This window comes from Pieris brassicae, chromosome 10 (assembly GCF_905147105.1).
Source record: "Pieris brassicae chromosome 10, ilPieBrab1.1, whole genome shotgun sequence".
Classification (NCBI taxonomy): Eukaryota; Metazoa; Arthropoda; class Insecta; order Lepidoptera; family Pieridae; genus Pieris; species Pieris brassicae.
The window spans coordinates 9,308,213-9,380,301 of record NC_059674.1 but is presented as its reverse complement, the minus strand read 5'-3'; the positions used below and the strand labels follow the sequence as shown (position 1 = coordinate 9,380,301).

The 72,089-nt window shown below is 32.7% G+C and overlaps 1 protein-coding gene, 1 long non-coding RNA gene and 1 other non-coding gene across 4 annotated transcripts; 1 reads left to right on the top strand and 2 right to left on the bottom strand.

The window, feature by feature from the left end:
* Positions 1–26,479: 26,479 nt before the first annotated feature.
* On the top strand, positions 26,480–47,821 carry LOC123715445. The gene is made up of 3 exons (XR_006754431.1): positions 26,480–26,755; positions 32,145–32,168; positions 47,781–47,821. It is a non-coding gene; the product is annotated as an uncharacterized LOC123715445 (long non-coding RNA).
* Positions 47,822–58,581: 10,760 nt separating this feature from the next.
* Positions 58,582–58,654, bottom strand: Trnav-cac. The gene has a single exon. It is a non-coding gene; the product is annotated as a tRNA-Val (tRNA).
* A 3,957-nt stretch (positions 58,655–62,611) lies between these two features.
* On the bottom strand, positions 62,612–65,700 carry LOC123715728. 2 transcript variants are annotated; one of them, XR_006754464.1, is made up of 3 exons: positions 63,539–65,700; positions 63,228–63,334; positions 62,612–62,680 (listed from the first exon to the last, which is right to left on the bottom strand). XR_006754464.1 is itself a non-coding variant. In XM_045670975.1 (3 exons), the coding sequence occupies exons 1-2, from the start codon at positions 65,575–65,577 to the stop codon at positions 63,233–63,235; spliced, it is 2,079 nt and encodes a 692-aa protein (XP_045526931.1). In that variant the 5' UTR covers positions 65,578–65,700; the 3' UTR covers positions 62,612–62,680; positions 63,228–63,232. The 2 variants fall into 2 exon arrangements, 1 of the variants encoding a protein (XP_045526931.1); XM_045670975.1 differs by having other exon boundaries at positions 63,601–65,700.
* Positions 65,701–72,089: the final 6,389 nt, after the last annotated feature.

Here is a 72,089-nt window from a genome sequence, read left to right as displayed (position 1 = left end):
CATCATCAAGTACGGTCAGAGGGAGAAAGGCAGAAAGTCACATTTATTTATTTCAATATAAATATTCCTACAAAAATAACCAAATTTAGGATATTATACTACAAACATACACATCTATACTTAGTCAACATATATTTAACATAGCATATTCTAAATGACACTAGACAATTAATTTTGATAAAACACTAGTTATGTTATGCCTATTTTAGTGATAAACAAGAAATAACTAATAAATTATGTATTGAAAGCTGTTATGAAATGTATATATGTTCAATTAGTTAAAGAATAACGGATGCATTCAGCGACCTTTTAGCTTCCAATCGCACTATTACTTTTATATATCTTGTATATGAACCAATGAGTACAAAGACCGTTACTAACACTAGTGTGGCATTTAAAGTATTGTTTATAGATTGTCGTATCGGTTTCATTACTTTCCTTATTACTAAATGCTTTTAATAAAATAAATTAATTTATAATGATGGACGTACGATAATTAGATATATTAATTTTTAATTGTTATTTATAATACAACGAATGTATGACTAGGGGACTGGGACTATAGAAGTTTATATGATATATTAGATCTGTGTCTTATTGTGTGTTTGTAAAAGACTGTTAAACATGTTTAAAAATCAGTGGCGCTACAACCTTTTTAGTTCTGGGCCTCAGATTTCGGTATCTGCTTCATGATCATTTGTTAAGTAGGTCATCAGCCTCCTGTGTCTGACGCACGCCATAGACTTTTTGGATCTAAGGCAAGCTGATTTCCTCACAATGTTCATGTTAAACATGCTTAAAAACCAAAATTTAACACTGGTTCAACACGACAGTTAAAAAAACTTTAATAAATTAAAAAGCTTTGCTCCCTTGGGCAGAACTCTTAAAACTGAACATCGCTGTTTTGCTATGTAGTTGTTTACAAAAAAGCTCCAGCTCTCTCTCATGAAGCATGTATAAACCTGTTTTTTATAGGAAACTTTTGTCTAGTCTCAGATGGTGTCCAGCTTGAGGCTGCGTCAAAGTTTGTGTTATAATTGGACCATCATATTATCGGTTACATACGCATCTTCTCGACAGGCGTCTTAACAGGTGTGATTGTGGTATATACAGTTCTGTATAAAAATTACCGTTCTAACAACACTCTTACGTCTACATTCTAATTTGAAATCTGATTAGCTTGATAAAATTTCGGTTTTTAAATATATAAAGGTACCTACTTTAGATTTCACAAAGAGACTTCACAGGCATCTAACTTTCGTTTAATTAAAAGTTTTTCTAGCGTTATTCCTAGAGTGCTACTTTTATATCCGTTTTCTAAAAAGTTGTCATCAAGTTATTATATTATGTAGTTAATTAAAAATTACCGATATGTTCAATCGACATTTCATTTCTAACGGTATCTACCAAATATAGTAAAGGAATTTAATAAGTTCTCATATAGATGTGTACAAAAACATCTACTTGGAATCATTTACCCTATTTGTTAAGTTATTTTTTAATTAACGACAAATTGATGTTTTTACTCAAATAAAATTTATGGGGTTTTAATTGTTATAATATTGTTATAATTGGTTATACTCATTCCAATATAGATGTTATATTGATTAATCGTAATAGTACTGTTTTTTGTTAAAAACATAGGTAATTTAATCGCGTATATGTTATATTGTTATATATTTTCTTTACTCCTGGCCTCAGAGTAGTTACTTACTTAGACTATCGGTTCCTAAAAGCAAAAATCTTCTATTATTTGTGACCTAATGAATAATGTACAACCTATATATACAATTAAAAAATACCATTAGGTATAATCAAATAGATTTGGATCCGTTCATTTGAGAATCCATAGGATTACATGTCCTATAGTTGTTTTTAATTATACGCAATTCAATCGCTCGTTAATAATAATAATAGCTTTATTGCTGTAAAATACTTATCCGTGTACATAAAAATACTATAAATGCTAATAATTAGTCGGCAAGCCGGTTAATTTCTATTTTACAGCGTGATCATGGGCATTCTCTAAGAGCTTCTGCTGTTCTCGGTGTTTACGTACATACGTTCCACTTGATAACGTTAAATTTAACTGAGTTACGCGTTTAATCTACAATTCAAAAATTGAGACCCTATAAGCTTAATTGCCCAGTTCAGGTTACCACGTGATCTCAGCGAATTCGTAAGACATTGTAACTAAACCTCAGTTTAAACGTTTAGCTGTCAAACTATACCAATTGTTGTGAGGTCTGGGCATCTTTTCTATATCTATTCATGATCATTTGTCAATCTTATAGACAAGTAGACTGTTGGGGTCTAAGGCAAGGTTTCCTTACGATGTTTTCGAGGTTCGAACATACGACCTCAGGGATCAAAACCACACGCTGTAGCCACTAAGCCAATACTGCTCTACCAAAATACGTGTTACGCTCATTGTAAGCCCCAAAATGTTGCCTGCTATAGGCAACTATAGTATGTATTTAAATGTGTAATTTTCACGGACTGACGTCCAGAAACATTATCCACTTTATAACATAACTAGTGTCCGCGTTATCATAGCATATGACATCTTGCATAATTTAAATAAAAGTCAAGTACAAAATAGAACATCTTTGTTCAACAGGTGAGTTGCAGGATAATGGGGGCTTATTTTTCTTATCAACTATTAGAAATAGATAGTGTTAGACTATATAGAAGTGGATTTTTTAATAATTTTATGGAGCTAGTCTTCAAGCGAAAATATAATTTGTATCGTACTCAAAGGATTTGTTTTTCAAAGGTGTAATAGAACTGAGAAACTGAAGAGAAATCGAACCTAATCAGTTGCTAGACGTCTCGACGTGTCTTCAAATATCTTGTACACAATTTTGGATTTTTTTTTCATACTTATATCACAACAAATACACACCCTCACGTACATACCTTCACATTCACACCGGACCGAACCGGACAGCCAAATTAGGTACTAAGTTAAATGTATTCAATATGTTTATCCTTTTGTTTTTGAAGTGAAACTTCTTTAGGCGTATGAGGGTAATTTTTTTACGGAAACGTCACGAAGATGTGTAGCGTTTTTGTCGAAGAAAAGTGAGAGAGCGATTGAGACCAATTGAGGGAGAGTGAGAAAGGGAAATCGAGAAATACTACACGCTAATGGTTGATGTATTCGTTTAGTAGTTACATATTAGAACTTTAGATGGCAATTCTGTCGCATAACTGCACTGCACAAGCAGTAAACGCAGACTTTTTAACTATTTATATTATCATCAGCACATATACAGTGTGAATAAAGATATACATGGAGTGACAATATACCGGTACATGATCATCTATTGGGGCTTTTACCTTAGTTTACAAAGAAGTTTACGCACGCACTTTTTTATATATAATTGTTTTTTGTTCTATATAATTTCTGTTAGCTGTATGATTACGAAATAAATAAATAAAGAAACATTATATTTATACAAGTCAGGGTAACAAAATATGTCGATGTACGGAAGATTAAAAGTTAAATTCTTGAAGTTTGACAGCTGTGAATTGACAGCTCTTAACTGCTAAGTAAACTCAAAAGCTACTTTAAAAATAAATTAACAATTCAACACTGTTTAATGACTAATTCTCTCCATACTTATTTAGCCTAGAAATAAAACAAGAAATGGCGCCATGTGCCCAGCAGTTGCATGTATTGTGGCAATTTTACTGCTTTTTTATTCTTGCAATAAACCTAGACCGGATCTGTTACGATAGCTAAACCTTGATCTAGCCTCGATATAAACGCTAATAATATTATTTGAATGCAAAATGTATGTATAACACTTTATATTGTCATTATAGAAAATACGTTATAATTACACTTTTAACGTATGTCAACGACAAAGTTTTAAAAATTTTATGTCTCAATATTAAACAGCTGTGTTGGCCTAGTGGCTACGGCGAGCGATTCTGATGGCTGATGTCATAGGTTCGATCCCCATCTGTGTACCAATGTACTCTCTATGTGCGCAGTTAACATTCGCTAGTACGGTGAAGGAAAACATTGCGAGGAAACCGACTTGCCTTAGACCCAGAAAAGCTGGTCACCTATTTGCCTATTAGATTGACAAATGATCATGAAACAGATACAGAGGCCAAGGCCGACTTTCCTCATATTATATGTCCAAATTTAAAAAAGGAACATCTAAATTTACCTTTATTAAAAGGTAATCCACTTCCCAAATCCAGGCCATATACCGCACGACAAGACTCGAAACTCTCACTCTTATTAATCGCCAAAGTTTCTGGTTCAAATCCTAACTGCAAACAGAATAGTCGGAATTTGTATCGCTATATTGGAAGCTACAGAACAGGCGATAGACGTATTGAGCATCAAATGAATTGCGAACGAGCAAACCCCCAGTCTCATGCTATGATAGTTTATTAATATTCAATAGCAGATAAGTGTATGGTAATAATAAACCTGTATAGAATATTAAATTCATGGTTTTTCTAGTCTAGATTCTATATTCAGGGCCTATCTATTCCTAGGACTTATTTGTTACAATGATTTATTGATTTAACAAGTTGAATGATAATGATGTGTCGTACAGAATAACTAGTCTGGCCATAAATAATGTTGTTCAAAAACGTTTTAATTATTTTGAATTTGGAACACGACATTCTTTTAAAAACTTCGATTTTGCATATTTTGTCGTGAGCCGTCGGTCATATTCCAGATACTTGAATGCTTGGTATTAGTTCGTATATCTTACTATCTCACTCACTAATATACTCAAAAATACTTTACTGTCGAAAACCAGAAAAAATAGGGTTGGCCGCGTGCTGTTTTTAACTACAAAGGCTGTTAATGCCAGAATTCGTCGAAACCGCATCAGGAAACAAAAAATCATATCGCGAGAAATTAAGATTCCCGATAGGACTCTGTCATGTATGTATTTATAAATCGAGACCTTAAGATCGGTGCTTATAGTCAATATACAAGACATGTCCTAAATCAATCTTTACAATTAAAGAGAGTGATCAAACACATTCGCAATACGCAGGTGAAAAGCACGAAGCGAAATTTCCCTTGAAAACAGTGCTTAATCCATAGACTGTTGGCCAAATATATTAAAGGCGTAGGTGGTGGTACAAAAGCCAAAGGTATCATTTTAAATAGAATATTTCTTTAATGAGACTTTAATATGTATATAGGCATACATTTTAATAATATTACATTACTTCATTAAAAAAATGCATTTTCATTTATAACAGAAGTTATGGCTGGACTAGGCTTTATTTTAAAACTTAATGTAATAAATATTTTTTTTTTAGTTTAGATCAGTTTTTCCTAACCTTTTCAAACTAAAATTCCTCTGCCCCACTTCACCATACAAAGCTTTTAATTTAAAACAAAATTTATCGTTAAATTAAAGAAATGTAAATGATACCCTCATTTTTCCATTTTAGGAAGAAATTACTAGGAAATTGTTAACAATACACAGTAAGTAAAACATACATAATAAATTGCCACCTTTGGGGCGTGGGTCCCACGTTGGGAACCACGTGTTTAGACGATAGCTTGACCTGTCTCTCGTTTACAATAATAGTATTTAAAGAAAATATTTTTTTAGTAAAGTAAAAATTTGCATCAAGTAATTGGTAAATTTTGGATCTAAGTGTCAATTCAGTTGAGACAACGCGACGTACGGAGTCTTCGTTCGTTAAGTCTCGACTATGACTTTACGAGCAGGTGTTGGCCTTATTGAAACAACGCGGCAGTTCTTACCGCGAACCACCACTATGCTACCAGCTGCCCACTGAATTATTTCCGAACCAATTCGACTTAGGGTCCTTCAAGAACAGAGCGTACCAATTCTTAAAAGCAACGTAACCTGTGTGTCCATGGACTGCGGTTTTAAGATCAGTTGAGACTCCTGCCCGTTTGCCTTCTATTACATTAAAAAACACCATAGAAATCAAACACACGACCAAGCTTTCGTAATAGATGAGTATAACTTACTTATAAGCAGGTGTTTAAGGTTAAACGCAACAGTAGCCATAGTTAAATTTATGATATCAATTAATAGTTAATAACTATACCGTATTGATTACAATATTAAACGGCTTGTTGCTAATAACGAGATCATTAATTTTGTTATAGTTTATAAATAACTTCGAGGAATCGAAATAAAATAACAAGACTAAGGATATTTTGCATATTCTGTGATAATAAAGTACTTATCCTTTTATACCCAACATTTGTTTTAGGGATGGTTGGGTACGATTAATTACGAAATAGACGGACTTGTTGTTGTATAGTATGTATATGTTGTGTGTTATAGTAGGCTCGGTTTTTAGAGGATATTTGCCACGGCGAAGGCCAAAAGTTTTTGCGATACGAAGGGCCAGAACAAGTATGTTTCACTAATCCCTGTTAACAAAGAAGTGCTTACTGAATGCTGTCTCCGACACTATTGATATCTTTATATGTTCGCTGAGTGAGTTTACAGTAGCCAAATTGTCTATAAAATATTACTTTTTCGTCTTGGTTCAGTATTTTAAGGTAATATATGTATTTTTATAAATAAATAATATTGTTTTGCTTTCACGTTTCGCTGATAATAGCCGAGGATCTTTCAACAAAATGAAGAAAGTTTTGTTTGTATTGGCCATATAACTCCAAGTCCGAGTTCTCCTTTGTTACGTTTGACCACTTGTTTTGTATGGCAATGAAGCTTGGACAATAAAAAGAGATTAGATTAGAGAGACCCGGTGCTTAGAAGCATTTGAGATGTGTTATTATCTCTAACGAGAAAGTTCCTAATCGAGTTAGAATGTCTAAAAACATAAACAGAAGCGTAAACAACGGAAAGTTACGTATCTGGGCCACCTGTTGCGCCATTACCACAACTTCCTTCAATTAATTATAATGGGTAAAATTAAGGGTGAACGGAGATTTGGTAGAAGGAACAAATCAGGGCTTCGTAACGTTGCTACATCCGGAAAGGGACAAGACACACTTCTCGTGACTGACGGCCAACCTCCAGTAATGGTGAGGCAGCATAAGAAGATGCCAAAGAAAGAGATCCAATGGGATCGACATTAAAAAAAACAAGTGTTTTGGCTTAAACATTTGTTTTATTGACAGTCTGTTAATAACCGATGGTATTAATAGTATGTCAATAAATTTGTATGACTATATGATTTTTTGAAGAAAAACTTCTTTATTGGCTTGGATTGTTGGAAAACAAATTTACAGTCACATTTTTCGGTTACGCGCCATCTTTTTCTTGTCCCTACCACAAATTTCACAAATTCGAAGCCATTAATTACAAAACTATATAATAACGATAACAATGATAGTAAAAATTCGATTACAATTAATGAAATTCTGTAATAATCTTAATAGTAATAAGGTAAAATGAAATAAATGTATTATTTGTATTCATGTCTATGATAATAAAAGCAGTTTGTTAAACTTTATCTAATTTAACTTTATTTAACCAATTTCTGTAAAGTTGCATATAGTAGATCATTTCTCGAAAAATAAGTTCATATAGAGGTTTCACTTCTTACGTGTGTACTAGTACACGCACACATTTTTTTCTAAAAAACAATCAATATTATTTATTAGCTAGCTATTGCATAACTTTCATCAAAAGAGAAATACGGACTAAATAGTAAAAGTCAACATAAATACTATAACGTATTCGTTATAAAAACATTGACTTTCACTAGTAGTACCCGAGATTTTAACAAAGGGATGCTCAAACATTTTTTGTATCGTCATTGTTAACCCTTCAACGTCTTCGGGGTAGCTAAGACACCTGCTTAGAAAGTGAACGCAATCTGTGCTGGGAACATTTTTTGCTGTTAATAGGGTGAAATTTAATTTGGTAGATCATCCATTGTTTGTAGTTGTTTTTATTTTCTTTTTGTATGAGCAAACAGTCGTATCTGTGGAGTAATGGCAGCTGACAACCTGACTATTTAAACTCAGCTTCTTCTTATATTTTCTTAAATAAATTTGGAGTTTTGTGTTTAAATCTTTTTTCAAGTTTGATAACTACTTCCTTTTTTGGTGCCTCGCCATAACTGGTCTCGGGACTGGCCATCAATCTCGTGAAACGTGTACCGTCCTGTTCTACGTAGATGCACAACACGGTGTCACAAGTTTACTTCCGAACATTAAATGTAACAGTAATTCAAATCTTATATCTATCATCTAATGGTATGGTAATTATTTTTCTATGTATGGATTTAAAGTGTGAGTGTGAATAATGACATAAAAAAATAGTTGAGCGTGACGTACAGCACAAGTTCGCAAACAACGTATATGGCGAGGGAACGTTGAGTTATTTGCTACCGCGGCTAAATGGTTACTCAGTTATTAGCTAGCCATACGTTTACGTTAAATAAATAAAAAAATGAAGCTGCGAATTATATAAAATAATAATCGAGCTAGGCTAGCGATTTGTTTAGTTTTTTAGAATTTAATTTGCTGGTTTATTTATATCTCTTCGTGTTTGTTTTCCTATTAGTGCTCGTCACATTATATCATGTATTTTAATTCTTAAGTACCAATGTATCAGCGTGCCGAGCGTTGGCAAGTTTTTATAAACAAATGTATCAATTGAATCGTGTTAGCATTTAATTTTGAATTAAATAAAACATAATTTTAACCGGCTTTTAAAACCCAACTACAGTTTGGGAGTTTTTTTATTGTTTATGAGTTTCTGTTATTACAGTTAGAGCAATAAAACTAATGACCCACGACATCAATAAAAACTTACTAAGAAATTCACACGCATATTAAGTACTATCAAACCCCTGACTTACCCCCCTGCCCCTCGGAACAATAATGGGATACATTTTTTACAACGCATTGTGACATACGAAACACCTGAGTATATTTCAATGCGGTATTGTAATTTTGTGAACATGATTTATATTTGCATACAGATTGTAAGAGTTTGTTAACTTCTCGAAGGGTAAATTAATAATTGTTACGAAAACGTGGGTCGTTTGGGCCACCTTGCGATCTGCAGGGTTGATTGATGGTTACTATTAATATAATTTTAAAAGTTTAACTTATTTATTTGTAAGTTCTAAAGCATGCTTAATGCATAAAGATGACATTAGATATTTTACACACAGTTTATTAGAAAATAGAAACTTACAAAAAAGGAAAAAAAATATTTTTTTATATACACGTATAGAACAAACGGTGGCGCATACCGCACATGGACACCCTGGATGACAGAGAGCTCGGGGATGCGAATAGTTAATAAAAAATTACGGTGAATTACGGTATAAGATTTGAATATAATTTAATCTACTTGAATTAGGGTTTAGTTTTATTTTTCTATTTCTTTGAGTTTAAATTTTCATTTTATTTTTGCTGTTATTTCTCCACTGAAATATTTCCGAATCAATTCATCTTAGGGCCTTCAAGAAAAGAGCTGGCAATGTGTTCATGGGCGGTAGTATCACTAAATATCAGGAGAGGCTACAGCTCGTTTACATCCTGTTACATAAAAAAATGAATCTTATTCATTTTTTGGGCGTCATATGTCTGCAGATTTGCAATTATGTGTCAATACAATACGAATCGGGATGTTGATCAACTTCTGTGCCCAATCATAAATAAAAATACGACGAAATTCGTTCAAATACACACAGCCCTAAACAAAATAGCTAACCGAATCCAGGTAGATTTTTATAAGCGCTGAATACATCATTTTGTTATGCAAAATGAAACTTAATATGCAAATGCTATTGGAATGCAAATTTGTCTCTTTGTAAGCAACACAATGACAAGGGGGTAAGAATTTTTATATCCGATCAATACGGTTTTTGATTTTTCGAGTGATTTATTTATTGGCTGAATATCGTATTATTGATTTATTAACTAAAATTGTATCTGCCAATATCCCTTGAGACACCCTAAATCTTCCTAGATTTACGCACACAGATTACTTTAGTTTTAAACTTATACTACTTTACTTTAGATAAAAAAAAATCGACAAGTCCAGCATTCAAATACTAAATCATATAATTCAAATCGCATCTGCTGTTGTAATGTCACGCGCCGAACGATTTTATGTCTGAATGCGTAATCTTACGCATATTATTGTCTTTTGTTAACATAGCTTTTACACATTGAAAGAAAACACTTTTTTACCGCATTGAAGCTATGTAAAAATAAAAATTTAAATTTTTTGTAAAATAATTATGAGTTTATAATAATACATAACTTCAAAAGTGTTTTCAAAAGTGTTTTAAAAAAGTGTTTTCTTTCAAGATTACGCATTCAAAATTATTAATTTACGAACTATTATTTTTGAGGACTGTTCATACAGCCCCGGTAGAAGGTGAGAGCGTCCCCGGAGTTTCTGTAATGGGGCCTTGTACTGGACATGGTTTATTTGGTATAGCTCACCCAGTCTCAGAATAGCAGAGATTCTTTTGTTTCGGGGGCAGATGAATTTCCAACTCTGATTAAAAAAGCACAAAACATTCACAATTTTTTTTTTATACTCATGATTTGTTTAATGTCACTGTCCAATACAGATTTTTCGTAGCGAAAGAAAGTTTTTATTATATTCCTAGTAAACACAGTTATAAGGAAGTGGATTCGTCGAAAAAACAATTTTCCGCTCGGCCGATTTTGCTGTTTTTCAAACATTTACTGACTAACACACAATTACTGACCCTCTATATACTTACAATTTAAATACTATGCGACGTTCGTTAAGTACCTTAGTGGTTAGGCGATTCTCAACTTTGGGGTCATGCATTCATGTGCCGGCTGTGCACGCATATATTTATTATATGTATCTGTTTTATGATCATGTGTCAATCTAATATGTAAGTAGGTGATCGGCTGTGTCACAACACGCCGTCGACTTTTTGGGTCTAGGAAAAGCCGGTTGCCTCACCATGTTTTGCATGATCGTTCGAGTTTAATGCGCATATAGAAACTACATTGGTGCATACGAGGATCGCATCTACGACCTTAGGGATGAGAGAGACAAGCCATTAAGCCAACACCACTCTAAACTTAGACAAAACAATTGGAACAAGTATCTTTCTATATGCGTAAAGAACACATCGTAAAGAATAAAAATAGTAATACTTGCTTGGATTCACTTTTTGCAGCATATTAAATTAATAACATAGTATAATTATTACTATACTAACCTTGTACTGTGCATTAGCATACAAATTATACGTGGGTATAACAGTGAATGGGCGGAGTGTAATTATCTATTTTAAAAGAGCAACGCCTCGTCTCGGTAGGCATTGTAATTGCGTAGTTTACACAATTAAATTTTCAATTAGAAGTCATTAAATATTTTAAAAGTCACTGTAATACTTCGGAAAATATCTGGTTTGACAATTTAGATAATGTTTAAAACTATAGACGTCAAATTTAGATAGGTTAAAGACCTAAATACGGAAACCTAACCACCAATTTAAAAAAAAAAACGATTGTTAAGATACCTAACCCGCTGTATTATTTATGAAATCTACAATTAGACGTGTATTTTTTTATCGTATTTACATTTTTTGTAACATATAAATATTAGTTTACCAAAATTGTCATATATTTTACATAAAATACCTTGTAACATATACTGGAGATATAACATTATGTATGATGTGCAGAACTTTAAATATTATATATAAAATAAAATATTATATGTTGTATTGAATTTTGTATTTCCTTTAGATAGAGATAAAGAGTACGTAGTGCCCATCAACTAAGTTGGCCACTGTTGTTAGACGCAAAGAAATTGTCTAAAGAATGTTTCCTATATGCACCAACTCTCTCGTTTTCTCGTAAATATGTCGTTAAAGTAATAATTAGCCTTAATTTATTTTTGAAACCCTAATGTTTACTTCAATTGTCATACATTTTAGATGAGAGATTTTGTAAAATATGCAGTAGATTAAGTACAATATATGATGTGATAAGCTTTAATTAATAAATAAATATAAAGCTTACCAAAAGCCATGCTCCAAAAGCAAAGTCGATCAAATATAACGGTATTAAATAAACATAAATCAATCATACACTTAAACAAAAAAATTACCCAATTATAAAGATGTTAACATAAAAAGTGTCATTTAAAACACCTGCATATTTTCCGATAATAATAGATTATATACTGCAATTAAAACTACAAAATTGACGTTCATCGGTAGCGGATATAAAAAAACTTATCACCCCATAATTTTGCCCCCACCAAGTGGTGACGCCCATAGTTTTTTGTTAGGGTCCACCCCTGACAGCTGACGTTTCTTAGAAAACCCTCGATTATAATCGATTCTAATACTAGAACCAACATCGATTCCAATGTAGTCTTTCTTATTCAATTGTTATTTTAATTCTTATAATGTATTTAAAGTAGTTTTTAGTTGTTTATTAACAGCATATATTATATATCTAAACATCTTTTGTACTTCATCTTATTAATTCCTTGGATTTAATTAATTAAAATAGTGTAAATGCGCTTTATTATTTATAAAAAACAAATGATTTTAATGGATTTTTTGTAAAATTTAAAGCGTCTCAAAATAGAAAACCATTATTCCAATAGGAATTATTTGCATATATTTTGTAACTATTTATATTTACGTATGTATAATACAATTAATATTAATACAACGCTTATAGAATTACATCTATAATAATATCGAACGAAACGAACGAAAGTATTAACGGACAGTTTAATTTTTACAGATTCCTTCTACCTAGCGCCACCTAGTTACTAGAATTGGTAAGTGACTCACGTGTTCTCAACATTACAGCGTGCCTTTTTTAGTTTTGCGCCCTCTAGCGACAGATTTGTCAATGTGTATGACAGAAACCTCCGTTAGAGGGCATTATCACTGTTAATTCTAAGAGAATATTTCCCGTCATTCATACAATAAAACAATAAAATTACTTATTTGTAATAAAATGACTTGAAATTTGTAAAAAAAATTAATGTGGATGTTTTTTGGTCTTTAAAACAGAAGATTTCGAAAGAAAGAAATAATTTAATTTAAAGGATTTATAGCTTTACAAGGCCGGCCTATTTTTTAATATTTTCAAAATAAATGTAATAGAAATTAATATAATTTATAACGAATCGTAAAAACTTTCTGAATCCCAGTTATTATTTAATCTGTACAGTAATTATTTAAATTATTCGTAACGAACAACAAATGTTTCCTGTTATATTATGGACAGTTAACGGAGTCAGTAATTTATTTTGCATCATGGAGCATTTTAATTTTTAATTGTTCTGACATCGCGTGCATTTGTCACTAGACTTATTTAATCACACCAGCTGCAATCAGGCCTAAGCAGTAAGTAGCGTGTATTTTGCAAGTAAAATTGATCACAAGGAGGAAAACCATTATTAATTTCACATTTACAAGAAAACTAATCACATATAAAATAATAGTTACAACATTCTATTGAGACTAATTATTTAGACAGGATTATATATATTACTTCAGTTATTTTTTAATTCAAAGGATTTCATTAAGCGAATAAAATTTTGTATCATGTTTTTACTAATTAGGTATATTCTAGGTATCATGTGTGTTCAGACCAGTGCTGTTCCTATATCCCATTGGAACGGTCATCCTCAAATGTATAAATAAATAAAATAGAAAAACACAAATGGCAGACTAGTTTTTAAATTGCTTCATGAGATATGATTCAGAAAAGGTCATGGAAATGTCTTGATATTGAAATGATAACTTGCAAGGTTAAATTAAATCTCTAAATTCCACATCCCACTACCACAAAGGGTTACATGCAGACTTCAAATCCTGCCGAAACAATAACTGTCAAAGTCAAAAATCATTTATTCATATAGGTAACTCAATGTACACTTATGAACGTTAATAAAAAAGAAATAAACAGCTTCCAATTTTACAATCACTGCCAGTTCTCAAATCAAGGGCGTAGAACGGAAGAGAAGAACTGGCAATAAACTCTCCGCCACTCTTTTTAATCGACAAGTTTTATTTTGTATTACACAACGTTTGTAAGGAGCTGCAACCATCACACCATGTTTCACATGACATCTTAAGTAATAAATAATAATAAAATCAATAAAAAGCAAAGTTTTGCTTTAGATTGTCAAAGATTTGAAGATTACAGCAGGAGGCATGGTGAAATAGGATTCAGTCATGTATTCAAACAATAATAATTTCAAAGCAAGGCATTTGTAACTCCACTACGGTTTTTATAACGGACCTGTGGGCCCCTAAAAATATAATAGTTTTAAGAAAATGACGACATTTTCCGTGGAATCTAGTTCTGTCACGGTATAATTATGTTTATTTAAAATCCATTGTATCGACAGCTAAATTACTCGTGATTAGGTATAATCAACGTGAATTATTTTTTGTCTGTGGTTATATTTCTTTTTAAATTAAATTACCTGGAGAGGTTATATGGGAATAAGTACAGGTCAGCGATGTGTGTGTAGTCTGTGCAAAATGTCAAATTTCGTTGTGTTGCCACCAATAATTCAATAATTGAAAATATCTATAGTTATTGAAGAAAACTTTAATATTTCGGACACGTCTTCGTAATCATACAAAATGGCAGGTTGAAGACCTGGCCGCAGATGCTCGTCTTGATTGAATAATCTTAGACAATGGTAAAAGCACCAAGAAGTTGATCAGAAGCACGGCATCCAAAATCCAAGCCATCGCCTTTAACCTTCGATAAGAGATGGCACTAAAGGAATCCAAAGATTATGATAAGCAAAAGTTGGTGGTCGTTCCACAACCGAGCGTTTCTTAAGACAGTTTCCGCCGCACACCACTGAAGTATTTTCAAACCAATTCGACTTAGGGTGCTTAATCCAACTGTACAAAGTCTTTTTGGATATATATATCTATAAAAGCATTAAAATATATATATATAAATATATAATATTATTAGAAGTAAATAAATCGGCAAAAAATTCCACAGAGCCGGAAAATTTGTTTGGATTAATATGACAGTTTATTAAGAATATATTATGGAACAATTGCGCTGTAAAAACAGTAGGTACGTAGCAACATAGTTGCTATATACACGTGTAAGTATTAACACGCTTTATTAGTTCTTCCGTTTCGGAATAAAAATTAACCATGAACACGATATATATACCTATACATTATTTATAATATTACCCTACATAGTAATAATAATAATTAATATAAATTACTAAAAAAATCTCCGCATCACCTCAAAGTCCGTCGTTCTTTCTTAAGAAAGTTTTTGTCGAGCACCACCGCTATGTACAACCAGCTGCTTACAGAAGTATTTCTGAAGCAATTCGACTAAGGGTCCTTCAAAAAAAGAGCGAACCAATTCTTAAAAGGCGGCAACGCACTTGCGAGCCTTCTGGGAATGGAGCCGAAATCCCTGATGTTAAACAATCCTCCCCTTTGGAGGTAACTTGCCTAATCATATGCCTATTTAGGGGCCAAGAAGAACCGCGAAATTCGCCAGCTTGTTACGTATATGTATTTTTTTTAACGGGCAACTCATCTAATGTTTTTCTGGGTCCAGTGGATAGCTTCGGCGTTCCAACTTTTGTCAGTACAAAAGTTGGTGTACTTACACCTTGCAATATGGCCTGCCCATTTCCATTTACCGCATCTGTGATCTTAGTTTTCGTCCTTATGGTGACTGTGTATTTTGTTTAGGACAGGATTTTAAATATAATATTTGTGCTTAATAATGATAATGAATAATTACTTAAACACTCGGTAAGGAAGATTTAAACATTGCAATATATTTTTTTATAAAAGCTTGCCAACGCTCGGCAGACTGATACATTGGTACGAGGAAAATAAAATAAAATAAAATAGTTAATATGTCCTAGCATTTATAGGCAAACACGAAGAGATAAAAAAATGTGTGCGTGTACTATTGTACACACGTAAGAAGTGAAACTTCTACATGACCTTATTTTTCGAAAAATGATCTACTATATGCAACTTTACAGAAATTGGTTAAATAAACTTAAATTAGATAAAGATTAACAAAAGGCTTTTATTATCATAGACATGAATACAAATTATTTTTATTTTTTTTATTTATTTATTTATTTATTGTTGTATAAGTGTTCTTAATATAAAGGTAGTTGATGTGGTGGAAACACAAACTGTGCACAGTTTTTCTATCCACCAGGACGTCGAACATAATTAAATCATTAACAATACAATAATACAATTATTTCATTTTACCTTATTACTACTAAGATTATTACAGAATTTCCATAATTGTAATAGAATGATAACTATCGTTGTTATTGTAATCATATATTTTTGTTATTAATGGCTTCAAATCTTTTCGAATCAATTAATTAGGGACAAGAAAAAGATGGCGCGTAACCGAAAAATGTGACGGTAAATTTTTTGACAACGCCGATAAAGAAGATTCACTTCATCAAAAAATTGAACCAAAAAATTAACTAAAAATAATAGACTTCAAAGTGTGAGGGAAGCAACTATAGAGTATTAGTTATATTAAACGCTCGATTAATATAACTAATCACTCATATCAAAATAGTTTAATTATACAACTATTTTCAACGTTATCTCTGATAATACAAAATATCTTAGCAATTTACATAGTTGTCTTTTTGATCAATTTGTAAGTTTGCGGCATTTAGAATCAAATCGGACTTCATTCCAATTGTCAGTCTAGAAAGTCCGAAATACCTGTAAAGGCTACGTCAAACAGTTTTATTTTATTTCCCACATGCAATATGTCATTTAGGGTTGTTCAAAAAATGGGAGGAAAAGTGAAAATAAACAGATAAAAAAACACAAAATTACGGAAGATCTGGGAACCCTGACACTGGTATTACTTAAAAGTGTTCCCAAATATTACACATAGCAATACATTTTTATAATGAACGAACACATTTTCTTTCTTTATAAAAGGACTGTCAGTTATCCGTTTCAGTTGATTTTAAATCAAATAAGCCCCATAAGGAATCATGATGGTACTACTAATTTTAATATCTACACCATTAAAACTGATTATACAACATGACTTTTTAACTAAAACATTTATTTGTGATGATTTTTAGTCATATTATGATAACGACATATTATAGTTCAAACAGACTCAATTAGGTTTACGTTCAGTTTTGTAATTTAATACAAATAAAGAGCGGACAGTATCTCCTTTCTTCTAGTTTCTTCTGTTTGCCATGGTCAATATGTATGATGTTTTGTATTTTAAATTTAACCAAGAATTTTTTACCCCAGCTTTTTCTCTCGGCCTACACCCCTGTCTTCTTTGCCGATGAGTAGGGATGTCTACCGATGAAAAATGAATGAATAAGTGATACCTGTATATATTATATAATAAACATATATATTTTTTTAGGCTAATACAAGTTTAGTGAGCCCTTAAACAAATCACAAAATGCCTTGTTAGTTGTAACAAAGTGACGAATGTTGCCGCGACCGGCCGGTTGCAAAACCTACAATAATTCAGACCACTGTTTATGGTATTTGTTACAATGAAATGGTCTAAATGCTTAAATATAATTGCCTTCCCGTACTGATTGCTACGAATTATACGTTGGAATAATTAGTACAAGACCAGCCACTACTGTAACATTTATTGGTTCCGGTAACAATTCTTCATACGGATTAAAATTTAATATAGAGTTATCCAAACCGCATAATGATTTCTTATCTCACGCTCACTCGACTGCACTCGACCCAAATGTGTCTTGCCAATTGCTGGGTGTCATCAAGTCCTCTCTGTCGACACATCGGTAGATAGGTCTACTGGTAAGCCTCTTTCACTGCCCGATCTTAGCCCATACGATCAAGGTCAATGATCAATTCGCCTATTATATTGGGCTGGTCTACCAACGCTTTAATTTCGGTATTATTATCGAACTCTCCATTTTTTCATTATCTCTCTCGAATTTCACACAGATTTAGATTAGCAATCTAAGTAACTTTAGTACGAAAACTATGACACATTTTCCCCCAGAGTTAAGTTGCTGTGTGTAAGTTTTGAGCTGTCAAATTTTAAATATTCCTTAAAACAAATTGAAATTAATATCTTATTTTAATAAAACTAAAACATTGTATGTCAAGTCAACTAAGGAAAAATTAATTCTAAATTTAAAGCTTTAAAACAGTTAGAACCTAGTTATTAACCCTCAAATCAAGGGTGTAAAACGCAAGAGAAGAACTGGTAATAAACTTTCCGCCAGTCTTTATAAGTTTGTATCACTTAATTATGAAATGCTGCCCGTTTGCCCCTTAATTTTTTTTTAAACCGTAGTTCAAATAACGTTTTTAAGGTATATAAGAAACTAAAGTTTAAACGCGTAAATGTAATTTTATAATGAATTCCTAAAATAGTGTAAAAAAAATTAATAGGTCTCGCTTCGAAAGAGTGAAATGTAATAAGATACTCAAATAAGGATAGCCATTTAAAATGCTAATCCAGCATTCCGATAAATGTGCTTCGAGGTAACGATGTTTACGTCAATTGTTTGCTTGGTGATAATTGTAATTACTTCTGAGAGAAAGCATGCTCTATGATATAGTTTTCTTCGGCCTTTAAAACTGCTTTATCCTGCGGTTTCAGCCGGTTTTCGACGATCAAAAATGCCTTTAATGAGTTTAGGTGTTGTGCGGATTAACTTGCAGCGGACGTTGAGACCGAATCCAAAATTCCACCCGTATAACCTCGCCGTCAACTGAACGTTTTAAGGCAGTTGTTGCCACTATTGATAGTGCCACCAATTCGACTTAAAACCCCGGAAACGCACTTAGGTATTGAGAGTGTCCAAGGTATCACTTAACATAATATGAGCATCCTGCCCGTTTGCTCTATAAAACAAAATGGCCTATGACAGAAAGAATTATTACCGCTAGTGATCAATCTACTAACTCTTTTCATGACATTGGCATCACAATTTGACAAAAAGAGACGGAAGTGTTCCACTTGAAAGAGTCAATAACATTTAGATTTGATTAATATGTTTACTAAACATATCTGTGAGCATCAATTGAAATATATAATAACTATACATATTGTTCATGGGTTTCACGCTTGCTTCCTCAAAACGGTATACAGACATTATCCTTACAGACTCGATCGATAATGCCGAAAAAAAATTAACTAAAACATAATAACGTATACCTATAATTTTAAACACGTAATATACACAATATCGCTACTGCAAGTATAAATATAAATATGTCGATAGTGAGGTACAAAAATGTTATGGTGGTAAAATCTAAAGTTCGCATGCCACACATAATAACAGATAAACCATACAGAGATGACAAAAGAATATTATATTAATCTTAAGTAGTTAATATAATCGCCCAAGTATTGATTTGAATATTTATCATAATATCAGAGATAACTGTCAAAAGCGAATTCAAGAATGACAATTGACAATCGCGCATTCCTCGTAGGATTTAAATGAATTATTAGGTATGCAGTTTTGAATTTCAGAAGGCTGTTAATATTGAGGTTGAATAGATAATCAGAGATACAAATTATCTCTGTGGTTTATAGAAAATTGAATACAGCTTATATTAGAAAATATATACTAAAACTGAGTTTGTTCTATTGTGATTTTGATAAAAATATTATGTATTTACATAGAAAAACTAATTTTGAAGTAATTCAGTCGTGGCCTAATTCCTGGCATACTTTTGCTACAGTAAGCTTCTGTATGTGTATATGTGTGTTTTTGAAATGAAAATTCTTTATCGTAATATTTTTCCGTTACGTGCCATCTTTTTCTTGTCCTTACCATGGTTGATTCGAAGAGATTAGAAGCCATTAATAACAAAAATATATAATAACGATAGCAATGATATTAATAATTCTATTACAATTAATGAAATTCTGTAATAATCTTAGTAGTAATAAGGTAAAATGAAATAATTGTATTATTTGTATTCATGTGTATGATAATAAAAGCCTTTTGTTAAATCTGTATCTGATTTTATTTAACCAATTTCTGTAAAGTTGCATATATTAGATCATTTTTCGTAAAATAAGGTCATAAAGAAGTTTCACTGCTTACGTGGGTACACTAGAACACGCTCAGATTTTGTTTCATGTATATAAATATCTGTTAATATAATTTTATCATAAATATATTTTTAAACAAACATTTCTATAGTTAAATTATACGTACGATTATCATAAAATCATAATAAACCTTGATAATAATAATGTAGGTGTTAAGTATTGTAATTTATGATTGATGTACTATGTGGGTGATTAATATTCTGATTTTACATTCATTAATAAATATCCCGCCCCAATAAGTAATTACTAAGTGAACCAATTTTGTGAGACAATACAGCAATAGTGTTATTTTTCAACTTAACACTTGCAATTGAGTTAATGACTCTCATCGCTGACGTACGTACAGTACGTTCGATCCGCATGAAGTTGTCACTATGCTTTAATATACGCATTTTATGTACGGTGAATAAAAACATCGTGACGAGAATGCCTTAGATTTCGACGGCACAGAAGGCTGATAGCCTCCTTCTCTAGAAAATTATCACGAAACGGATACGGAAAACTGAACTTTCTTTTACCATTTTTTTTATATTCGAGGTGTAAATGCATTTACGTGGTATGTGGAGCTATCCACACCATAATCTCTGTCTCAGAGTCTGCGTGAGTAATTCCCATAACCACCTCGAGTAGTTCCTCAAAGCCGCGTTACAGAGGCTCCGGAGTCGCTCTAGGGTTCTACCGCGGCTTCTTCTTATCTTACCTTCTGATAACCAATAGATTTCTGTACAGGAGTTACACTTACCACTACCTTACACTTACTACTACACTTACCACTAGGACGCCTGAATATCACCATGTTGTGTATGACTCCTGAAGACTTTTATACGTAAAAGTCACGTGTTGTACTGTTGTACCTAGAAGCTCAACCTTCCCATCTAGGGCAGTTATTTTGAGTTGGTGTTAAATGAATTTGACCTCAATTACTGTGTCATGGCGTTAATTACAACACTGCATGTTTGTCACAGTTAAGCCGGTATTTTAATGGTCCAATTGACGAATTTTAATTTTATTATTATTGTTAATAATTGATTGAAAACATGGTCCTACATTGAAAACTGCGTGTCCAACGGTGTTTTTGGACATAATGACGTTAAAACGTAATAGGTAGCCACCGAACTCATAGCATGTATATTATATATTGTTATATAGGTACTTTATCAAATTGATACACGGCAAGGACAGTTCATTCAGCAGTATTACCCTATAGCAATGTGGCTGATGGGTACATCAGAAGACTTCCGCCAAAACTTCATGTGCGCACAGCTAGGACTAATCTTCTGAAAATAACACATAGTATATGATTTGCTGTATGATGTTAGATAACCAATTAGGTACTTTTTTATTGTCCGTTGAGTGAAATGACAAGAGTTATTTGTCAGTTCTTACGGTAGATAGTTAATTTTGTTTTTCCTAATTTATTTCTTATATTTGTGTGTAATTTTTGCATTTTTTGTGCATTCTTGTCAATTTAGAGTCAAGTGTTTGGACAGTAATGTCTTTTATAAATAAATAAAAAAATTGGTAGGGTAGATTTTTAGTGGTAGAAATGAACGTTCTAAAGGAATCAATTAGAAGAAAATTTTAAATAATAAAAGATATTAGATTAGATTATTGTTATATTCTTCTTCGTAATCTTCATTACTGAAGGTCGTGTCTGTCTGAAAAGCCCTATCTGATAACGCGACTTGCTGCCTCCACACTATCCTCAGCTTGTGTGGTATAAGGGATGTTGAGACCCATAATTCTCTTAATTTGGTCAGACCAATAGGCGATCGACCCCGACTTCTCCTGTCACTACTCCTCCATTACCAGTTTCTCGAGACTATCCGGTTCTCTCCTGGCAACATGGCCAAAGTAGCTAAGGAACCGTTTGTAAATTATAATCTACAGTTTTGTGGTGATCTTTAGTTGGAATGAAGTTTTTGCAGTCCATGATATTTGCAAAACTGTCCTCCAATACCACATCTCGAATGCCTATATCCTTATTCGGTCCGACGTACGAATTGACCAGGTCTCTGGTACTAAAATTTGGAAGATACTAAAGTTTTGACGAGCCTGCTCTAGCTAGTATTCGACACGCTTTTTGTCGGCCATATGCTGCTATAGTCAACTCTGCCTACATATTTCCCCGTGACATTCTCCCTGGTTACTTATGTGATAACCCAAACAAGCACCTGTGAGAACACCGATCCACTAACATAAATATAACCCATTAAAGTAGTCTATTCGAGTACTATATTGGATGAAAAAGTCCATGTCCCTATTTTTAACATCAGTAAGTACTCGACATCTGACGGAGTGAAGGCTTCATAATTTGCCACCTGCCACCATTTTTTGATCCACTATCATACAAATTGTTATATTACGTTTAAAATTAAACATATTTCCTTGTATACATAGAATATTTCCTTGGTTACTTCCAAGGTAATTGCATTCCTTGGTCTCAAGTCATTTCTCAAGGCCGATCGTGCATTGCTTCAATACATCATTCTAATTCTATTAACGATTATAATACTCGTCGTAAATGTTACGAACAGTAGCAATATTGATGTGTTTTACAACAGTCTGCCATGTTACCGTAACTTGTTTATCATGCTCTTAATGAGGTTTAAGTTTTCATTTATTTTATTGTTATTTTTATTTTATGTTGTGTTTGTTTGCTTAAATTTTTTTCATTCTATAGATTATGTACTTATGTTCTAATATAATTGATGTGTATGTGTGTTAAATTTGTGATGTCATAATTTCTTGTATTTTTTAAATTTAAAGGACCTCTTGCAGAGTAAAGGCATCCTCTAATTTATTATTTTTGATACTACGAGTAGTACATTGGTTGAACGCTGATCTGCGATTTTTTTAACCCATTTATCGGTAGGTAGGGTTATTTACTGTCAACCAATTTTATAGAAAATATCTGCAAATACAAATAAAAAAACGATTATTATTATTTAGATGTTGAATTCTCACACACGGTAGTAAAAATAACTATTATACTGTTAAAACGCATTTTTTATTAACAAAAATGAACAATCTTGATATATTAATACAAATACAAAAAATTACTTTGCCAGGAAATAAAACTCATTAGTTTAAAATTTATAACAATTACGGGTAAAAAAATAGTAAATTCTAAGAACTAAACAGTCTAAGGCTGGTATAATATAATGCGTGACATTTAATAATGATGATATACATAACAATCTCATATATACAAAGTTCAATTATACCTGTCAGTACATTAATTAAGAAACATCTGTATAGTTACATTTATGTTATATACAATTAAATCTTTTATACTTTTATATAAGTGAGGATTTTTTATAATATACATAAAGAATGACAAATTCTATGCTTTTCAATAAAATGTGAACATTAAATGTTTAAAAAAAACATAAAAGTCAAAAATTCTACATTGTGTTTCGGATACTAGTGTGGTAATATTACAGAAATAATAATAACATTAAATTTATTTTGTTCAGAGCAAGTTGGTAATCAACGTATAACGTTACCATAGCTATTTCTGTATAGGAAGTAAACAAAGACAAATAATTACATTCGTGTAGGTGTATTTACTAGTAAAGTCAATAATAGTAATTTTTGTTCCGAGTAATCCTCGAAGATCCCATTAAAACCGGCTTTGGGCGCCCCCTGCCGGCACAACCAGCCCAACTTGCAAATAAAATGTTAATTCACAGCAAAATCTTCTTTTATTAAACTGTAAATCGAGTTGAAAACATTTTTCCTTACCCGACAAACCGGTTCCGTAATTGACCATTATAAATGATTTAATTTAAAAACAACACGCGAATCAGTATAATTTTATTCCGGAGGTCGATGTAGACGCTTGATTTTAATAATACATTTACGTGCTGCGCTCAAGAAATGTACGGAGAAAGTAGGAACTAAATTTATTCCCCGATCGTGCTGACATCTAGAAGAAAGTAAAAAATCACAACATCAAAATCAACCCCTTTCTAACCTACGCAGATGTTTTGCTATCCGACGTTAGATGGCGCGCTTTCCAATACCAAATATCGCTAGTGTGTATGTAGACAGAGACAGCAAATGAACAATAAAAAAGGTGTAAGATAGATGGCAATATGAATATACAAAGGCGTGGTTACATGCATGCAAACGATTTTTTATTGCAAAAATGGCCGGAACTTTGCACGTCTAGTATTAGAACGTAAAGTCGCAAGTACAATAACTACGCCTAGAAATGAACTTTAATGCGTTGGTCTAAAGTCGAAATTAGTTTTGTTTTATGATTACCGTATCTTTTGATACTAGTAAAAGGAAAATAATTGGCGTCACCAGTTTCGAAGTACGTCTAGAAAGAGAAAGTATTACATCTAACACAACGCTAGAAGAGTTCTCACAAGCGACCGTTATAAGAAGGGGAACGGTGATTCTGCAAACGTTGCTGTTAGAAAGGGATGTCGCGAAAAAAATGTATGAAAAAGCGATTTTCACTGAAGGTGTGCGGCGTGGAAGAAATTACAGAAGCATGGGCGCGGTTTAAAAAATTCTGGGGGCGCCTGCGCCCTCGGTAGTGCGGAACTAGGGTGGAAAGGGACACTGTTATTTGGTATGAGACTAGTTCAGTGCAACGACACGCCGTTCGCGACTGACGCAACCAACAAAAACAAAAACCGCTAATTATTGTAATAAACGTATGTTTGTGTGCGCGTTGTGGGCGATGATAAACAATCCAAAGTGTATTGTGTCTTGTGAAGATATTCCGAGGTAAATATTCGGGTTGTGCTCGAAAAAAGTGGTGTAGCGAGTGTTACAAAAGCATTTAAATTGTTGGCTATTATCATGTCAATGACATTTCTTACATTTCCTTAATCCGAAAATTCAAAAATGTTAAAATGAAACTGGAAATATTTACGTTATAACGTCGTGCCTGTTTGGCATTTATTTAACTCAAAAACTATAGGAAAGCACATACTATAAACGCAATATACTGAAACCAATACTTTTGTGAAGTTCTTATGAAAAGAGGGGTAGAATTTAAAATAATAAAGAATGCTCGTGATTTTAAATAATAAATCATAGATATCTTAAATTGTACAAACCAGTTCAGGATATATCGACGACACTTAATTCGTTCCATTTATTTTGTTGAACGATTAAGGAAAATTTTAATAAACTAAGAACAGAAACCAATATTGAACATTTAGTGGCAGGCAACAATAGAACCAGTCTCGAAATATTAATTAATAGACAATACCATAAATAACTATTTTATTCGGAAAAGTCCGCGATTTATTATCTGATATAAATTTATAATACTGTGCTCTGTTTATCATTAAATAATCTGTTCTTGATGTCCAATAAACATAATTCTACTAAAAGTATCTATAGATATAAAAATCACAAACAACTTATAAACCTTCGTTGGCCAAGTAAAATTCCATTTCAAAGAAAAAATAAAAACGAAACATCAAACGGCAGATATGTGTACTATGTCGATAATAAAAACGGCCAATTATTTATATATTCTACACGATAGTAAACAACCATCGTCAACTTTCTAAAACGAGCCATAAAAACGTAATTAATATTAGAGAAACGTTCTCGTAAATAAAATTCTCAAAAGTATCACGCAATAGTAAATCTAGTATCGAAAATCTAAGTCAATACATTATTTTAATTCATAATCTTTATTCATATTAGCTTAGAATGATATATGACATTGGTTTAAATTTTAATCGTTTTGCGTGGGATGACAATGTTTTCCAAACCCAAAAAGGTCTTTACTCTTTGTATTTAACAAAGCGCGTTCCTCTCCACATCTGTGCATGTTTAATGAACATTATGTTAATTACATTTATTTCTGTATAACGTTTTTCTTATATCATACCAAAAGCAATAAATTTATTAGCCTGCTCAACCACTATTCGACTCGTTTCAAGTTTAATATTCGATTCATAGTTGCGTCGTTGCCACGTAAAAAAAACATGTTCATACAATATTTCAGTGATTACAAATCAAGTAAAGTATGTTAGGGTTCTAAGTCCACGATCCAGCACGTCCCTACGCACTATAAACTATGAAACTGCAGTCAGCAGTCACTAGCGGTGTACCGTGTATCACCGTTCTCGGCACACATGCGTTACGCGCCTCAACTACTAATGGTCGTCTGTCCCTTACCAACGCGTGAGGAAAATGGGGCTCTCGCCTCACATTCCGATTGTCGGTCGCGGTTCGCTCGTTGCGTCTAGCTTGTATCTAACCCATAGGGACTAGTTTTGCGTGACATGTATACAAACTAGGTTTGATAGAGCTGTACACGGGGGAGGGGGGTATCTGAGTGCGTGTTCCCCCGCACGCCCCCGCGCTACCGCCACTCGCCAACAGAGCGCGCGTTTACACAATTCGTTTGCATGGCATCAGTGATGCCCGCGCCGCGCGGCGCCTTCTTGCTTCGACAATCAAGGCGCGAACACGTATCCAAATATTTTTTATTAGAAGAAAGATAGTTTTTACAACTTGACAACAGTGAAGAAAGGTGAAGAATTTATACCTTTACGTGGATTAAAATTTATTTATTTCTTGCAACGTGTGAGTCGGCTTTGTGACGGTCAGTGAACAGTGCGGATTTTCAACAAGATTTCAAAGAAAATTCGATTTGAAATTAAGAAGTCGACTTAGAAAATCAGCTTTAAATAAATGGTAAGTTTTTAATTTATGTGAGATTATTCGTAATTTAAATTATCAAGTGTTATATGTACTATTATTATTTGAGGTTAAAAATTATTGTCTAAAATGTAACCATTATCCAATGGCATAACATACGTTTTGTTGATAAATGTCATACATTTTTATCTTGTTGCCACGACACTGACTAGCCCTTATCTAGTTTGAGTGAATAAAATATAATTGCTGTTCAAATAATTCTAACGATGAGAATCGACTCAACATTTCAACAGCACCAATATATTTAGATTTTTGAAAAAAATACTGACATTTTAAAATTCTAAGTCGACTTTGGACGGTATTTCTTATTATTAATTAAAATAATTTTCGGGTAGTATTGTTAAATAAAATTTATATCCTTTTATTTATTACTGTTTAAACATTAAAAATAAAATAAAAATTAATGTTCTTATATTCGAGAATGAATGTGAATTTATTCGTTAAATATTTTAATATTAACACGTGTAAAATTGTCATCGCCTCACCTTCACAGCTTATCTTGTGTTTATTTTTGTTACATAAATTGTACAAAATAATTGTAATAATTTGTTCACGTTATCGGGGTTGCTATGCGAGGAACCAACACGTTCAGAAAAATAAACGGATGCTAAATATATATTGATACATTTTTGTTGCAATTTAATAATATATATATTAATACAAAAATTTATGAATACTTTACGTTTTTTTTCTAAATAATAAAATATATAGCTGTTGGAATATACGATTAAAAATCTTGTATGACACTTAACATTACTCGCTATACTGAAATATCTTTGATAAATTCTATATAACGACCACAGATATACAAATAAGCCCATAAAGTGTAGATACTAGTCATTTGTTAGACCTATGATTAGAAGTCATCAACAACGCTGTGGCATAATTGCTGTGTAGACCAAAAGACAATAATGGCATAGAATATATTCAACTAATAACTCGTTAGTAACCACAGATAACGTAATGTACGGTGTAGTTTTAAATAAGAACATAATTATAGACAATAAAACATTTTATTAAGATATATAACGGAATTTAAGAAAAATATTACAAAATATACAATTGTAAAGAGCAGTGTTGGCCTAGTGGTTTCAGTGGCAGGCAAAAATGAAAAAAATATTTCGCTGTTGGCAACTCTTGTTTGTGTCTGAACTGGTATGATGTTTTCGTATTCCTTAGTTATGTATTACACAATAAAAACACCTAACTTTATGTACCTATCCACAGTCGACTTGTAGAATTTATTATGTATATACATACGAAATTTATGTTTTAATACAAATGTGTAGGTACTTTTTTGAAAATCTATTCGTAATTTAAAGTGTTTATTAATATATATAACCAGAAAATTTGAGATGTGTTTTGCGTCATAGTATATTTATTCCGCGTCAGGTATTTTTTATACGGCGTCACTTTGTCTATTTGCTTTTTTTTAAATTTTTATGGCCTGGTAACAAGACTTTTAAACGAAGTCTTATTTTCGGTCACTTTTTGTATGTTCACATGTTATTCTAAACGTTCTACTATCTTAAATCATCCCCATCATTTGTTTTAGAGCAAATCGCACTACTGGCGTTTGCTTATTCTTAAGCGATTTAAAACTATTTAGAATAATTAACCATTGGAGTAACATAAACGTTTAAAATTGTAAATTTAACTGAGTTGAAATAATCGTTAGGATTAATGAAACAAATCCAGGAAAGTGTACTACGGCTCGTGGTTAATACTTGAATATTATAATTATAGTTTATCACGACTAACTCCGGAATATGTTTTCCTCAAAAAGCATTACATAAATAATACCTATATTTGAATGTTTGTTCTATGGTTAACCGGATCTGGCTCGAGTATAACCTCTAGTTATATGATTATAAAATTAATATATATTTGGAAATAATAGTTGAACACTTGGTGTGCGTTAAATCCCTGGAATTGAAATTATTAGAGCCTGAACTGGATTATAGATCTTTCAAAACACTATTTCAGAATATTGGTTAATATATGTTTGCCTCATGATACATATATTATATCGATTCAAGCACGTTTGTAGTTAATTTGTGTTGTCTATTACATTGTAGTCTATTACATTCTGGTATGCGATTTGAATTCTAGAGCGACTAAATATAATTCAAGGCTACTTGATAAAAGCGGTGATATTTTAATGGATCTTTAATTTTTGTTAACTACCATTGTTTAATATTAATTGTATTCTACAGTCTCTATTTAGAATGCAGCAGGTCTTGGCTTGCGCGTGCGCCTATCGTGAGTTCGTATATTCGAATCCCGGCTGTGCACCATCTATGTACGCATTTAACACTAGGTTTACAGTCGACGTGAAGGCAAGATCTGTTCATTTACTTGCCTATTAAAACAAATGATCACGGAACAATCTGAGCCCTACAGGTGGTAGCGGCGGTTTTTTTCTCATAAGAGAGATGTCTTTTGGAAAAACGCTCAACCGATTTTCATGATTTTTTTTGTTAATATCGGTTAGGTCTGCGGATGGACCACATCTATTTTTCATCCCCCTAAAAGTTATGAGTGTTTTTTTTTAATGTTATATCATAAAAATATGTATATATATCCCTTAATTTTCGCCTATCTACCATCAACCCCTATTTCTTTATTTCTTAATTAAAAAAATAATAATTTGACTTAAGGTTTATATAGAGAAAATTCACAGAAATCCCAAAAATAATTCTTTCCGGAAAACCGAACAGTCTTTGTGGGTAGCATAGCAAAATGTGCCATGTTGGTATGTACTAAAAAGGTACTACCTTTACTACCAAGTAAGGCTTGCATTAAGGAGGTTCGCGGGGTTAGTTTTCTTTAATTTAAGCTTTTCTTCCGTAGTTCTTCGGTAAAAATTCAAGCGATTTAGCCTCTATTATAATTATGTAGAAAGTTACTTGCTACTATGCTACTTGTACGTTGATTGGTCACTTATTTCGTGGGTAAAAGTGTCGATTCCCGGTGAAACAATGTAATATCATGTGTTGTAAATTTTCTCTCAAAATTAAAGCATGTGTTTTGAACATGACAGACCCGTGAATGTGTGATAATCTCAGGAACGACCGAGCAAATATTTTCAGAACTACAAAGCTTCATATTGAAAAATATAGAAATAATAGAACTGCGCTTCGTTTTACGACTTTATATCAATTTTACAATAGCAATTTTTCAATGTCCTATGCATACATATAAAATTCATACTTAAAATAATTTTATTAAGGTCCGTTTTTTATATAGAGTTAGCGAACTTTCTCGAATTAAATTTATACGAAATGTATTTGGTATTAATAAATATGAAGTAATCTTTTCCAGTATTCATCTGTTTGTTTCACAGAGTAAAGACAGATTGGCAAAGACGAAAGAGTAGCTTAGTTAAACACAATTATTATGATTTACTTTTGTATGGGCTAGTAACAAGTGTTCATGTATTCTAATTCAAATTTAGAATAGGAAACTTTCAAATTTAGAACGTAGTACAAACTTTTTGATTATTGACGACGTTCCACGTGTTTCTAATTAGCACTTTAATCTGTGCACCTACACTTATTGCTAAGTAAATATTGTTATCGTAGATAATACAGTAGTACTAACTAGTATGTTATTTATAATTACTTTTTTATAACTTTAACAATGCTACGGAGATATACACATTAAGATGTCATTAAAACAAGATGTTTTTATTAAAAATGTTAATAATATTTAATTAAGCGTGGTTTTTTAACTTTTTCTGTTTTTCGAACTATTATATAATTTATTTATAAAAATTATAAGAAATTATAACTGCTACTTGTTATGCGGTCGCATTAGTGACATTTGTAAAAATTGTGTCAAAAAAGTGAAATTTATTATTGTCAATTTATAAATTCAATTCAGCTGTCAAAGCATCGTAAAGTAGCAACCAATTCATATATGTCAAAGAAAGCTCACAAAGGAAACAACAATAGAACCACTTCTAAACATTTATTACCTACTTGTACTACAAGTGATAAATGCCTTGTGGTTACTTTAATTGATCTTAAGCTATTGTAATTAAAATCTTGAAGATTTACGGTTTAAGGGGCGTGTGAAGGGCATTTTTATTGTAGAGTATTGATTCTTAATTTAAAAAATACCGTCTACAAAATATTATTTTAAGTAGATCGCACACACACGTCTCTAGATTTATGAGGGTAGCCCGTTAACGGAAATTAAATAATTGTCATATACATTTAAATATAAGCTGTTGTTCTAATTAATAAAAAAGGTTATTGCTACTCTGATACGTTATATATTTATCGTTTTTTTTATTTAAATAAAAAAACCTGGCGCAACTACAACCCCTTAACTCTAGACCACAGGTCTTTTGCGCCTGACACACGCCGTTGACGCTTGGGTCGTTTGGGGTTTTTTTACCATTTCTAATTTAATTTATCTTAATAAATGTAGGTTTTAGAAACGTGACTTAGAAAAGTGTCCCGTACGTCTAAAATGTTTAGGATCCGCTTTTTGTCATCCGAATGTCATCCTAATCATATTGAGGTATGGCCAATTGAATGGACTATATACAGTCGCACTTATTATGTCTTTAATAAAAAACTATTTTAATACTTACATGTCTTGAAAGTGTATTTAAATAAAAACTAATTTTCAAAAATATCGGATACACCTACTTAGACCAATAATTTATCAATATTAATTTTAAAGCTGTTAATAATTAAGAACGAGTTCGTAATACATATGAAATAGCTTTTGTTCGCTTAGTGCTGGCGATAATAGTATCTATAGTAAAAGTGGATGAAGCGAAAAGCACACAAGCGAAACATACACAAGTACTGGACCTATATCTTCATAGGCCTTTAACAACTGTTAGAATACTGCATAATCCCTGAGTAACACGCTACTTCTAAAATTAAAATCTACTATGTTATAGGTACCTAAATTTATCTGTGGCATTATTTTTCTTATTAATTACTGGCTACATTTTTTTTGTTCCATGCAATTTTAACACGGCTCATAAAATATATCCACAGTTAAGTTTTTTTACGAATGTTGCGTGTTCGATTCTCTTCATTGCATTGTGAACTGATGAATGGTAATTGGGATTCCGTTTCTTGATAACTTAATATTGAATTTAATATTTAAAAATCTTCACAAGATACAACAACAAGGGATATTTTTTCCTCTTAGACAATTTTTTAAGTTGTCAGTTATGAGAGATTTGTTATTATACAAATTATTTTAGTTTTTAGGCAAATATATGTATGATGTAAAAAGTATAATCGATATAAATTTTGTAATAAGTAATATAAATAGTTTTTTTTAGGTTTCTCATCAAAAATTCGACTGTCTATTAAATTACTTTTTTTTGTTACAGATTCCGTAAATCGCAACAAAACAGGTAAATTATTTAATTTCCTTCTATGAAGCTGATCCAGGTCTTATATTGAGACATAACTGCCCAGCTGTAGCACTTAGCGTAAACAAAAATCTGTTTTGTAATATAAAGCGGTTAGCAAAGTTTATTTAAAATTATTATTCTTATAATTCACTATTTCAACAGCTATCTTAAAGTCGTAATGGCGCTAAGTTTATGAAGGCGGCTGCACGTTCGCTCCGTAACCGAGTTCGATCCCTGTCGCGCAGGCCTAATCGAAGCTTCCTATATTACACAATAGTATAGATTAGTCAAAAATGGCCGAAATTAATGTGCCCAACGGTCGCGATATAGACTTGTGTCTAGAGCGCATTACCAATGGGTTCTACAGTTTTTAATCGCCGAATAAATTAGAAACCTTTTTGATGACATTCTAAAGCAGTATAGGTTGATGATATTTTTTATTTTATTTTAAAAATAATTTTATCGACTTGGAGTAAAATATATATATTTACCGTCAAAACAATATCCCTTTCATGCCAGTTATACCTATATTAAAAATAATTTTGTATATTAGTTAAAACTACTGGATTGATTAAAATTAATGAATTAAAAAATATTTATTAAAAAAATTGTGTCTTGCAAAGCTGAAAGAAATATATTCTAATATTTAAGTCTCATGGGCACCAACCGATCCGCCAATAAGCCGTGACAAACATTTAATCATTGTAAAAACTTCAAGGAGAAAGTTGATAAAAAAATTGATTGATGACATTTCTCAAAGCACCCAAATTCGATAAGATATTTTAGAGTATTATTATTCAATTTACTATACCGACATGAATCCTGACCGGTGAACTTTACGCGTAGACACTAATTCAATTTAATAAAGCGCCATCTATTGAGTATTATACAGTTTATTTTTAACAAATGTAATTATTATCATAATGAAAAATTGACAAATAGAAAATTAAAACAAATTCAAAATTTGGTCCCTGTGGCTGTGTACCTTTAATGCTGGCAGCATTTCATTGCTGTATTACGTCTTAGTATTGTAAATAAACATAAAAAATAAATCAGTTTAGTACGATTTCTGTATCTGTTTCATGATGTTTTTTTTGTCAAACTAATAGGCAAGTAGACAATAAGCCTCCTGTGACTGACCAACGCCGACTTATTAGGTCTAAGGCAACCCCGCTTCTTCACGATGTTTTGCTTTACCATTCGAGCAAATATTAAAGGCGCACATAGAAAAAAGTCCATTGGTGCACAGCCGGGAATCGAACCTACGACCTTTCGCAATGAGAGTCGCACGCTGAAGCCACTAGGCCAACACTGCTCAAAAATATTGTAAATCTGTTGTTATTATTCTTGGCTCTTATATTTTTTGAGACTTCTGTGGCACAATAACAAGTATCAGAATATGTTATTCTCTAGGTACTTACACAGTGAGGGATAACATATATAAATTTACTTTTCTATTTTAGGTAAATAGAGATTTTTACGCCTTAACACTTGTCGGTATTTAACTTAAAACATATTTATTACGCAATTTATTTTATCAAGCTATGTAAAAAGTAAGGAAAATGAAGGTCTTTCGTATTTCAATTATCGATAATCTTATCCAACTTTCACCTTAATCTAGACATATTATCAATGACATTTCTTTCTCAGAATCTTAAGGACTTAGATAAGGTTTCGATAATGTATCTTAAATCCAGGAATTTTTATTATAATACTTCTGTGATCTTCTATCTTAGGTTAATATGTAAATTATAGACTTAGAAACGAATACGTTTCGACAATTACCTAGTCTCTGGTAAGTTTGTGTTAGTCATAAAATAAGTTTTGTTACTTTCATCATATTTCGCGATATTAATCTAAAAATCTATAAGTCTAAGGCTATACGAAAATAATTTGAATTTTATTGTTTCGTAAATTTACTACTGTGTATCGTTAACAATTTTCTAGTAATCTCTTCCTAAAACCGATCATTTAAGTCACTTAAGTGAATAATTATTTAATATTAAAAATTATTTATGGTACATGGGAGGGCATCGTAAATAATGGGCTTTTAAAAACTAGACAAGAGCGTTCTTAGCAAGAAAATAACAACCTAAAATTGTGCCTTTACTTTTTACTTATTATAGGTCATCAAATAAATAGTCTTAATATATCATCCTTATAACTATTATTTCTTGAACAGCCGGTCTAAGGCCCCTAACCCTTCGCTGACATACGGTGTCTTTAATATCCCCGACTTTCACATCCTTCCTGTCTTAAATGTATTCATGAAGCAAAAAACTAATGCGTATCATTTGACGGTTTCCAGACAAAAGCTCGGGTGTCTATTGTAGGGTTCTATTTGGATAGAATGGATTTATTTTAAATTGGGTCGATGCAATCGATATCTTTGGATTAGAAAGTCGATTAGTTTGACAACGCATCACTTTCGACAACGCATTATGAAATGTTGGAATTAATGTCAAATGGAATGTATATTTATTTATACATGTATTTAAAATTTTCGTTACCTACCAAGTCATATTAATTCAAAGTTAAAATAAATTTAAAAAGCTTTGTCCCTGTGGCAACGTACCTTTAATGCATTTCCAATGCAATTGCAATGGCATTTCCTCGCTGTTGAGCGAGAGAAGTGCCAGCTCTGGTGTCACCAGTACTATCTACCAGGCGCCAACTTAAATCTTAAATTAGCGCCTGTAAACTTGAACCCCAAGTATAAGGAATCACTCATATAATTGAGCCGTAATACAATGTTAAACGAAACTATAAATTGTTGAGTAATAGTTATGGTAACAGTGAAATCTGATGGAAATGTTAATGAATAATAAAAAATCAGTGCCACTATCCAATCTAATAAGCACCTATTTGGCAATGAGATCAGCCTCCTCTGCCTGACACGCCGTCGAATTATTGCGTCCAAAGCATGCCGGTTTCATCACGATGTTTTCCTTCACAAACCTAGGCCAACACTGATCTCGCTAATTGACAATACCGATGTAAGATTAATTGAAAATTCGAAATTTAAATGCTACAAAGAAATCTTACAAACCACGATCACAAAGTGCTATTGTTATATCCCTTATCTCGAAACACAATAACACTACCGTATGTCAAATACAAGAATCAATGCTACTTTGAATAAAGCATCCCATTGTTATTATTATAAATATTATGCTAATGCGATAAAGGATTTTTGACTCCGGTGTCTAAGCGGCCAGGTGTCGTGTTGGAAGGGTTAGGCAAATGTCTTCAGTTTTCACCCTATTTGAATGTAATCATTTATTAAGATTTGGCTCCATTGTTTAGGCGATTCCCATATTATGCTTCGATTGTAATTTATGTGTGAACAATGTTCGGTCTTGAGGGCAGATTTCGGTAGATCAATGAACTTTAAAATTGAATTTAAAAGATTATGTTTAAACACTGAATAGCGATCTTGTTTTTGATTATAAGGCCTGTATTACAAGAAAGATTTCATTTAAACAATGATAGTAATAATTCTATTACAATTAATGAAATTCTGTATTCATGTCTATGATAATACAAGCCTTTTGTTAAATTTTATCTAATTTAACTTTATTTAACCCATTTCTGTAAAGTTGCATACAGTAGATCATATTTCAAAAAATAAGGCCATTAAGAAGTTTCACTTCTTACGTGTGTAAACTAGTACACGCACACATTTTATATTAAAGCAATATTTGTGCCTTAACAATAGACATTTATTTAAAACAGTTTGATTTAACTGCTTTAAAGCACATTTAACAGATTGATATATTTTGGTATTAATATATGACCTTGTAGAATCCTATGAAGTCACTGGCCTTATACAATTATTATAAATTGGTTATAAGATTACAGAAATATTTCTTAATTTGTACTCGTCACGGTGATTTTATACGTAATTAATGTTAGCCTCTTACGTAGATAAATTCTCGAATAAAATAACCATATTTTATTTTAAAATCCATTAAGAATTAACTGTTTAAAAGACCCACAATTGTTGATTACCGACTTTATTGTAATTTTTAGTTTTCGCTCTGTAGGTAAGGTAAGATAAGATTTAAAAAAAGCGTTAAAGGCAGCAATATTTTCGACTCTTTTCGACTTAGGGGCTTCAAGGGAAGAGCGAGAACAATTCGTAAAAGGCCAGCAAAGCGAGCCCTTTGGCATTAAGAGTGTCCATGGACGGCGGTATCATCTAACATCAGGTGAGCCTCCTGGCCGTTTAGCCGCTATTCAATAGAAAAAAATACTGTCGAGTATATATAGTTACATAAAACAAATATGTCCCTTAACAGCAGTAAGCAATTACTATGAAAGTACGCCGATAAACCCTTATTTCTCGAAAGTTAAAACGTGCAAAATGTTGGAACTCGGCAAGTCAATTACATAATTAGACCCTCAACTGTAAACGAAAATTACAGCAATTATGTACAACCTCAAAACGATATGAAAACCGTTGCTATATACAAAAATATAGTAAATGTTAAACGAAATACATATTACATACAATACAATACATAAAATTTTTCGAAATACATATATTTTTAAATATGCGACGTCGCTGGTTCGATTACTGTTGATATTGTGTATGTTACTTATCTTTTTGTATATAATGTGTCTTCATTGTGACATGAATTATTACTTACGATCTAGGCTAACTTAAGACTAATAAAATAATTATGTCTAACCCACTTTACTAAAAAGGATATTTAACATGCGAAAGTGTCCAATTACAGTCTCTATGATGACACACTGTTGTTGTGTTCTATTTTTTCACTTAAGAATAACGTACACTAACACTAACTCAAATGCTTTGAATTCGTGAGTCTTATCTAACTTATCTTTAACGATATAGGCATAGCAGGTTTCGGGACATTAAACAGTAACAATTAACCAGCCAAAGATTCAACTCTGATCATCTAGCATTTATTAATTAACTTAGAATAATACGTTTACCTACCTGAAAGCTAATTTATTACATATTGACAATATGCAATCGTATTGACTTATGTCATATAACCCCTAGATGGGGCAAATGGCGTCCACAATGAGTCTCCATCACGTTCGGTCTTGAGCTTCGTATATCACCTCGCTCTAAGTCCTTTCCCTTCTGTACGACCCCAGGTTTGCTTTGCCACGCTTCCGCTATATTTCATGTTTCAATCAAGCTTGCTTGGGGATATAATTGGAATCTCTTCAATACTGTATGGCTTATCCAATTCCACTTGATCTACCACTTGGATATCGGGGTAACTCGGCAGCGCTCCCAATAATGATGGTTAGAGATTCTAGATATTGGAGTAACAGCATAATCTCTCGTTGGAACATGATAATTCAATGTACTAGTAGGTACTATTTTGAATTTTAGTACGTGACTAACAAAAGCGTTCGGGCGTTTATCATTTATTAATAACTGAATACTTTTAACACGTGACTGCATACATTGAACTAAGATTTAGATTATGATAGCTTTTACTCGTTTGAATAAAATCTGAAAAGGGACATCTAGTGTTTTTAACAATTAATGAATGAATTTAGTAAACAAAATATTTATTATATAAGACATCACTTTATCGACACAACAGATTTTAATCAATATTGTAGGCGCGAATTCTTCAACGCCATATTGAAATCACGATTTACGCTTAAGAACGCGTAATACAACGAAATATATTAAACACAAAAATCGTTACCACATGGCCACAGCTGTTAACTATTGTTATGCAAAACATACTATTGTTAGATCGTAACGAACGGGTTCATTATAATTATTATTATCTATATGTTTTGAACTATGCCCCTAAATGTGTGCGTTTATTTTACCTTGAGCGTGTTGCTATCACAATCTAGACAACGGTTTTAGTATTTTTAGCCTAATTTCAGTTGTAAGCTGACTATCAACTACAACTATACAACGAAAGTACTAACTGTTTTCAATTCAATTCGTTTAATTTTTGTATAGCCATGCGTGGACAGATTTTTGTAATAGTTTTCTTATGAGTCGGATTTGTAGCGAAAATCTTCTATGGTTATGATATTGATACTTCGTAAATAAATTATCGTTTAATACATTAAATACAAGTAATACAAATGAAATAAAAAACATTGTTAATTGTTTCTTTAGTTCTTCGTTTTCTTCGAGTATTTTTAGTTATATTGTGATGTAAATATGGTATATCTTTTGATATATTATAGTTATTTTTAGGCATTTATTGCTGACACCCAGTGTAATGTTTTTAGACACTGTTTTGGTTATTTAACCTTTAATTTTTAACTTTTAATACATCAGATATGCCGATTTTGGTGATCAGCGTCCCCTGTGACACATTGGCCTTTTCCAGCTGCTTCCATTCTTTTATAATGTTAGCTCTTCTTGTCCATGTTGTGTCTCCTATTCTCTTGTGATATGATATAGTCAAATACAATTCCACATTATTAAAACGTAGCAATTTAATCGTAGTTGTTTGATGGATACCTAGCGTTAATTTTAAGTATTTGGAAACGTACAAATTCTTAAAAGGCCGACAACGCACTCACGAGGCCTCTGGCATTGAGTGTCCATAGGAGGCGGTATTACTTAACATCAGGTGAGCCCGTTTGCCCTTTTGCAAAAAAAAACGTATGCAAATGATGTAATAGCTTAGCTTTTTGATTTGTTAGATATTTCGCTATTACATATATATTTTTTTAATAATGTTAAGTAAAACTGCCATTTCACGCGCGTCGAATAATAAAGTTGTGATCACAATGTGTTAAGTTGTGTAAACATATTTAAGGAACTGTTTATAGCGGTCATAAATTCAGTTCGCAGTTATGTTATCCTGCCTGTGGTTCTGACATCTGGTGCGCATTTTAACATACAAACACGTAAAATAAATGTTTCAAACTAATTTGTATACGAGACTATTATATATAAACCTAAAAAAACTTGTAATTATAATTACAATAATAAAGAACATAATTTATCATATATATTATAATATGATAGATGGAATTATGAATATGTTAAGAATAACAACTAAGCAGATGTTACAATAAAAATAATAAACTTAAATGGAAATGGGCGAGGCAAGAGGAACAGAAAAGTTTAGCAAAAAGAAGAAACTGGTGACCAAGATACAATAAACGCAAAAGAGATAGATAATTTAGAAGGTTGATAGACCAGATTAAGGAAACATGGCAGAGAGTAGGACAGTGGAATGGTGAGCTTTGGAGAAGAGAAAAGAAAGAGTTAGAAACATAAATGTGTTAAAGTCTACAAGTATCTAAAATAGAGGTATGTCTTTATTATGATGGAAATCAATCATATGCGCTGGTGAATGTGAATACAAAAACTTCAAATAAGTTTAATGTCTATATCGTTATCATCTTCCTCCGTCGCACTCTTCATTTCTGAAGGTCGTGTTAGTAGCACCCCACAACTTCCTCCACCTGATGCCTGAGTGATGGTAAGACCTGTAAGGGCCTCACTTGATCCATCGAGTAGGGGGATCAGCCTTGAGGTCTGGTACCCTTTACTCTAACAGTCACGATAAGTTTTTCTAAACTCTGCGTGTTACAAATTTCAAAAACAACTTTTGATAGACGATTATTTACCTGTAACTTTAGTATGGACACGTTTGGCTCCTTATATATCTTTATAGTACATAAAAAAGTCCATTACCACAATTGGACCTTCCAACAAACTTCATACATACTCTGTCTTAATAAATATTATCGATGCGAGCCAATATTAAAGAGTATGGGTGGTCCAAACATTCACCCAATGTCAACATCACAAAATCTTCTTCTACACACTTTGTAGATAATGTCTTTAGATAATTGAAAGACTTTAAAATAAACTGTGATGAAAAATAACTCAGTGGAAATTTTAAGCAACTATTACATTATATACCGAGTCGTTTAAGAAGGCTCTCCTTGTGTTATATGCAATGATTATAGTTTTCTTTATTTCTACATAATTATGTATTTCCATTTTCCTCTCGTGAGCTGTGTGCTGCTATATGGCGAGCTCCTGCTGAGGAAAGTGCATGGAACTGGTTTACGCCGCGCCTTTTTAAGTTTTCATGTCATTTTCTTGTGGATATACACGGATTTCTATAACATATACTGAGAGCAAAAATAAAATAGAAATTTATATAAGTAGGTACATAATGAATATCATATTGAATATATAAAGCATATCAAAATATTCATTAAACATACAGCATATAAATATTAAGAAATCTCGCATAAAGACAGTAGGTATTGCAAATTTAAATGTTAAAGGATCATTTCCGGTCGTCAGTGTATGTATGCAAGAGCGGTGTGAAGCCGGGGTGGATCACTAATAAAATAAATAAAATTCACGCCAAAGGGCCCTCGATCCATCAGTGCGCAGGCGTGCAACGAATGACGTGGACTAATCGCTCCCCCCGCTAGAATCATCCGCCATTTTGTGTACGTTTTTTTGCGCAAACGCAAGCCTGTGCTAATTAAGTTGCCTTGTACGGTTGACGTATCGCATCTTATTATATTTTGATATATCTCGGTCACAGAACCTATTTACTTAAATATCGAACGTTTTAATCGTTTATTACATAGAACCATATAAAAGCAATAATAAAATAAATTAATCAGTGTCGCTACAAACTTTTTTTCGTTGACTTTTTGGGTCTTAGGCAAGCCGGTTTCCTCGACGTCTTTTCTCCATCGTTCGAGCGATTATAAAATGCGCACATAACCAAAGTCCATTGGTGCACAGCCGAGGATCGAAGATACGACCTCAGGGTCGAGAGCCGCATTAAGCCACTAGGCTAACACTAGAAAAAATAAAGATTCTTGTATTTAACTAGGTTTTAACTGTTCTTAGATGTTTTCAAACAATTTATATCAGATCTATACGTGTATATCATAATTTTATTGAACTAACACAGACTGCCCATGTCATGTCAGGTAGTTTTTTTACAATCTTTCGAATCGACACAAACACAAAAATAAAAACGTTTCTTGTTCCGAAGATTGTAGACAATATTTCCAAATGTTATATACAATTAACAATATTCGTAATCAACGTAATAATAAAAATTGATAAAAAGGAAATTAGTTTAGTAGTAGTAGCGACAGCTCTGCCACAGTACATTACCTCGTTTTGAAACAACTAAGGAATGTAATCTGTTCATAACAAAAACCTTCAAACCCGAACCCAACATTAACCCTAATAAAACCTATCAAATACAAGCATAAGTTATCATTAAACAAAAAACGATGCAACTCTTTCAAACTGGTAATAATTTTCCGTAATCTGTGGCTCATCAGATGTATTCATATTAAAATAAATAAATTGGAACGAAACCCCAACCTGTCGCAGGGACATTTGGTGAGCGTTAAAATTTATTCTATCCTTTTTTGTTCCACATTTGAGGCAAAAAATGTAAATACAAACCCTTGAAATGTGGAGATACGATTTGTTTTAGGTTTGGGGTACACCAGATTCTTGCTTAAAAATGTGCCAAATTTGTCCAGCCGTCAAAATTTTTTCTCGGTGCTGTACCGTGCAATAAAGTGGCGGCAAAAGCTCTTCAACTGCATATAATTAAATTAAATTAATGTGATATGAATGAAAGATGGTACAAATTTTTGGCTTTAACCTAACCTAACCTAACCTAGTCACAAACGCCACTTAGAATATAAAAATATATAAAAAAAACGTTACTTAATGTAATTCACTGGGAACTGAGACATTTACATCATGCATGTATTATCAGTTTAAATATTTTTAAACTGAAAGTTAAAGGTGGAGCCGTGATTCCACAAATTTACCAAAATTAAGGTATTTTTTAAAATTAAAATACCAAATTTTATATAACAGGGTGAAAATGGGCAGGAGGCTCTCCTGATGTTAAGTGATACCGCCCATGGACACTTTCAATGCCAGAGGGCTCGCGAGTTACCGGCCTTTTTGAATGCACGCACGTATGCATTCGATGTCCGATAAACATCGTTATCGATTTAATTTTATGTAATAAACTATATAAGGTGTTTTTAAACGGACTAGAGAATGTAGGTAAAGATCAGTAACTGCTTTTTTTTTAAATTATCGATTAAGTTCTCGAGACGACTTCGAGTTTTGCGCTAACCATATTTTACTATTCATTATTATTTTCTACTGAATATAATATTTAAATTATATTTTAAAGATTTACTTAGTCAATCTCTTTCCTACTTTTTACGGAGATACGGAATGAAATGTTTTATTATTAAAATGTATAACAACGATGTCATCTTACATTTGACCTCTGCTAGCCAGTGAAATATCCTCATTGGAAATAGCAAAAATGAAACAGATATATCTTGTTCGCTAAATGTCTTACGGGGCAAGGTCTTTATGTTTTTTGTTAGATATTTATTAATTTAAGAATATCCCTCACCCAACATAAGACGCAAAAAGTAGATAACAAACACTTGTCAATTAACGATTAAAATGGGGCAAATTAAATACAAGCTCAATCTTTTATCGCCCTGTGTGTCCAACGCCTAACCACATATCTCGACTGACAGGACCTCTCCGAATCGACTTAAGTGCAGGTATCTTGCCGCTCTCGAAAATAGGTTAAGTATTTATTTTAAATTTCGAATACGTTAATTCGATAGCGCGGGAAGGGTTATGCGTGATTCGAAATTTAAATTAACTTTGTAATTCGATATTCAAATAGAATTAGGCAACCATGTGAGTGCGCCGTACTGTGCGTTGTATCGAATTACTTTTCGGAAAAGTGAAATTTTAGACTTTGGGACGCTAAGACGCAATTTGTAGGTCAAATTCGACTTAGGAAAGGGTTAGAATGGAATTTAATCTGGCTTCAGGCTGGACATTTGAAATATTTTTTAAATAAATATTCTAGTGAAAGAATTTTTGACTTTTTAAACGTATTATAGACATAGCAACGGCGTTACACATTTAACTATTGACAAGCGTAATAAATGTATATAATTCTCGAATAAAAAATATATAATGAATGTAGTTCCCATCTGCTAAAGTGGAATTTAAAAAGTTTCACTTACTCTAGTAATTGCCGAGACGTAAGCGAATCTTTTACATTAATTAAAGATAACTTATCTTTATTCATCCACAGCCGGTTAATTTAATTAGTTTTTGTCACAGTATTTCTCAGAGTCCAATCATACGCTGATAAAATTTTAAATTATAACTTTATATCTTTTTACAGCAATTTTATACTTGCTACCCCTCGTTAGAGTTATTTTGTGTAAATTTATGTTCTTAAGAAATTAATTTAATGTCGACTGTAGATTTTCATTTGTTTATTGATTTAAAACTGTTCATTTGAAGGACTTGTTTATTTGGCTGGTATTACTGATAATAGCGGTTAAGTTATTGCTTAACAGAATAATGATAACTTACTTAGAACCTAGGTAATAGTTAAGTTTATTAATTGCAGATTATGGCAACCAAGGGCGAATTGAACTGCTTTTAGAATACTGTAATTAATGTATTTTAGGTCTGGGCCTCAGATATCTGTCACTGTACCGTGGTTATTTCTCATAGGCGAGTAGGTGATCAACCTACTGTAACGCCGTCGACTTTTTGGGTCTAAGGCATATCAGTTCCCTCCAGTGTTTTCCTTCACAGTTTATTTTAAAAGGCACACTAACGAAACACATACAAACACTTACAGAAAACACACGACTTACAAAAACAAAATACATGCATATGCATCAATGTCATGTGTGCACAACATTTAAAGGGAAACATTACTATGACAAAGAGAAAATAACTTAAACATTAAAAGTAAAAGAGAAACTGTACCAAAAAATACAAACAAACAAAGCACTGTACGTGTTGAAATTTTAGTAAGTACATTGGTACACAGCCGGGGGTCGAACGTACGACAACGACCCCAGGCATGAGAGTCGCTTGAAACCTCTAGGCCAACACAGCTCCTTCTACATAACATATAAATAAAACTACTAATAATAACGCGAGTTATTAATATGTGTTTATTCCATAAATCAAAGTCGTCGATAAGCTCTAATTTTTTTATCATTGCATAAAATTTTGTTATGGTTCCAATAAATTAATAACTAGTTTTTATAATGGTCGCTACGTTTTAATGTTCTTCTTGTATTTTAAAGATTTTTTAATACATAAGACAAATCTCTTATTTCCTTAAAATAGTAAAGTTCCTTTTTAAACTTAGAAAACACTTGTAGAATTATAATTAATTAAGGTAAAATACCATTCGGGTGATTGTCATACAAGTTGATTCCTTAAATTTCTTTCCAATTGTCTCTTCATTGAAAGTGTAAGGTGCTTAATGCCCTGATGTGATATCTATAGCTTTTGTTCGGTAGCTTCTCTCAGTACAGCTATGGTGACGCGTGAATATTCCTTTGCTTTGGTCGCTGGTGTTTTAGCTATTTATAAGTTCTAAAAAAAACGTGCATAAAATTATATAAGAAAACATGACATCATATTACTCACATACAAATCAATTATATTAGAACATAAGCGGGCTAGTAAGAAAAAAATAATACACCACAAAGTAAAAAAAAAGTAAAACCAAATAGAAACTTTAACCTCCTCAAACCCAGGCTTGAATAAGTATGGGTTTCATAAAACGGTTATCTGTAGACAAATACGTAATAAGATATTATGTTGGAAGTATAAGGCAAATAGCTGTATAAAAACAAATGATTTAACCAATTATTTACTTTATTAAAATGACCATTATGTATAGTAGTATGTCAATAATGAATCAGAATTGACGACTTGACTTTGAATTATCTAATGAGGCGTATTATGTTGCACAATAATTTAAATTAAAATAAAAAAAGGTAGTATACCGTGATCGTTTCTCATAGCCGAGTAGGTGATCAGCTTTTTATGCCTGACATGCCGACGCCTTTTTGGCCGGTTTCCTAACGATGATTTCCTGCACCATTCGAGCGAATGTTATATGTGCATATAGACAGAAAGTCCATTAGTGTAAAGCCAAGAATCGAAACTTCTACCTTAGGGATAAGAGTGGTATGCTTAAGCCACTAGGCCAGCACTGCTCTCACGTCATCGTAGTGATTTGTAGTCACAGATTCTAGTCATATGGAGTTTTTAATTCAAATCCAAGAGAACTAAATTCATTAAACCAGAAACGTATACGGACATTGACAGCTACGATGAAGAACAAAACATGAATTGAAATTTAATTCTACTACTATAATTTTTATAAAGGTATTACTTTTTCAAACTTCACAAACATATATATAATAGACACAGCGCACGACACCCCCATTCACACTCACAAATTGTATTACTCATTTCTTAGTACTTTGTACTTTCTACTAACTAAAGTACCCTAACCGAGTTTGCCGCCTACATACAGGACGATTTGAACTCAAGAAATTTGTTTTATATTCAGTAAAATTAACGGAAAATTTCTTATAATAATATTCATGGTCATGAATATATTATATCGATGTCCATGCATTGTAATTAAATATTTAGGTCGTCGTAATTAAGGGGTAAGATATCTATGAGTGGAATTGGCTATTAGTTTATCTCGTAGACGCTATCATTAGCTATTAACTTTATATTATGATAAAATTGCTATTTGGAAATTTCCTACGAAAACATCTTAATTTCTTATCACTGAGCATACTTTTTATGTCATATCTTTTGTTAAAGGTAATACAGTGTTTTATCGATCAATTATAGTAATATTTGTGTATTTGAAACTTCTTTCACCAACACAATGCGTCCCTGAGTGGACTATATTTAACACATATCTATGGCGAAAACAGTCTATGTTAATAAAACATTCGTAATTAAAAATCTACCCGAAATATGAATACGTGTTAACTGTCCTAGCAGTGATCGATAAATGTACTAAACTATAGTATTTTTATTACCGCGCCGTTTTGATATTACCGCGTTCAAAGTAATATTCGGAAACCAGACTCCTTTAGACCTTACCGTATCCTTGACATACGGGATTCATTCAATCTTTCACTCTGGAATAATTAGTAAATGAAAACATAGTTCATGATCAAGCATTATAATTACCAGTTAATATTAAATTGGCTGCAGTCATACACAATTTTCATTCTGATATTAAATTGTTTTGTTTGATATGCAAAAAGTAAGGGACACAAAGAACGCGGACGTTAAGGTCGTAGCGGCCAATGCACCAAAGAAAAAACGCAAACTCATTGTCTGTGCAAAATAGTGAGTCATATTCATGAAATATTTTGTTGGTCAGTGACGTTAATTTGGCTCTGTGTAATACATGCTTCAAATATATATTAATAATAAAGCCAGTATTTCCATAATGTATTAGGAAGCAGGAGGACTTTATTAAGCTGAAGTAACATTTTTTTTTTAAATTGTAGCTTGTTTAATGTATAAATATATATATTTTTATATAATATGTATATATGTGTAACAAAGCAGTGTTGGCCTATTGGCTTCAGCGTGCGTCTCTCATCCCTGAGGTCGTAGGTTCGATCCCCGGCTGTGCACCAATGATTTTTCTTTCTATGTGCGCATTGAACATTAGCTCGAACGGTGAAGGAAAACATCGTGAGGAAACCGGCTTGCCATAGACCCAAAAAGTCGACGGTGTGTGTCAGGCACAGAAGGCTGATCACCTACTTGCCTATTCAATTCACAAACGATCATGAAACAGATACAGAAATCTGAGGCCCAGTCCTAAAAGGTTGTAGCGCCATTGATTTATTTAATATTTATATATGTGTAACATACTTTTAACTAAATAAAATAAATAATTATTATACAAATTATTAATCGCATAGATCGCGCTAAAACTCGCCAGGTTACTTACAGTTTCCTTGTGTATATGAAAATATTTTCAGATAACTAGGTCACAGCCGGTGTTATAGGAAGGGAAATTCAACTCCTTTAAGAATTACTTTGCTAACATCCCTAACTATAATTACATCGTCTATATATACAAATAACGTTATCTATATATTTTATCTTGTTTTGTCCCTGACGGGTTGAACTCGCGTCACGAATAATATTATCGGTAATGTCATTGCAATAACACAACAAAATAAATGTCAATGAACGCAGCACTAATTGAAAATGATACATACGAAATACAAATTTGTCACGCACCGAATACAGGATGTGCAAAATAAGAGTAATTTGCGTTTGCCCTTGGTGTGTCAAGTTGGAAATAGAATGTTTTTGCGAGATTATTTCCGATGCATTTTGCAATTTTGTTTACGTAAATTGTTACGTTTTTGTGTGGGAAGCTAGACGTCAATCTTTACTAGTATTACAATACTAATTTTAAAATTTAATAGCCATGATCATTAAGATTTTAGAGTACTTTGACACGTATTTTACTGTAGGTGCAATCACATCTCTTGTAAATTGTTTGTTATTACTATAATTATATGTTGAAGCACTATAAACAAATATCTAGAAATATAATAAACACCATGTACCAATCTACCTGAGACACCGTGCTCTTAGTTGCGCAAGGTCATACATTTGAGCGCACAAAAAATATAACTGATGTTTTACCGTTTTTTCTTTGTTCGTTCGCTTTTGTTTTTTACTCAAGTTGATGTCTATTGTTTCAGAATTCAACTGGGCCATCGGAACGAGTTCTTCGGGAATAATGTAAGTTTTTTTAAATCATTATTTTCAATTGAATTTCATTATTAACATCGTATTGTTTGTATGACAATATCCTTAACTTAAGTAGGTAGATAATTAGGAAGTTTGAAGCATTTCTTTTACTGACTGCCATGCCATGACATACATGTGTATTTGTTTTTTATACATAACAGTGTCAAACGGACAGGAGGCTCATTTGATGTTAAGTAATACCGCCGCCTTAACATAGCCAGAGGCCTCGCATGTGTGTTCCCAGCCATTTAAATTTTATTTGTCCCCTATTTCATAATCACTATCTTATACGATATATGTCACTATTTTAATAAAAAATCGCTTAATGCTATATTACCGGTTATTATAAGTAAGGCTTCGATGACAGTTCAAAACAGTAGGATAAAATAACCGGTCATTACTCGTTTAATAGTTTTACTAAGTATTTCTCCACACGTTCACCGGAATTATGTTTTCCATTACACGTTGTCATCGATACACTAGCGTACACTAAACAGTCGTATCTACTAAAAAGATAAATAAAGTGTGGAAATGATGCCAGCGTTAAAGGTACACTGGCAGGTACCAAACATTTTAAATTTGATTTATTTATTATTATTATTACTATGTATGTTTCTTTTTTAAATTTTTTGTTGTAAATTTACGGTATTAATTTGTGAAGATCGTGTTTACAATATTATCCGCGTTCTCCTGTCTTCGGCAAGTGCATTGTCTAGTCTTTTTTTTATAATGATTACAAAACTAATTTGATTAAATGAAGTTTTATTTAATATAAAAATAATATTACCGATGTAGCCGGGCCATATCTCGCGAGACAACCAACACAAATGCGTATATGATATACATATATTTTTGTAAGAAAAATGTCTACATGAAAAAAGTTCCTGGACTTTATGGTAGGATAGTTAAACGAAAGAATACTATTTTAATAAATACAATTAATTATTTTAATACTGTTGTTCTAAAGTAGTACAAACTAGTGTATGTTATCAAGGTCACTTTTTTAAATCAAAATCACAAGTTAAAAATATTTTAAAAAATGACTCTAGTTGCAAACGGTAGTTTCATATGGAGAAGAATGGGCCTGAAACTCCTGACTTTTTTTAATGATCTTCAATTTAATAAATTTTATTATTTATCAAATTGGCTGCGATCAAATTTTGTTATCCTCCTATTAATATATACAATTTCAGCGCAATGTTGCCAAAATTCAGTTAGGCACAAATCCGAAGCACCTATGTCCCAAATAAAATGTAAGTAAGTGTACAAGACTGATCCTTGTCGTATTGTCTCTTCTGACTCACCCATTGTATAAACACAATGGGCTTTGTGCATTGTATTACGTATTTTCTAATAGATAATTATTGTAGATTGACAGCTTTCTTTTGTTTTTCTACGGTGTAATTACTGGGTGCAAGGCTGCTATGACGCAATCCAATAAACGATGCCAAAAAACGTGTGTTTCTATAAAAAAATTAATCACTGTTTTAACTGTACGCATGCGCTGTTAACTTTATTTGAAAATAATATTTTAAAACGTCATACGTCGTCTATTAAATCATAACGTTTACTAGAAAAACTCGAATTTTTTTTAGAACTAGGCACGCGTTAGGGTAAGCCCTCAAATGTTCAACAAAGGGCAAAAAGGGGTCCGTCCCAAAAAAAAGTTTGCGAATATTCGATAGCTACCCCTTAACTTAACCGGTCAACGCAATATAACCTCTGTGCAAACACTGTTCGTTTTCTTTTATATCGTTCGAAATTCAAACCCTTCACATTTGGAATAACTAGTAGGCGGTAAAATTGGCCGTACGTTTGGTAACGTCAAAACAAATTAGGAATCGTGATATATTTTTCTCCGCCTGTGGGGCTTAGTGTTCATGCAGTCCTGGGCTAGATTGATAAAAAACTTAGTATTGCCTTTTGTTGACATAGCTGTTACACAGTAAGAAAAACACTTTTTGAACGGACGACGTCACGGTGGTCACCGTGACCACGCACGCTGAAAAGCACGCGAAACGTCGGATTTTTTTCAAATTTAGAATTATGTACATAATTATGCGTTTTTAATAATAATACATAGCTTCAATCCGTTCAAAAAGTTGTTTTAGCATCATTGGCACTAAGTTAAGACGTAGAAATCTTATATACAATAGACAACAAAATGTTTTAATGTGTTAAATTAAAACAAAGGTGATATAAGCAATACTGAATATTCCGATATTAAGACACATTTCTCAATTATATTAAATTTTTTGTATCACTCAACTTTACCCCGTCTTAACTCTCAAAGTCAAATTCACTGGGGCGTGGTCGGCGTAGATTTAAGGCAATTTGTTTAAATGTTCTTTTGGGAGATAAATGTGGTTTCCATCCGATGATTGCGCCATTCCCTAGGGTGGTTTAATAGTGTTTCCACTTAAAATCTATAATTTAATAATGACTTCTGTAACTTTAACATGTTCCTGATATCACAAATGCTAATAACATGCTCAAACCACAATCCTAGATTTCCGTTTCCTGGATATTGTTTCTTTATGAATAAAATATAGGTAACTTAATTGTACAAATATAAACTAAAATTTCTAAATTTAGTGCCAGTTCTTAAATCAGGTAGAACGAGTCGAGAAATCCTTTTTGTTTCTAACAAGCATTCGAGTCTTCAAAAAAGCATTTCTGCCCTTGTGAGATGTCGCAGTGAACCTTTTATTAAGTAGTGAAACTTTTAGTAGGTGCGTCACCGGCTTTTGGAGGTAAAAGTATACTCTTAGATATCTACGAGATACTTGTAAGGATGTGCAATTATTACAACTTGCTCCAAATGAACGAATAAGTTATAAGATAAAATTTAAAACGTATACTAAAGTTAAATTCGTTATAGATTCGATTGAACTGTGTCTAAATACCTACACTTCGACTCGTGGTATTCAACCAATGTATGTATGACGCTTATTTGGTCCCTTGTGCGTTGTCCTTGGTAATTAAGCCAAAAGCTCAGAAGCTCAGAAGTTTCGTGAGCACTTCACAGGCTTCACGGAGCGTTCCATATATAAAACCTAAATATTACGTTACGTTTTTGGTTAGTTACTAATATTCATTTCAACAAACGTATACAAAATTAAATGTAAAATTTGACTAAATTCGATTGGATCATTGGATTCGAGTTTAACTGAAAAATTGTGGTTACTATTTATATTTTAATCAACCGCAAATCCGTATTAAACAAATGCCAATCGAGTTAAATTAATAATTATTTGAACGAAGAATAATATAACTAATTAACAAATTTTTGATTAAATATTTTCATTAGAATTTAGCTGTTTATAATAAAAAACCATACGGACAAATAATAAATAATTATCATCTTTGTCACGTCAACTATGACAATTACACAGATAAAATATCATTTATTTGAGTAGTTTTCTATAATTTTTGTACCGCAAATTCGAATTATGAAATTGCTTATAAGTAATTCAAATGTCCAATGATGAGTAGAGTGGGTGTAACTGATGGGGTAAAAATTACCCCCGAGGGTAATTCGCGGGGGTGGGGGACCCTCACATGTTACCATGCATGGGAAATTTATCCTTACCATCATCACTGTAGGGTGATAATCGGTTGGTTAAGCCATATGTGAAGTATGTGATCCCCAAAGAGGAAATCTGAATTTTAGTATTGATTTTATTATTGCGTAAAACGTTAATTTTATGACGCAGTATGTGCAACCGAATGGCGTAAATATATCTGTATAGCAACCTTGAGGTTGACTTTTATTCAAACTAAATGAAAATATACATAGAATCAAAAAGCGTGTATACGCTAAATGAATTACTGAGATGTCAACTGTCATTCCGTTGACAGCTAAACTAAGTTATAAGACCTCATTTCCAAAGTAAACACACAGTCAAATTACAGCTTTCGCTTTCCCGCCAAATGCATCTGTCAAATGTTTTATAGACTATAAAAGGCGACACATTAACAGCCCTTATGCCCTTTTTCGTGTAATCTTTAATTGACGCTATAAAAATTTGAATATGGAACGGGAAATGCTGCTTCAATAAATGTCAGTTGCACGCACGCCCTGTTTTGGCAAACGCAAGGTAAATGGGCCGTGACTGTTCCTATTTTAAAATTTTAAACATCTCAATTAGCTTAAAAGGCTATTCAATCCTCAAAAGCTCACGAGCCATATTAAAAGTTTTATGTAAATACACGCCTTATATTTTAAATAATATACACTCTATTTTTATTCAATACATTATCTCTTCACTGAGACATCGCGGAACATATACACACACAAATTAGAACTAACCTAATTCACGAATAGGTATAATTAACCTAAGTAAGTAAGTGACCAATAACTTTAACGTCTCTATTAAGGGCCAGACACTCTGTTCTTGTCTTCTATTGTAGCACTTAACACTAGCATGCACTAACACTAACACGAATGATTTGTCCTTTTAAATCTTTTCATTCATTGTCAGAATTTGAAGAGCCTCGACATTCGCGTGATTGGAGCCTTTGTTCGCGGACTCCAGAAATCTTTATAAAGAAAATACCTCTTCATATAAACTACTAATAAAATTGTGAGCCAATATTTAATCTTAAAATTCCTAGAATATCTCCAAAGTATTACGTACCATGTTTTCCTTGAGAAAAGCGTAAACACAGTATAATTTATCAGCATCCCTTCATCTGCATCGGGGGGTCGAATAAGCCCGAGATTTGCGAACTAATTTTAAGAGCAAATCCCTAAAATGAGCGGGATTTGGCAAACGTACCTTTATGATTACTTGTAGAAATGCAACGGGTTTTTTACGTGTTTATGGGAGACATAGGGATGTTATTTAGATTTCACTTTACTGTGTATTAAGCTAATAAACAGGAATTCTTTCGTCTAAAACGAGGTAACTGCAATTTATTAAAATCCGTATCACAAGCTGTCTAGGAAATATTTTCATTTACTAATAGTATTTTATAAGGCATCGGATATCTCGATTGGGGTATCTCTTACAATAAACAAAGGAACATAGTAAAAAAAGGTAGATTAAGATATGCGTCAGTTCTACTAATTATAGGCAGGCCCTGGCAGTTGTCACGTTATGGCTCATTAAAATTGAACTTTAAAAGCTCTCTAAAGGGTCAGGAATTTAACAAGAAATTTCCTTAAAAAATAACAAACATTCTTAAGTGATACATGATTATGCTCTTGCCGAAAAGTGTAATGGCGGATTTTTTAACAAGCATTGAACCTACACGGGTATATAAATGTTGTATCGTTAATATATTTGGACTGATAACACAATATTTATCTCAATTTAATGCGTCGAAAAGATATCAACAATTGCGTCGAATGAAATCTTAAATTAATTTAAAATTTAAAATAATATTCCAAATTTAAATAGATACCTGTTGTCATGAACTAATATTATTTTAACAAATATCTAGTTGGCACTGACGTCAATTCAAAATTAGAATACATATATTCAAATCAAATTCAAAAAAAGAATATCTTATCTAAGTAACTGTTCGGTTAATTTCTAACATCGTTAGCGATGTACCCATCATGATTTTTAGGACTCTTATCTTCTGATAAGAAAGAAAAATGGTTTTATTACAATGTGTTGCCGCCTAATGTTAAATTAGCTTCATTAAGTAAACATTAAAATAATGTGATAATTAGTATTCTTCATAGATAAAGTTAATGGTCGACGCATTCTTAACGTCTAATGAATAACTTAATTTTGTGTGGGTGGAATAGTGAATAGGTTACTGCGCTATCAGACAATTAAATGTGGTCATTTGATGTGTGTATGTATGTATCGATTATATGATATAATAAATTATAAAACTCTAAACTGAATCGAAAATATACGAAAAACTCATTACATAGATTTTGTGTGTAAGAATTGTTGCAAACTCCCTAACAACTACATGAAATATAATTTGTACATACATGAAAGTAACAGGAGGCAGGAACCTGATGTTAAGTGATACCGCCCATACCTACTACATTGCCAGTAGGCGGAGGCCGGTCCTTCCAGAATTGGTACTCTTTTCTTGAAGGACCCTAAGTCGAATTGGTTCGGAACCTTAGTCGGCTGCTGGTCCCACGGTGGTGGAAAAAACGCTCAGTTCTCGTCCGAACCGTGATATTAATTTACATAAAATAATTACCACAATAAATTATTAACTCAAAGTAGTCCATGAATCGGCCTATAAAAAAGATATATTTAAATGTCAGATCAATGAAGACAAAATAGAATCACCCCTTTCTTATAATTTCCTTAGAAATGCTAATTTTTAATGTGGGAATCAGATTTGCATCTAATCCGAAAATCTTTGTTATAAAGGAAGCCTTTTTTTTACATACATTTACATAATAAACGTTTGATAATAAACAGCTGTGCGGATTTTGATGAACTATGGAACGCAGTAAGAGCAGTGTTGGCCTAGTGGCTTCAGCGTACGACTTTTATACTTGAGGTCGTATGTACGATCCCCGGATATGCACTTAAAGACTTTCTGTCTATATGCGCATTTAACAATCGCTTGAACGATGAAGGAAAACATCGTGAGGAAAGAACATGTGGCTGATCACCTACATGCCTATTAGATTGACTAATAACTGTGAACAAATCTGAGGCCCAGACCCTAAAATGGTTGTAGTTGCACTGATTTATGTTATTTTATATAATATATTGTTTTACTATATTTTTTCTATAGGAATCAAACCAACAGACACAGCAACAACAAATGGTAACTCAATTTTAACTTTACAATTTTAGAAGAAGATAGAAGAAGAGAAGAGAAGATACCCTGGTGATAACCACTAGCGAGGTATAGAGTTCCTACGTGTCATATTTGTAGGAACTTCATACCGTGCTCTTGGGTTTGCCAATTTTCCTCATTACCTTGGAGACGAAGAATTTCAGCGGCAATTAATTCAAATGACAGTTGACAGTTTATTCTTTAAATATTGATTTTTTTATGTTAATTTTGTGTTCGTATACGTGCATTGGTCAAAATATGTATTGTCCTATTTTATTATGAATGTAAATTGAAGAGAAATATATCTATGATCTGATGAGAATATTCTATACAGAAATGTAAAGTGTAAAATTGATAAATGACAGACCATGTACACCACTTAAGTTTGACATTCGCGCAATTTTTTGTCAGAATGTATTAATTATACAGATTATTATTCTCATTATGTATGTTTTTTTAATTATTAAAAAATGCATAAAATACTTTTTTATGGTTATACCTACTTGTTTGTTTCAATCATGCCCTCAAGCACAAACATAGGGGACTGTTGCCACAAATCGTATGGTATTATTTAAACATACGCCTTATTCATTATATAATTCTATATGTATATAGAATATAGAGATGTGATTTATGTTTTGGTAAGTTTGAAAAGTAAAAACCGAAAATCTATGGCGGCGCGTTACTGTGAACCATAGACAAACAACGACTCATGTTAGTCATACAATATGTATGACGTTGTCAAATTAATAAGGGTCCTGATCGATTTTTGTCCTGGCTGAGTATTAAAGGAATGGATATAACATATCTTACTTTCCATGAAGCATTCACCACGTGGCATACAACTGGTTGCTCTTGTACACTGGAATCTCCTACTAAGTTTGAAATAATTATGGTACATAAGGACAATTGTTAGTAATCTAAAAATATTTACTTAAATAATTACCAATACGGTAACATTTACATCACATACAATCACATATCAAAAGACAACACAACTTAAGTAGTATAAGATTATTATAACAATAAGATTAACTATTTGTTACAGTATAGGAACTGGCATGAAGCAAACCTTTTGTCAGTTCACTCAACGGACAATTAAAAACGTCTGTTAATCAATGCAATTTATTGATTTCCATATATTGTGTCAGGCTGACTCATCGTTGTGTTATCAAATATATATATTTATTTCAATCGCAATGTTCTATTATAAAATTATGGCCTATTTTATGACAAGAGTAAGAAGAGAACTAGGTATTTAGCGACTTATAAGTTAAGATTCAGGTTTCATGTTTGTCTTTGTGCCATGTATATTATTTAAAGGAATCATTTTTTTACTTAATAAAAATAACTATGTACTATAATAAAAAATAGGGGTTCATTGTAGAGGGGTGACAATTAAGGGTTGTATGTATTATTGTATGTTGTATCATAAAAAAAACAAAAACAATTGTCTAAAAAATAAAAATAATAATATTTGCGGTGGAGACCCCTTATCACTTAGGGGTTTGAAATATAGATAGTAGCTGATTCTCAGACTTACTTAATATAAATAAAAAAAATCATAAGAATCGGTCGAGCCGTTTCAGAGGAGTATGGGAACGAAGACGAGAATTAAATATATATATGTGACTAACGTTACGTTAAATGTCAAAAATCTGTTTTGATAACTGAGATAGTATTTTCTCCCAGTATTACATATTAATAATTATTTTTAATTGTTACCAAGTGATTTTAATACTTAAAAGACATGTGCCATTGTTTAATCCTAAGAAATTTATACTCATTTTTATTCAATTGAATTATAATTCTTACAAAATTGTGTATTTTATCAGTACTATGTTACCCTCGTCAGTCCCCTGGCAGTCAAATTCTGAAAATTTTAAATATCTCACAATCTACTGAAAAAAGTGACTGGCCCGCTTTGGAACAACATATTCATTAGATTAGCCATCATATACACCCGAATTTGTGGAAATGTGATTTAATAACTATTATAAACAAAATGTCCTCAAGAGTTACCCAACTTTTGTATAATCACCCATATATAGATATATATGTTCCATTACTTTCAAATACCATATGGTATACATGCAACAACGTAATAATGTTTTTTTTTATGTAGGAGCAAACGGGACGGGCAGTCATCACAGCCCATGGACACCCATTTTCAGCGTTGACGGCCTCTACCAAATGGACGGCCTCACAGTATATTAAGTTAAAAAAAATTCGACACACTAGTAAGAGCTGGCGAACTTGCGAAGAAAACTGTTTTAACTTCAGAACATAGTGCAGTTTCCAAACAAGCAGTCCGGTTAGTTTTACATTTATTAATTAATCGGATTTTTCTTTACTTTGCCTTATTAACTTGGATGACAGTATTAATGACTGTAACTTATTTGTTACGGTAAAATATGAACTGTCCTATGCTGAAACATATTCTTATTGTCCAACAATTATAAAATGTAAATGTAGAAATTATTTTCTAGTACCTTTAATATGTCAAATCGAAGAGACTAGTTGTTGACGCTAGGTATAGCGTGGGGAGCTGCATTTTGTCTTTCCACCAAACATTATGTATAATAAAGTTTTTTTGTTATTTTCTTTCATTATATAATCATTATATTATATATTAGTATGGGCTTGTAGACAAGGGCTATTTTTTCACACGGACAAGGAGTACTTCTAAAGATTTGATTGCTATTCTAATGTTCAAATGCTTTATTACAAGTAATATTTATCACATAAAAAAATTACTCTTCTACACAACACATTAAATATAATTAATCGGCAATAAAGGAACGCTAGTAACTTAAGATAATCCATTTTTTATTCAAAATTGTTTTAAATTTATAATGAATATAAAAATAATAAACAATCTTTTTTTATAACCCCTTTATAATTGAGCCTACGGAACAGCTTGAGAACGAAGCTTCAGCAGCATACGGACACTCATGTTAGTAGGTGTGGGCGAGGGAGTATTCCCTTTATTTCAATACTTAAAGGTTGTATTTCCTCGGGAAGACCTCCACTCGAAGCGGATTCCACAGCTCGCTAGTTCGCAAAAGGAAATGCTTAGTGAAACGTACTGTGGAAGGTTCCCTGCAAGAAGAGATAAAAGCCGGTTAAAAATAGGATTAATGATTTTTTATTGGTCCTTCACACCTAATAAAAAATTACGCATGATTTCCTTTATGGCTTATTTTGAAAAGCAAACTGTTTATATATATATATATATATATATAATATGTATATTTCTAAAAGATCACTATAAACTTAGGTAGGTTAATTTTATAGTATATTTTTAGATAGAACATTTACCAGATTTTTTTTAACTCTGAGGTCATTTACGCATTACCAGAGCAAGACGGGGTTATGAGTTTTTTTTTATGGAAGATACAGGATACTTAGGTAATGCTAAGTGATATCGCTGCCCATGCCCTTTATGAAATCGGTACGATGTTTCCTTAAAGGACCCTAAGTGAAATCGATTCGGAAATACTTCTACCGGCAGCTGGTTGCACATAATGGTGGAGAACGAGTGGTATCTCATATTCTGCCTCGACATCCGATGAAACTCGGCTGTGGGTGATCCGACCACCTTTGACCGCTGGACACTCTCCAGGCTCTCGGCGAAGAGAACAGGATAAACATATATATATAAAGGTTTACAAAGTCGCATCTATTGGGGATTCGGCGTTGTAGTCGTCCGCTAAGTTTATTAAAGAACAAAAAAATATTAAAGAACGCAACTTGTATGTATTTAACTGACTAATAAATAAATGGACCGTAAAACTATTTTATCTAATCGAGACTTAAGTAGTTTTATAAGTAAAGAATTAAATAATCTATTTTTGTCTGTCATCCCTGGCTAAACAGGGTTAGAGATTCAGTAATAAAAATAGCCCAAAAATCTTGAGTTCGAAGACGTTTTGTAATCTCACCATATTCTCAATAAAAAATAAAAAAAACAACTGGTACTGTTTCCGCCCGGGATCGAACCGGGGGCCTTGTGCGTGTGAAGCACACGTGATAACCGCTACACTACGGAAACTTGAAGTTAAATGTCGAAATAGCGCTACTTAAACCAGTGACGCCTTAATGAGATCACATTTAAACATTTTATGCTCCGTATTTAGATAAGTAATAACTCGATCTTTCCTCGATAGTTCCTTCTAATACATAAATTACCACGCCGAAACTTTAAAAGTTAAACCTATTAGGTTGTTACCAAATTAAAAAGTTTCCTTAATATGTATTATTATTATTTTAACAACAAGTGTTAAAAGTTCTATAGGAATTGGATTTATAACATGTCAAAGCTTACGGTTCCTTCACCATACCTAGTAATTGTCAGCCGTATTCCATATGATATATGATAAATCCCCTTAATAAAAGCTGAACTTTTACTATGAAGGTACTTTTTGTCTCTTTCTCTTAAGTTGTTTTAACGCTGTGATGAAAAGAGACCAAGTACTCCAGTACTTCACTTACTCACTTACAATATAAAAATAGAACGCAATTTCTTAGTACTAGCTTGTCTAGAATAAAGTATTATATACATTATGTTTTATTCAGGAGTCTTTAAGAGTTTGATTTGATGTCTCACTTGTAATAGATTTATATGCGTTCGACGCTCGTTTGCATACATTTGTAACCAAAATGGGACATGTAGGCGTCATGCATTAGCATACAGATGGGAAGCAAGTTCGATGCTCGGTTTAGAAAGTTATGACATGACTTATGATTTATTATAATGGCTTTTTTATGGATTATAAAAGTGACCTGCGGTGTCCAATTCATGGAAAAATTAAATGTCTGATCAGGCACTGAAGTTGTTCACATTTATTATGATTATATTATGCGATTTAGTCAGACATTAAGATTAAATATTAAAAGATTTAAACAAGTTTATTAATAATATCAAGCTGAATTGAAAATTCAATTTACATATTAAACTGCCGATGTGTTGATGACGCCTTCCACCAAGCATGTAAATTGTATTGTAACAATTAACATTGGTCTCTTATTCTACGCCATTCCTGTATATGACGGCAAAATTATTTTGATTTAGCTACCTCTAAGACACCTTACATTCGGCTAAAAGAATTTGACTCTTTTCAGACTCAGACACCTTCCCACCATTTCTTAACACAAAAATATTATTGAAGTAGAGTATTTCATAACAGTTTTTGTACCTTAAAATTTCTAAAATTATTATGACACAATACTTAATTGGTAATATTAAAACTTGAATTGTTAACTTAAATTATACGTTTTAGGAAGAAATCGCAGGGAAATTGTTACCGAAACACGGTTAGTAAACATTCAAAACAAATAATGAAAAACGTCCAGTCCATTTTTGAACTGTCCTTAACAATTAAACTGCCCCTCTTTGGAAGCATTGGTCTATTACCTGCAGAGAGAGGAATACAAAATTCTATGTGAATCCGCTCGAGATACTTCCAGAGGAACGAAGAAAGAAAAGAAAGAGCGTACCAATTTCTAGAAAGGCCAGAAATGTACTTTCGTTTATCTTTAAACACTTAAAGATAAACGAAAGTACAGTTTAAGGTTAGTTTTAAGTTTAGTTAAACGTTTAAGTGTCTTTGGGCGGTAATCTAGTGAAACCTAGTTCTCAAAAAACATAACTTTTATAATACTTTAATCCCTACTTACATTAACTTGAATAATTTAAACTCTCAAGCTAAACACCTCGATCATTTGATCCCACATTCCTATTTAACATTGAAACTAAAATTATCGCCACTTAACAGCCATAAAAAGCTGCCCAGAGCGGTTCATATAAACATTTCAAACTTAGGATTTCCTAATCTATTGGAGCTTGCCGGAGGAATTTTATCATTTCGAACCTCCAAAAGAAACCAGTTTTTAAAAATCTCCACACTGCACATTCGAATTCCAACTTTAATCAACTTAAGACAGCGTCGCTATTCTATTCATGATGGTGAGGTCGTTATGGCGTTCTGTCGTACGTGTTGATCAAACTAATGAGCAAAGAACGTTGAACTTGACCAGTTTTCGGCTCGTCTGTTTCTGATACTCTATAGACCCAATAAATATGTATGCACTATATAGATAGTATCTTTAGAATCCAGTAAATTCCAGAAGAAATAACTTCAACTTTTGTTATCGGACACCTGATAAAAACAATAAGTTGAAAGTACCCACACATTTTTAGTAATTGAGTTAACGCAGTTTTCAAAAATCTTGATTGCAATTACTTTTAACGCTATCTGGAAAATATAATAAATATATTTTGTATCGCACGACACAACGACCACTATTTAACTTGTTCAAGCTATCGTGGAATACGCTTAAGCATATTAAGAATATCCATAGCGCTAAATATCCTGCATCAACGTAACATAGTATTGAATGTATTTTTCGTAAATATTACCAATTCCATCTTTGGCTATCACATCGTTAATATATTTTTGTTATATAATTAAAGTTGGCTCTAAGAGGACGAAATAAATACCTAGACTGCTTGACTAATACCTAGAGATCGGAAAACCTAGGGTAAGATTCAGAAATCAGACAGCGCGAACTATGACCACTGTAGGTCAAAATTCAATCTTTTTGACATGTAAGAATATCTAGTTTCTGATTTAACGTATTTTTAACAGTAAAATCTACAAAGGCTATTTATTTGTGGAGACCGACCACGATTGCTGTTCATATGTAGAACACGTGTAAACCAAGGACATTTTGTACCTACATAGGATTTAACGAGTCGAAGAAATCCTTCCAAAATAACCATGTATCAGGTAAATAACGAGGCTCTTTACTTCAAAAATCAAGGGTTATGGGTTGCAAAGACGACTATCCACCAAGGATTACGTATCTGTAGCCGGCCTTTTAAGGTACATACTCCAATTTGTGTTACACTGCACAAGGTTTACTGATTGGGACCCCCTACGAATGGCGCCTGCCCGTCGCCATTTATAAATGTAATCCTGCACATTTGTATGTGTAGCGATTACCGAATTTTGCCGTGAGAGAATGTCCGTCAAGATGGTGGAATTTGCATTCAATAGATATAAATAATTCCGCGAGTGTAAGGCAATTTCGAACACTTTGCAAAGCATTATACAGCATTCAAAAATGCTACTTGTTGCCAGGAAGTTTGTAATTGTTTTTATTTTTTAAAACATAACTATAAATATAAGAATGTTATACACATTTTTTAGACTGTCCCTTAATCTTCCAAGTATATTTAAACCTTTTAAGTATATTTTGGACGTATAAAAATGCAAATGAAAACCGGATCTCTCGAGATTTCCGAAGTCTATAAAAATATTTACCGAGAAATTACTAGTAGGAATGAAATCGAACCTACGTTCAGCTATGGTCAAAATTAATTTGAATGCCATTAAAATGACATAACACCTAATTCAGAGCGTGACAATGCAATTTGTAAAGACAATTTTATACAATATGTTCAATCGATATTATGATAATCCTTCAGTCCTTCACCTTGTACTTTCCAAGCCGAAACAATTATTTAAATAAACGCAAGTAAACGTAATCAAGAAATTGCTTTGATTGTTAACCAAATATTTTAAATTAACTTTTAACTGTTAGATTTAATAGCAATATGCAGACTTTTTGGAAATAAATACACAAAAACATAACGCCCTAAAAATGTTAGACATCTTGTGCTGATACAGAAAATGTTCTTATAGTTTAATTATAAATTGTGTTTTGTCGATGGAAGAAAATATCAAGAGTTAAGAGACTGGCTGCCCACAGCACAGGAGGGCCAGTGCACTTTATTCTACCTAAATATCCTGTATAATTAAGTTTTTCTTTATTTCTAAATATTATTTGCCTATAAAAACTTATGTCTACAAATTAAGTAGAATTACCCTCACGAATAAAACAAGTTAACATCTGAAAAGTGCTAATGAATGGTCACTGACCACCAATTAGAGGGAAATTTGCACATCGAGCAAGTTAAGAGGTCTAAATTGCCAAATAAACGTGGTTAATTGTTGTAATATAACTTTATTGTGTGTTAGCGTACATTTACATATACTTGACGGCTTCTGTTTACCTGAAAATAAATGAATAGAGGTTTTCAATAAATTAAGTAAATACGATGGTCGTACGATGAAACAGACAATATTACAAATTATATTAAATATTTATACTTTTAACTTGTAATTTGACTTTCAAAAAGGCCTTTTTAAAAGGCCTAATTGAAAGTATCGAATCGAAATAATAATCTAATCGAAAGAATCGTATTTCAACCTTCAAGAAAAGAGAGTACCAATTCTTAAAACGCAGGCTACGCACTTGCGAGCCTTCTGCGGCAATGTGAGTGACCGTAGGTAGTATCACTTTATTAGATTAAAAAAACATCTCAATATCAATTAAATCTTGACCGTTGTCAAATATCATACAGAAAAAGTTTGACAGCCTGATTTAGATTTGTTTGACATTTAGAAAATGGGCCCTTGGTAACAAGCTATGAAAATCATAATTTAATTCAATATAATTAGTAACATTATTATGAACAGGAACGAATTAATAAATCAATTAACAATATAAAAAATATAAAAATAAAATTCACTCAGATACAATCCTGATATTTTACGCACCATACTCATCGTTTGCTATTAATCAATCTCATTAATCGATTTCTTTGATGGAGAGGCATGCGAGGCACTTTTATAGACACTCCTTCGTCGTTTGAAGTCAGCGAAGGCTGGAAAATATTACTTTTTATAAACTTTAACTTGAAAGTTAATTGACTTACATTGTAAGACTTTTAAGACCAAACTGAACCTATAGCAAAAATAAATAAATCTTAGAATAAGTGGAACCAATTTAGGTCCCAAACAATTTACTTGAAATTAGAAAAAATATATGTACTAGTTTAGTTATGTATTGTGAAAAGATAGAAAAGAACCTTATTATCTTGAGTTAAACTATACGACAGGGGGTTTTTGGATATTGGGACGAAACAGAAACCATTTCTTTAGCCGTCTTCCTGCAACATGCCGGGATGAGTTCACAAAACGGCTGGTGCACACAGTCTGGAATTGCGTCGTACGGCACAGCGTCAGTGCAGAGCACACGAGCTATGCAACGTGGTATCATTAAACATGGCGGATCATGTCGACACACCATACGTGATCTGGGCCTTACTTGAGTACTCATATCTTCTTTTGCAGTTAACAATAACAGCTTCTTGGAGCACATTGGAAACTCTCTACATCTCGGACGATGTGGACACTGAGCCTGCCCGTCAGCGGAGTATCGTAATAAACATTCAGGCAACTTTGGACACATTGGTACGTGAACACAGGAGCGTGAATCTTTCAAAGTTTGGTGGAATTTCGGCTTATAGCAGCCACGAACAATTTCACAGGGTGGCTTGTGGTTACAGACACTCTGAACTATTTTTTCCGTTTGGAATTCCGGCAACAAATCCTGTATGACTAAGGGCTGTTCGTATTGACAAGCTTGTTCTATAAATTGATATTTATTTTTTTGGAACTCGGAGGATTTCTTATGTTGCGTAAATCGCCAGATATTCATCAGCCCAGATGGTTTTGGTGGAGGAAGATTGAGACAACCATTTATTAGAACACAGGGAGGGTTATGAATACAAAGAATTTCCCCATTATAAGTTTCAGCTAGGGTTGTTGTTATTTCATCGTGAGGCTTCTGACATTCGTTATAGGTTGGCGTAGGGGCTTCCTGAGTTTTTAATTCTTTAGAATTACATTGACATGAAGTTGCATTCTTTGATAGCGAATGTGGTACAGGGGATTTCGTCAACTTTATACCTGATGAGCCAGGACCTTGCATTTGCATTGAATTAGGTGACATTCTAGCCCGATTGGGGCTTTGTAATGTATCGGAACTGCCTTTTAAGAAATTTTTAAATTTTTCACAACTTGAAGGACAGCAATGTGCCAAGTCTTGCTTCTGATTTGTAATTTGTGGTGGCCTTCGTATCTCTTCACACGCACAATCATCAGGAATCTGGCCTTTCTTTTTGTACTTCGCCTGGATTTTTTCGGCAACAAAGTTCCAAAAGCTGGATGATGAAGATGGCTTTACTTTTTGGTCATTAGATTTTCCCGGAAGTGATCCATAATTTATCTGACAACATGTACTTCTCATCGCCTGTGTTAGGTGTTTGGTATACATTGATGGGTATTGTAGAGTTTTGTGTCGTTTATAATCAGAACCATCCAAATTAGTTTGGTTGTAGAATATTTCATAGTTTTCTACTCCGTCAGCAGTCATTATTGATCTTTGCTTGTAAGAATTATCAATGGAACCAACTGATGAAGTTAAAGGAGAAGGTGTACCAGATGATTGGTTTTTCGTGACATGTGTTTTCGGTGTGGATATTTTGGTAAGAAATGGAGTTACTAAATCTCCTTCAACGTTGTAAACAGGTTGTTCAAAACCTCTAACCTTACGACTTTTCTTATTTCGCCTTCGTTCACATCCAACACAATATAAATATTGATTAGTGTCAATTTTGTGATTTTCTTTTATACTTGGCAATTGCTTTGTGTAATAACTTGGACGTCTAAAAATATGAGACAAACGTGGTAGAACTTTGCCTTGCAAGGACTTAGAATTTGTATTAAGACTACCTTGATGGTCCCCACGATTATTTTGAAAACTCTCTTCTTTACCACTTTGCATTTCTATAAGTTGGTCTTTTGAAAGATATTTTTGCAATACATGTTTGAAGTATTTCTTGTCTCTTGCTTTACTTGATTTAAGCTTTGGATCCTCATATATCGTTTGTATATTTGGAGTGTTATTATTTCCATTGATGCCGTCTAAGAGGCGGTGTTTTCCATGCTTTATACTCACGGCTGGAATTTTGGTCGGATATTCAAAATCAGTACTATCTGTATTTCTAGTCACGTAGCTTTTGTTGACTTTTTTAAAAAAGTTATCCATATAATTATCATACATTTTGGTGTGTTACTATAGTATACTCACGCAGGCGTGTCGACGTTTCATTTTTTTATTATTTTACATAGAAATTACATTTTGAAACACAATAATTTTTAATTTTTCGACGTTTTGACATTGTCTTACGGGTTTATAATGTCTTTTAAGAGTTAAAGAGGAAGAGTTTTTATTATACCTTGATTTGATAAGCTGTATACAAACGATTGTGTATTGTTATATTTCGCATTTAAAACTAGATTTAAAACAAATTTAAAAGTTTACTATAGCTTTAAAAACAATAAAATATAAAGGAGCCTAAATGTTTTGTTAGTCAGAAAGAATAAACGGTTTCCGTCGCACGCGCAGGGTGGCGTACTAAAACAATGAGTTGGGGCCGACGTTATTATTATAGAAATTAAATGCTGAATTAATATGCAGAGGTGATACGTCATGCTGGAAGCGTTGAGCATTGACTAAAGGGGCTATGCGCAAGGATTTAATATTTTGATACTTGATTGAGAAAATATTTATATAAAAATATTATTTATTAGTTACTTTAGTAAAAACAAACAAGATTTAATGAAAATATATGATATCTATTAACGAAATATAATTTATAATTAATTACCGTGTCGTTTTTTCGTTATTTACGTCATGTACTTGTACTTTCATATTATTTATATTTAATTTGGAATTAAATCTGTTCATAAATCACGTTCAAATGTAATTTTTGAGCAATTTTTTTAACAATTGCAATTTCAAAGCTGCCTTTTAAAGTAGTATTTCCGAAACAATTCGACTAGGGTCCTTCAAAAAAAGTGCGTACCAATTCTTTAAAGGCCGGCAACGCACTTGCGAGTCTTCTGGCAATGAGTATCCATGGGCAGCGGTATCACTTGACATTTAAAAATGTATAAAGTAGAATACAATTTCAGAGAATATCGAAACGATCAAAAGCTCTCAATCCCACTATGAGGCACAAACACGTCACACTATAAAATAATAGGAAAGGAATAAAAAACTTATCCAAGGTGAATGCCAACCTTTCTAACGAAAGGGTTCATATTAATGTACTGGGGAACAACCCTTCCTAATCATAGGTGATCCTTTTTTATGCTCTAAATTAAACGTAGAATAGCTATTATGGTACGGTCAAGATGGTTTATCTTTTTGTTTTAAAATTGGTATAACGAACTTTCTCAGGAATTTCTGTTATAGACAAGGTATAATAATTTAAAATTAGAACGTATTTTCGAAATGATCACGCAATGGGTTTTACGCCCATTTGTTTCCTGTTAAGTCCTGGCTAATTATTTTAGCCAGTCTGAAGCTCAGAAGATTCCTGGACACTTCACGGAGCGTCCTGACTGCCGGAAGGATTTCTGTTCGTTGGAAAGCCACAGCCATTTCAGGACTACGTGGGTCATTGATTCCTCTGAGCTGAAACAGCCTCTGCACATGGGGCTGTCTGTGGCGCTTAGGATAAAAAGATGTTTAATTAGGAGATAACGGCCCATGATTGTCGCTATCATTTTGAGATAAATTCTGTTTAGACTTAGTGACTTTGTCACTAGCGGGATTATTGCTGGCAGTGCTATGTTTCTGTATATAAAAAACAACACAATTTCAAAGCGTTTCTTAATGCAGTTTTTGCCGCGCACCACCACTATGTGGAACCAGCTGCCCAGTGAAGTATTTCCAAACCAATTCGACTTAGGGTCCTTCAATAAAGAGCGGGCGATTGTGAGTCCATGGGCAGCGGCATCACTTAATATCAGGTGAGCCTCCTGCCATTTAAACATAAGTAGCCATTGAGTAAATAAATTTTGTATAATTTTTAGCACGAAGGTAGCTTTACTTTCTATGTATAAGGTTTAAATAATAGACAATCGGTAGTCCTAGTAATATTAAACCTATAGAATAATATTTATTATGACCGTTGTTTATAATTGAAATATTCTTATATTTATATAAATTAAAATAAATTGCAAAATATGTTGCTAAGCGCAGAACTCGAAGACTACTGCACCAGTTCGAGTTTTTTTGTTCATTTATTTCTCGAACTGAGGAACATTTTTTGTGAGGATTATAAAAGTATGAATTGGAATATTTAGTTTTATTTATCACTTAGGTTTTTATTCCGGAAAACCGAAAAATGTTCCATATGTTAACCTGGTAGGTACGAAGTTAGCGGCAGTTGTTAATAAAATTTTGGAGCTTTGTTAAGATATTTCTGTTAACTATAGATCCTAAGTGCAGCGGTGTTGGCCTAGTGGCTTGAGCGTGCGACTCTCATACCTGAGGTTGTAGGTTCGATTCCCTTGTGCGCATTTGCATCGTGAGGAAGTCGGTTTGTCTAAGACCCAAAAAGTTGACGGCGTGCGTCACAGATACAGAAATCTGAGGCCCAGACCTAAAAAGGTTGTAGCGCCATTGATTTTATAGATCCTGAGTACGGCCATATGATGAGGTAATATATAAACTATGCATTAATGCAATTATGTCTTCTGAGTCAAGACCGTGGCCTTTATAACGTCATGATTGTGCAATCCACTATTATTATCCTTTTTATATAAAATTTATATTGCTATAATTAACGAATACAATTGTCTATACATAAATGATTTTTAGTCCCTCATAGACGTATCTCTCATTATGTTTTTAAAGCAAGGTGTTTTTCGACAGCAATTATAAATTACTGTTCTTATTATAACATTTCGCCTATTTTTATATGGATGTGCGGTATTTTTTGATTTAATCAATCTGATTGTACCACTCTCTTTGCGAAAAATAATTTATTATTATTATTAAGTCTTCTATGATCGTCAAAAGTCGATTATGTTAAAAGAATTACAATCATATTACTCACTATCGCGTCTTTATCTATTTATTGTCTTCTATATTATGTTAAATGGGTCATTACAAATGTACTCTGTGTCTGTGTTTGTGTCAAATGACTTGGCAGTCTAGGTAATTAGGATTTTACATTATTAAACTGCTTTATGAAGGGAAGCTTCTTTATCTTTTTCTTGTCCTTGTGTTTTTAATCTACCACGGTTGATTCGAAGAGATTAGAAACCATTTATAACAAAAATATATAACTACGATAACAATGATAGTAATAACTCTATTACAATTAATGAAATTCTGTAATAATCTTAGTAGTAATAAGGTAAGATGAAATAATTGTATTGTTTGTATTCATGTCTATGATAATAAAAGCCTTTTGTTAATATTTTTCTAATTGAACTTTATTTAACCAATTTCTATATCTTGCATATAATGGATCATTTTTCAAAAAAAAAGGTCATAAAGAAGTTTCACTCTTCCACGTAAGACGTGTGTACACTAGTACACGCACACATTTTTACAATAAAGTTCACCATGGACATGAATTACAATCCAGCCTATACAATTATGGCTAATAAGTAATATTATGTTGACTTAATATTCTACAATACTAGTGGAATGCTTAAACTAAGGTAATGTTCATTAACAGTCTCAGTGTTCTATGTGCTTACACTATGTTGTATAATATTGTGTGTTATATTGTGCTTATTTCACTACATTAGGTTTATTAACTGAAAAAGTTTAGTTCTTTGTAGGCGTCTTTTTCCTGTTGAATTGTTAAACTAAACCAACATTTTGGGTTTTGCTGATAACAGCGCCGGTCCCTTACCCTTGGTAAGTAATGTTAGGTTTTTCTACCGCGCGAGGGTGCGACCTGTTACGGATATAGATACATCTAAAGTGCATATAAAATCTTTGAGAATGGTATTGCTATCGCTATTGGCAACTGCCATTTCTGTAACTACAGAGGAACAAATATAGGCTACAGTATACCTACTCGCCGTCATGGCCGTGCAAAATTAGTTTCTAAACGGAAGATTTTAATGTAGTAACTATGCTCTGCAATGTCAATGTCATGCCAATGTATATCAATTAACGTTAGGTTTTTTATTAAAAAAAAATCCAAAAATTTATAGGCGAATTCAACATTATTAGAACAAGTTCTGTATGGGTTCTTACAAATTAATTAAAAACTTATAAACTAGTAAAAAGATGAGTGATTTATTTTCTATTAAAAATTATGGTATTGAGTTTATGCAAGAAATAAATGGCCCTTTTGCACTTATAAATTTGGTAGCATTAAATATATTTCTATAAAGCAGTTTTACCTAAGCACCCCATAAGTATGACGAGCCTACTAAACAGACTGGCTATTTTAAGAGTGATTTAAGACACATTAAATATTTGTATATTTTAATATTCGTAAAGTATTAATATGCAAACATTCAGGATTATTTAACATCGTGTACAACCTTGTAGTTCAGAACTTGTCGATGAATGAACTTATCAAGGTTCAAGATTCACCACATGTGATGAGCACATGTGTTAGGGTTGTCACGTGTTAGGAAATATAATTATCAAGAGGCGCCTATTATAGTATACCTATTACCTCACTTTCGTAGTCTTCGTTACTGAAGCTCGTCTCAGGTCCTAACCGATACGTCGACTGCTACAACACCACTGTCTTCTACAATCTGTGAAATTAGGTATGTTGAGACCAATAAATGTCTTAATTTGTTCAGACAAACGGGTAGGCTATGGACCACGAATTCTCCAGCCATCACTCCTCCTTTGCCTAGATTTTTTATAGGCAAATATAACAGCCGTATTTGTATTTAACTGGGGTCGGTGGTATAACACGGAACTTAATGATTTCCTAACAATTCACCTAATGTTAAGTCACTCTCTCAATGCCAGAGTGCATTTCTAGAAGAATCCTAAGTCAAATTGGTGTGGAAATAGTTCAGTGGCAGCTGCCCCTTCACCCACTTCCATATAGTGGTGGTGGCAAAAACTGCCTTAAAAACCACTCAGTAGTGGTGCGGACGGACGTCGAGGTGATATGGAATTACGTATTTCGACGTCCGATAATTAAACTAAAAATATAACTTAAATACATAGATACAAAACTTCTACGCAATATTGTTTAAAAAAATTAATTTAATAAAAAAAGCAGATAAGGCTGAAACTCTGTTGTCAGTTGGAGTTTTGATCTGCAACCACCACCACGGCAACCGTCATATTTAACTCTACTTCGAGTACGAATTAACTTTAGACCTTAATTTTAGAACAGCCGTACAGCCGCCAGCAGAATAGCCGTACGGTGTTGGATGAAGGGAGCCACTGTTTAATATTGCTGTAAGTTAACGACTAATGACTTTGTTTTCGTCTTAATAGTAGGTAAACATTGTTTACCTTTTTAGTTATAAATGAGCTCCATCCCGGTACTGAGTAGTTAGGGCAGTTCATTCTCTAGAACTAGTTGTGGCTGATACATATATTTTGTTGTGTATAAAATCAATAAATGTAAATAATATACTTGACGTGCTATCGTAATTATTTCCCTTTCTGATCCCCGAAGATTAAAACTGTGTTTAAAAGAATTCGTAAAATTCTGCTTAGATTTTAAACCTATATAGTAATAATACTAATTATGAATGCTGGCATTGCCTGGCTATATTGAGATACTTACTCGTTGAGCGAGGAAAGCTGGAATCTACTACTATTTCAGGCGCAACTTAAATCTTTAATTAGAGCCTGTATACATGAGCCCCACGGCCCAAGAGTTTCCTTCAAAGGGGAAAAAATGGATTTTTCTTAAAACTAATTGTAGCAACCCTAACGAAAATTTAACAAAACAACAAGATTTCGTACAAATGTTCTTTTTTTGATACCCCACATCGTTGTGAATACAACAAACAGATTTCGAAACTGGTTCATACGAATTTTAGGTCTAAGGCAAGCCGGTTTCTCCACTATGTTTTCCTTCACCGTTCGAGAGAATGTTAATTGCGCACATAGACAGAAAGTCCATTGGTGCATGGCCGGAGTTCGAAACTACGACCTCAGGGATGAGAGTCTCGCGCTGAAGTCACTAAGCCAACACTACTTACATATAGAAAGCAGTATTTTGAAGCGGCATGTGGAAGAGAAATAAAAAATATTTCTGTATATTGTTCTTTGATGTTTTACAGATGGAACTGTTGTCTGCAACAAAATTTGCCCTTGTACATTCGAAGTAGCAAACTTCTATATTCTAGAGTAAAACAGATAGTATGCCCCCTAACCAGATCGACGTCTGCGCCTTCAGCTCACACTTTATAAGAGTGAAAAGAGCGACATAGCAGATAATGTTTTTCTCTCTTCCCCTTATTAATGTATGACAGTAGTAGGACAGACATATATAAGACATGTCAGTCCTAATACTGGTTGGAGGATGCGGACTGAACTATTAAGTCTAATGGCACTATTTCGAGAAGCATACTGTCTCATTCTGCCAAATTGAGTTTACGTTTCGATAAAATGAGATAAGTAGATTAAAATGGTGTTCGAGAAATTTAGTTTCATTATTCCAATGTTCGCTAAGACTACAGTAGAATACGAGCGACCCTGGAGTCTCCTAGAGACGGCATCCGAGGTGGTTTTACTGGGTAGTGCTTACCCAGTCTCTGAAAGGAGATTAT

What these genes read in the sequence shown, in the direction of transcription:
- LOC123715728 (XM_045670975.1), bottom strand. Translation starts at nt 65,577, where the DNA reads ATGTATGATAATTATATGGATAACTTTTTTAAAAAAGTCAACAAAAGC. An exon ending in GGAAGACGGCTAAAGAAATG is followed by an intron (nt 63,335 to 63,600) that starts GTTTCTGTTTCG and finishes AATATTTTCCAG; the next exon opens with CCTTCGCTGACTTCAAACGA.